Source organism: Platalea leucorodia (assembly GCF_965183815.1).
Source record: "Platalea leucorodia genome assembly, chromosome: 22".
Lineage (NCBI taxonomy): Eukaryota > Metazoa > Chordata > Aves > Pelecaniformes > Threskiornithidae > Platalea > Platalea leucorodia.
The window spans coordinates 1,653,903-1,719,860 of record NC_138844.1 but is presented as its reverse complement, the minus strand read 5'-3'; the positions used below and the strand labels follow the sequence as shown (position 1 = coordinate 1,719,860).

Below are 65,958 nucleotides of genomic sequence, written 5' to 3'. Positions count from 1 at the left end.
GGAGTATTCAAGAGAGCTCCTCACCACAGCCTGGTCTCTTTGGCTAGGAAGGTGAGGTCTTTGAGACTCCTTTGGCCCAGTCCTCCAGCACATCTAAGTCGCCCTTTACAGCAGCCCTGCCTTGCAGTGCATCAGCTGGCTTGTACGGGTTGACTTGACTCAGGCAGTCCTTGATTTGAAGCCCGCCCACTGCTGGGAGGCCTCCCCCTCCTTCCTTCAACTCTTTCAGAGGGCACAGCGGCCTGGGAGCCCTTGTAGGTGAATACTGAGAGCGAGAAGGCATTGACTCCCCCCAACCTGCTCTCTGTCCACTCTTCAGGAAATCAGCTACCCACGTCAGCAGCGGGCCCACAGGTTCCTCTGTCAATCTTTGGCTGCTGCCAACTGGCTACTGCTGGAAAAGACAACAAAAATTGTTTCTCCAAATGCATTAGCAGCAAAAGGAGAGCTAAGGAGAATCTCCATCCTTTATTGGATGCGGGGGGAAGCCTAGTGACAGAGGAGAAGGAAAAGACTGAGGTACTTAATGCCTTCTTTGCCTCAGTCTTTAATAGTCAGACCAGTTGTGCTCGGGGTACCCAGCCCCCTGAGCTAGAAGATAGGGACAGGGAGCAGAATGAAGCCCCCGTAATCCCCAGGGAAATGGTTAGTGACCTGCTACACCACTTAGACACGGACAAGTCTATGGGGCCGGATGGGATCCAGCCAGACGTACTGAGGGAGCTGGCGGAGGTGCTCACCAGGCCACTTTCCATCGTCTATCAGCAGTCCTGGCTAACCAGGGAGGTCCCAGTTTAGGTTGGATATTAGGAAAAGGTTCTTCACCCAGAGGGTGGGGGAGCACTGGAGCAGTGCTGGGGAAGGCTCTGGAGCAGATCATCCTGAGTGCCTTCACGCGGCACGTACAGGACAACTGGGGATCAGGCCCAGTCAGCATGGGTTTATGAAAGGCAGGTCCTGCTTGACTGACCTGACCTCCTTCAATGATGAGGTGACCCGCTTAGTGGATGAGGGAAAGGCTGTGGATGTCTATCTGGACTTTAGTAAGGTCTTTGACACTGTTTCCTGTGGCATTGTCCTGGAGAAACTGGGTATTCATGGCTTGGATACTCTTCGTATCCAGTGAAAAACTGTCTGGATGGCCAGGCCCAAAAACTTGTGGTGAATGGAGCCAAATCCAGTTGGCGGCCAGTCACAAGTGCTGCTCCCCAGGGCTCAGTATGGGGCCAGTTCTGTTTACTGTCTTTATCAAGGATCTGGAGGAGGCGATTGAGTGCACCCTCAGTCAGTTTGCAGATGACACCAAGTTGGGCGGGCGTGTTGATCTGCTGGAGGGTAGAAAGTCTCGACAGAGGGACCTGGCCAGGCTGGATCGATGGGCCGAGGCCAGCTGTATGAGGTTCAACAAGGCAAAGTGCTGGGTCCTGCACTTGGGTCACAACAAGCCCATGCAACGCTACAGGCTTGGGGAAGAATGTCTGGAGAGCTGCCTGGCGGAAAAGGAGCTGGGGGTGTTGGTCGACAGCCGGCTGAATATGAGCCGGCAGTGTGCCCAGGTGGCCCAGAAGGCCAAGGGCATCCTGGCTTGCGTCAGAAATAGTGTGGCCAGCAGGACTGGGGACGTGATCATCCCCTTGTACTTGGCACTGGTGAGGCTGCACCTCGAGTACTGTGTTCAGTGTTGGGCCCTCACTACAGGAAGGACATTGAGGTGCTGGAGCGTGGCCAGAGAAGGGCAACGAAGCTGGTGAAGGGTGTAGAGCACAAGTCTTAGGAGGAGCAGCTGAGGGAGCTGGGGTTGTTTAGCCTGGAGAAAAGGAGGCTGAGGGGAGATGTTATCGCTCTCTACAACTGCCTGAAAGGAGGTTGCAGCGAGGTGGGGGGTCGGTCTCTTCTCCCCAGTAACAAGCTATAGGACGAGAGGAAATGGCCTCAAGTTGCGCCAGGGCAGGTTTAGGTTGGACGTTAGGAAAAAGTTCTTCACTGAAAGGGTAGTCAGGCACTGGCACAGGCTGCCCAGGGCAGTGGTTGAGTCCTCATCCCTGGAGGTATTTCAAAGATGGGTAGATATAGTGCTAAGGGACATGGTTTAGTGGTGGACTTGGCAGTGCTAGGTTAACGGTTGGACTCGATGATCTTAAAGGTCTTTTTCAACCTAAACGATTCTAGGATTCTATGATTCTGTGTTGCTCTTGATGGTTGTTGCCTGTTGCTCTTCATGCCCCTTGCAAGACTCAATGCAGGCTGAGTTGGCTTTCCTAACAGCATCCCAACATGCCTAGGAATTATTTCCAAATTCCTCCTTTGCAGCTCGTTCCTCCTTCCACCTCCAGGATGCTGCCTTTTGACATTGCTTCCCCACCTTGAGTCCCACCTTAGGCAAAGGTGATCTGCTGAGACATTGAATTTGTTTTCCTGAGTATCGGGCTGGACCCTTCTTGCTCTTGGACCATGAGGTGCCTAAGGCGCTGCCAGCTTTTCTGAGCTCCTTTGCCCTTCACAGCTGCCTCCATGGCATTCTACCTACCAGCTGCCTGACTAGGCCCAATTTGGCATGCCTGAAAGCCAGGGACAGCACTCTGCTACTGGCTTTCCTTCCTGTGTTCACATCGTGAACTCCGCTGCTTCTCAGGTGTGACAGCCAAGGCTGCCCTTGATTCCAATGTTCCTAAGCAATTTATCCTTGTCAGTGGCAGCTGTGCATCACCTCTCTTTTGCCCATGACAGAATCACAGGATCCTTGAGGTTGGAAGGGACCTCTGGAGATCGTCTAGTCCAACCGCCCCTGCTCAAAGCACGGTCAGCCTTTGGAAGGTTCTTAGGGCCAAGTCCTGTCAAGCTCTGAATATCTACAAGGATGGAGAAGCCACAATTTATCCGGGCACCCCCAGCCGGTGCTTGACCATGCTCACACTAACAATGTGGTTTCTTCTGTTTTCCTGGAATTTCCCCTATTTCAATATGTGCCCGTTACCTCTTGTTCCTTCACTGGATAGGACTCGGAAGAGTCTGGCTCTACGTTCTTGACTCCCTCCCGTCAGCTCTTTTACCCATTGGTAAGAGTCTCACTGGCTTCCCTCCAGTCCTCAGATGCATTCCCTGACTGCTGTGACTTTCAAAGGGACTTGAGAGCGACCTTGTAGTGACACCAACCGACTCCCTCGGGTGCCTCCCAGCAGGTCGCTTGCAGTCATGGCAGTCCAATCGGTTTAAATGCTCCCAGACCCGATCCTCCACTGCTGCAGGTCTTTCCTGTTCCAGATATTCCTAGGAATGTCAGGAGAGCGATCTCTTGACGGCAAACCCTGCCAGAGCAAGACCAAGGCAAGGAAACCTTGGAGTTACCTCCACCTTTGCTGTAAGCCCTGTCCCCAGGGAAGCTGCCCCCTTCAGGGTTGGGGCTGCCTTTGACCAAGGCTTGCTTTTGCTGCTGACCTACGTGGAAGAAGACCTTCTTGTTGCCCTCCACATGCTTTGCCTGATTCAATGCCAGGTGGACCTGTCCAGCAGTTAGACATGACCCTGCCCGGGGTATCCTTGGGCCTCTCATCCCAGCACATGAAAGGAGCCTGCATGGCACACCAAGCATGTCAGCAATGAGGAAATGAAATGGCAGCACCGATGGAAACCAAACCACAACCTGTGGCATTAGGTAGGCTATTTTGCTTGGGAGGTGAGTCTGTTGGAAAATTACTGCCCGCGTGCAGTGACTGTGGGCCTGGGGCGGTGCAGGAGCAGTATAAAAGCGGGCCCTTCTCCTCACTCTCTCATCCACTCTTCTCACCTCCATCTCCTTGGGAAGAAGGTGAGTCTGAAGCCCTTTCTCTTCCTCCTCTGCATTTTCCTTTGGGTTTTCTCAGTGTGTACCTGCCGTTTGTCCTACACTGGGTCGTGGGGCTACCTATGATGGGAGAGGGAAGGGAAGAGAAGGTGTGGCATGGAGAGAGGCTGATGCTTGGCTGAAGTGGGCGATGGGCTAGACGGGGACCTCGATGAGCTTGAATGCTCTTGGCAGGGCTGTTTTGGGCTGAGGGGAAGGTGAAGCCCGTGAGCCTCCCTAAAATGCCTCTAGCTCTTGTCTCCAGCTCATGGTTTTTCTCCCTCGCGGTGGGGTGACAGGCTGCTCCTCACCCATCGCCCCTGCCCTGCTTCCCCCTGCCCTCTCTTCCAGGTGCACCTCCAGCCCCAAGACATGTCCTGCTACAACCCGTGCCTGCCCTGCCAGCCCTGCGGCCCCACCCCGCTGGCCAACAGCTGCAATGAGCCCTGTGTCAGGCAGTGCCAGGACTCCACCGTCGTCATCCAGCCCTCCCCCGTGGTGGTGACCCTGCCCGGACCCATCCTCAGCTCCTTCCCGCAGAGCACCGCCGTGGGATCCTCCACCTCCGCTGCCGTTGGCAGCATCCTCAGCTCTCAGGGAGTGCCCATCTCCTCCGGGGGCTTTGGCCTCTCGGGCTTCGGCAGCCGCTACTGTGGCAGCCGGTGCCTCCCCTGCTAAAGCTGCTGGCGATGGCCCTGGGGAAGGCCCCCAGGGACCCACAAGATGGTACCGGACTGGGGACAGAGCATCGACTTGTTTCCTGAGGAACTGAGCAACGCCAGCACCCCTTGCAAAAGGACGGGGCCAGCCTGGGCTATCCGAAAGCATGGCCCATGCCTGCCTTTCCCCCTTCCACTCTCTCCTTTCCCTCCTGTGTCCTTGTTCTGTTGCACTCCCGTGGGCTGTGAGCCCCACAAAGCCAGCCTAGGGCAGAACTGCTGGCCCTGCTCTGTCTCTGGGGCAGGCAGATGGAGACCTGGCGGGACCTCTGCCACAGCCATGGGGCGCCGATTCATATATGCCCCTGGTGCTCCCTGCACGGGGACCTGCACCCGTCTTGACCTCATTTCCCTCTTGCCTCATTAAAGTTCTGCTGCATGCCAGCCCATGCCTTTGCCTCGTCCTTTCCCCTGCAGACACTTTGCCAAGGTGCCCAGGAAGAGAGATGTTGCTCAGGGGTGGGTCTGGGAGGAGGTCATTAGAGGTGGTTCTGCCGTGATTGTTAACACAGGCTTGCTTCGAATATGCTTAGCCATGCTCAGTGTGACCATCTGCTTTCTGAACTTCTGTGCCTCTCTGGGGCTGGACAGAGTGACCCGAGGCAGTTGAATGACCATAGCTACTGCAGAGATGATTTTAGGTCTCCCACCAAAGCCTTCTCTTCTCCGTGCTCAGCGAGCCCTGTGCCCTCAGCCTCTCCTCCCCAACCAAGTGCTCCAGCCCCCTCACCATCCAGCCCACCCTCCGCTGAACTCCCTCCATTCAGTCAAGGTCTTTCTTGCATTAGAGCCCAAAACGCGAAACAGTGTTCTAGATGGCGTCAGGTGAGTGCTGAGCAGAGGGCGATCACCACTCCCATCGCTCTCCTGTCTGCACGCCTGCTCATATAGCCCAGGATGTTGATGACAGTCCTTGGTGTGCGGGAAGAGTGCTGGGAGTCGCACCTGTTTTGATGGGGTTGCCGCAAAAGCACCTTTCGTGGCCCTGCTTGTCAGGGGCCGAAGGATTCGTGGGGAGACAGGGCTGGTTACTACCAAGGCAGCTTCTGATCAGGGCTCTGGGTGGAGAAGTATCATCTCGCGCGGCTGTGTCCTGCAGCAGTTCAGCTGCTCCCCTTTGTCGGCGGCAAGTCTCTCCGCAGCCTTTGCTGCTGGTCTGCGCACTGCTTTGGAGAGCTCTTGGACAGCCCTTTGAGACACTCAGCCCACACCCGCTGCCTCTCTTCCTGGCGCGGGTCTCTCCCTGCTCCCCTCTCTGCAGAAACATTCCCAGGAAAGCCTGGGCACAGAGAGGGAAGGAGCAGGGCAAGGAGGGCATGCGCTGCCCGTGGGCCTGTGTGGTGTGCTGCCCCTGACTAGTACTAAGCACCCCGCAGCAGCTCTCTCAATCCGTTGTCCCATTTGGATGGGGGGAGAATTGGAAGAGCAAGAAAGCGAAATACCCTCGGGCTGAGATCAGGCCAGTCTAAGAGGGGAAGGGGAAAGAAGGGAGAAAACCAAGTGGTGCAAAGGCAATCACCCACCACCTAGCAGCAGCAGACTCATGCCCATGCATTCTCCCAAGAGCTGCTCCTTCGGAAAGACTGCGCAAGATTTTATTGCTGAGCGTGATGTTATGTGGCATGCAATAGCCTTGTGGTCAATTCAGGTCAGCTGTCCTGGTGGTGTCCCCTCCCCGGTGCTTGCCCACCCCTAGCCTCTGCTGTGGGGGGTGCAGAGTGAGAAAGAGAGACGGCCTTGATGGTGAGCAAGCACTGTGCAGAACTAGCTAAAGCTTTGGTGTGTTGTCTGCACTGTTTCTGCACACATTTGAAGCACAGCACTTTGGCTGCATCCCAAGAGTTACAGTCAACGTCTCCAGGTCCAAGTGGAAACCAGTGACGACTGGTGTCCTTCGGGGGTCCGTCCTGGGACCAAGACTGTTTCCTGCCTTCACCAACGACATGGATAGTGCGACTGAGTGCGCCCTCATCAAGTTTGTGCATGACACCAGGGTGAGGGGTGCAACTGGTACGCTTGAGGGAAGGGATGCTGTCCAGAGGGATCTTGACAGGCTTGAGGAATGGTCCGATGTGAAATTCAGGAACTTGGACAAGGCCAAGTGCAAGGTCCTGCACCTGCGTTGGGGCAATCCTCCATATCAATACAGACTGGAGGATAAACGGCTGAGAGCAGCCCTGCAAAGAAGGACTTGGAGACACTGGTGGTTGAAAAATTGTGCATGAGCATGCCAGTTGAGGTCCAGAGAAGGCCTACAAAAATGATCTGGGGGATGTAAGAGCTGTCCTATGAAGAAAGGCTGAGGGAGGTGGGGTTGTTGAGCCTGGAGAAGAGAAGGCTCTGGGGAGACCTTATTGCAGCCTTTCAATATATAAAGGGGACTTATAAGGAAGTTGGAGAGAGACATTTTATCAAGGCCTGTAGGGACAGGAGAAGGTTTTAAACTGAAATCGGGTAGATGCAGCTTGGACGTAAGGAAGAAATGGATTACGATGAGGGTGGTGAGACACTGGAAAAGGTTGCCCCGAGAATGATGGGCTGCCCCATCACTGGCAGTGTTGAAAGTGAGGTTCAACGGAACTTTGAGGGACGTGAGGTAGTGCCAGATATCCCTGCCCATGGCAGGGGGCTTGGACTAGATGATCTTTCAAGGTCTCTTCCAAGCACAACCATTCTCTGATTGTATTCTACTATGGTCGGCTGTCAAGGCAGCCCACTGCACTGTGTTCCTCTGTTCCTTTGAGAATGCTATGGTGAGGATGGGTTGTCCTGGCCTCTCCTGGGAAGCTAGTGCCTATGTCTTGTCAATACCACATTCCCTGCTGACTACTCGCATCACAGTGTTGAGCTTTCCAAGGAAAAAGAAGAGGTGTGCACAACACAGTGGATGGTAGTGACTGAACGATGTCGGGTAATTCCACCGCGATGCAGAAAGGCAGACAATTTTAGAAACTAGAGGATCACCCGGTGCGCAACTAAACATGCTGACTGCAAGCCTGGGTTGACAATCAGTGCAAAATCATCCCCAACACGCCCCTCCCAGAACCAGCCCTGAGGAACATGTCTCTGCGTGGGCATCATGGGAGAGCATCTTTAGGGGAAAGGATGAGAGAGAAGCGCAGGCTGGGATGCAGCAGCAGTTTAATGAGTGAAAAGGGGGAAACGAGGTCGATCCGAGTGGAGGCCTCAGTGCAGGCAGCAGCTTTAGCAGGGGAGGCACCGGCTGCCACAGTAGCGGCTGCCGAAGCCCGAGAGGCCAAAGCCCCCGGAGGAGATGGGCACTCCCTGAGAGCTGAGGATGCTGCCAACGGCAGCGGAGGTGGAGGATCCCACGGCGGTGCTCTGCGGGAAGGAGCTGAGGATGGGTCCGGGCAGGGTCACCACCACGGGGGAGGGCTGGATGACGACGGTGGAGTCCTGGCACTGCCTGACACAGGGCTCATTGCAGCTGTTGGCCAGCGGGGTGGGGCCGCAGGGCTGGCAGGGCAGGCACGGGTTGTAGCAGGACATGTCTTGGGGCTGGAGGTGCGCCTGGGAGAGAGAGGGCAGGGGGAATGAGAGGAGGAGAGGTGGCTGAAGAGCAGCCTATCCCCCCAGCCCAAGGCCGCCCCTTTCCGTCAGCGCAAAAGAGCTTCACCAAAAGTGACTAAGCCCAGGGAGGTCTTCACCTAGCGCATAGCTCAGGAGATACCTCAGCCAAGCATCAGCCTCTCTGCATGTCCCACCTTCTGCTCCCTTCCCTCTCCCATGGCAAGCAGCCTCAGGACCCAGCACAGGACAAAGAGGCAGGTATGTGTTGAGAAATCCCAGGGGAGGAGAAGGAGGAGCAGGCTGAGGAGGAGGAAGAAGAGAAAGGGCTCCAAACTCACCTTCTTCCCAGGGAGGTGGAGGCAAGAAGAGTGGATGAGAGAGTGAGGCGAAGGGCCCGCTTTTATACTGCTCCTGCACCGCCCCAGGCCCACAGTCACTGCACGCGGGCACTAATTTTCCAACAGACTCACCTCCCAAGCAAAATATGCTACCTAATGGCACAGGTTGTGTTTTGGTTTCCATCAACACCGTCATTTCATTTCCTCATTTCTGCCATGACCAGTAGGCCAGGGACGCTCTTTTGAAGTATTGGGATGAGAGGCCCAAGGATTTCCTGAGCAGCATCATGGGTGTACAGGCAGAAGATGTGCCCGCAAGTGCTGGAGGTGTCTGTGCAGATGGAAGACATGGGTCTGGAGAAATCTGGTGAGGTTGTTTTCCAACGCCTGTGCAGGAAGGTGGGCATGTCTTCCCACCAATGCAGTGCTCTCCTGGGTGCCCAGAGGCTTCTGCGAATGAGGACATGCTGCATCCTTCCCCCTCCCTGCCTGCCTCCTTGCTTGCTCCAGCAGTCCCTGAGCACTGCCTGGCAGCGTCCTGAAAGGCAGGTGGGCTGCGCTACTGGTTTCAAACGCCTGCGCCCAAGGAAAGCTTCTCCTTCTGGGAAGACTTTTGCTGGTTTCTTTGGCAAAGGCGTCCCCTCTCGTGGCAGTCTCTGGGGGTCCCCAAGCAGTGCAATCAGCAGGCTTGTGGAAGGAGACCATTGCCCTCCCCAAAACCCTGGTTCCTCAGCAAGCCCTGTGGAGTTGGGTTCCTCCCCTCTCACTACCAGAGGGGTGTGCTGGGGGTCGGGACAGCGCCTTGTTCCTCCCACTCTCCTCACCCCACCATGTGCTTTGTTCACACGCTTTGGACCCTGACCTGCATGATACATAATGGCCTGGCCTGGAGCTGTGTACTCGACTACAGCCCAGTGCTCAGAGCTCATTTTCCTGAGGCAGGGAGGGAACAGCCCTGGCCGGAGGGGAATTCAGCTGTGCGTGGGACACGGGCCTGCAGACAACACGCACTCCTGGCTTGGCCTCACGCCAAAAGGCTGACACATGGCCATTCCGAAATTAGAGTGTGACTCGCCATGGGGAGGGAGAGTCTGTCCCAGGAAGCTTGCCTACTGAAGGCATTGCCTTGCCCTCCTGGGCCGTGTCCCAGCTGCCTCCATGTCTGCAGGGCAGGGAAGTGCATTGCCTCCTTGATGTAGTCTGAGAGCTGGTTTTGTAGCCAGGGCCCTTGTGAGCACATCCCCTGCCTGAGCATCCTCAGGCACGTGGCACTGCAGGGTCCCGCCAGCCCTCGCTGCTCAGGGAGTTGGGGCAAGTTTCCTTGCCTCTCCAATGGTGCTGGGTTGTGCTCCTGGCTGAGGAGGCCTTTGGGGCATGGGAAAGAAGGCATGCTGAAGCACTACTGCCAGGAGAAGATGTATCGCCTGAGACCTGGGGATGATTCCCAGACAGTGGGGAGGTGTTTTTTGCAACTCTTTCTTTCCCTCCACGGAGTATTCAAGAGAGCTCCTCACCACAGCCTGGTCTCTTTGGCTAGGAAGGTGAGGTCTTTGAGACTCCTTTGGCCCAGTCCTCCAGCACATCTAAGTCGCCCTTTACAGCAGCCCTGCCTTGCAGTGCATCAGCTGGCTTGTACGGGTTGACTTGACTCAGGCAGTCCTTGATTTGAAGCCCGCCCACTGCTGGGAGGCCTCCCCCTCCTTCCTTCAACTCTTTCAGAGGGCACAGCGGCCTGGGAGCCCTTGTAGGTGAATACTGAGAGCGAGAAGGCATTGACTCCCCCCAACCTGCTCTCTGTCCACTCTTCAGGAAATCAGCTACCCACGTCAGCAGCGGGCCCACAGGTTCCTCTGTCAATCTTTGGCTGCTGCCAACTGGCTACTGCTGGAAAAGACAACAAAAATTGTTTCTCCAAATGCATTAGCAGCAAAAGGAGAGCTAAGGAGAATCTCCATCCTTTATTGGATGCGGGGGGAAGCCTAGTGACAGAGGAGAAGGAAAAGACTGAGGTACTTAATGCCTTCTTTGCCTCAGTCTTTAATAGTCAGACCAGTTGTGCTCGGGGTACCCAGCCCCCTGAGCTAGAAGATAGGGACAGGGAGCAGAATGAAGCCCCCGTAATCCCCAGGGAAATGGTTAGTGACCTGCTACACCACTTAGACACGGACAAGTCTATGGGGCCGGATGGGATCCAGCCAGACGTACTGAGGGAGCTGGCGGAGGTGCTCACCAGGCCACTTTCCATCGTCTATCAGCAGTCCTGGCTAACCAGGGAGGTCCCAGTTTAGGTTGGATATTAGGAAAAGGTTCTTCACCCAGAGGGTGGGGGAGCACTGGAGCAGTGCTGGGGAAGGCTCTGGAGCAGATCATCCTGAGTGCCTTCACGCAGCACGTACAGGACAACTGGGGATCAGGCCCAGTCAGCATGGGTTTATGAAAGGCAGGTCCTGCTTGACTGACCTGACCTCCTTCAATGATGAGGTGACCCGCTTAGTGGATGAGGGAAAGGCTGTGGATGTCTATCTGGACTTTAGTAAGGTCTTTGACACTGTTTCCTGTGGCATCGTCCTGGAGAAACTGGGTATTCATGGCTTGGATACTCTTCGTATCCAGTGAAAAACTGTCTGGATGGCCAGGCCCAAAAACTTGTGGTGAATGGAGCCAAATCCAGTTGGCGGCCAGTCACAAGTGCTGCTCCCCAGGGCTCAGTATGGGGCCAGTTCTGTTTACTGTCTTTATCAAGGATCTGGAGGAGGCGATTGAGTGCACCCTCAGTCAGTTTGCAGATGACACCAAGTTGGGCGGGCGTGTTGATCTGCTGGAGGGTAGAAAGTCTCGACAGAGGGACCTGGCCAGGCTGGATCGATGGGCCGAGGCCAGCTGTATGAGGTTCAACAAGGCAAAGTGCTGGGTCCTGCACTTGGGTCACAACAAGCCCATGCAACGCTACAGGCTTGGGGAAGAATGTCTGGAGAGCTGCCTGGCGGAAAAGGAGCTGGGGGTGTTGGTCGACAGCCGGCTGAATATGAGCCGGCAGTGTGCCCAGGTGGCCCAGAAGGCCAAGGGCATCCTGGCTTGCGTCAGAAATAGTGTGGCCAGCAGGACTGGGGACGTGATCATCCCCTTGTACTTGGCACTGGTGAGGCTGCACCTCGAGTACTGTGTTCAGTGTTGGGCCCTCACTACAGGAAGGACATTGAGGTGCTGGAGCGTGGCCAGAGAAGGGCAACGAAGCTGATGAAGGGTGTAGAGCACAAGTCTTAGGAGGAGCAGCTGAGGGAGCTGGGGTTGTTTAGCCTGGAGAAAAGGAGGCTGAGGGGAGATGTTATCGCTCTCTACAACTGCCTGAAAGGAGGTTGCAGCGAGGTGGGGGGTCGGTCTCTTCTCCCCAGTAACAAGCTATAGGACGAGAGGAAATGGCCTCAAGTTGCGCCAGGGCAGGTTTAGGTTGGATGTTAGGAAAAAGTTCTTCACTGAAAGGGTAGTCAGGCACTGGCACAGGCTGCCCAGGGCAGTGGTTGAGTCCTCATCCCTGGAGGTATTTCAAAGATGGGTAGATATAGTGCTAAGGGACATGGTTTAGTGGTGGACTTGGCAGTGCTAGGTTAACGGTTGGACTCGATGATCTTAAAGGTCTTTTTCAACCTAAACGATTCTAGGATTCTATGATTCTGTGTTGCTCTTGATGGTTGTTGCCTGTTGCTCTTCATGCCCCTTGCAAGACTCAATGCAGGCTGAGTTGGCTTTCCTAACAGCATCGCAACATGCCTAGGAATTATTTCCAAATTCCTCCTTTGCAGCTCGTTCCTCCTTCCACCTCCAGGATGCTGCCTTTTGACATTGCTTCCCCACCTTGAGTCCCACCTTAGGCAAAGGTGATCTGCTGAGACATTGAATTTGTTTTCCTGAGTATCGGGCTGGACCCTTCTTGCTCTTGGACCATGAGGTGCCTAAGGCGCTGCCAGCTTTTCTGAGCTCCTTTGCCCTTCACAGCTGCCTCCATGGCATTCTACCTACCAGCTGCCTGACTAGGCCCAATTTGGCATGCCTGAAAGCCAGGGACAGCACTCTGCTACTGGTTTTCCTTCCTGTGTTCACATCGTGAACTCCGCTGCTTCTCAGGTGTGACAGCCAAGGCTGCCCTTGATTCCAATGTTCCTAAGCAATTTATCCTTGTCAGTGGCAGCTGTGCATCACCTCTCTTTTGCCCATGACAGAATCACAGGATCCTTGAGGTTGGAAGGGACCTCTGGAGATCGTCTAGTCCAACCGCCCCTGCTCAAAGCACGGTCAGCCTTTGGAAGGTTCTTAGGGCCAAGTCCTGTCAAGCTCTGAATATCTACAAGGATGGAGAAGCCACAATTTATCCGGGCACCCCCAGCCGGTGCTTGACCATGCTCACACTAACAATGTGGTTTCTTCTGTTTTCCTGGAATTTCCCCTATTTCAATATGTGCCCGTTACCTCTTGTTCCTTCACTGGATAGGACTCGGAAGAGTCTGGCTCTACGTTCTTGACTCCCTCCCGTCAGCTCTTTTACCCATTGGTAAGAGTCTCACTGGCTTCCCTCCAGTCCTCAGATGCATTCCCTGACTGCTGTGACTTTCAAAGGGACTTGAGAGCGACCTTGTAGTGACACCAACCGACTCCCTCGGGTGCCTCCCAGCAGGTCGCTTGCAGTCATGGCAGTCCAATCGGTTTAAATGCTCCCAGACCCGATCCTCCACTGCTGCAGGTCTTTCCTGTTCCAGATATTCCTAGGAATGTCAGGAGAGCGATCTCTTGACGGCAAACCCTGCCAGAGCAAGACCAAGGCAAGGAAACCTTGGAGTTACCTCCACCTTTGCTGTAAGCCCTGTCCCCAGGGAAGCTGCCCCCTTCAGGGTTGGGGCTGCCTTTGACCAAGGCTTGATTTTGCTGCTGACCTATGTGGAAGAAGACCTTCTTGTTGCCCTCCACATGCTTTGCCTGATTCAATGCCAGGTGGACCTGTCCAGCAGTTAGACATGACCCTGCCCGGGGTATCCTTGGGCCTCTCATCCCAGCACATGAAAGGAGCCTGCATGGCACACCAAGCATGTCAGCAATGAGGAAATGAAATGGCAGCACCGATGGAAACCAAACCACAACCTGTGGCATTAGGTAGGCTATTTTGCTTGGGAGGTGAGTCTGTTGGAAAATTAGTGCCCGCGTGCAGTGACTGTGGGCCTGGGGTGGTGCAGGAGCAGTATAAAAGCGGGCCCTTCTCCTCACTCTCTCATCCACTCTTCTCACCTCCATCTCCTTGGGAAGAAGGTGAGTCTGAAGCCCTTTCTCTTCCTCCTCTGCATTTTCCTTTGGGTTTTCTCAGTGTGTACCTGCCGTTTGTCCTACACTGGGTCGTGGGGCTACCTATGATGGGAGAGGGAAGGGAAGAGAAGGTGTGGCATGGAGAGAGGCTGATGCTTGGCTGAAGTGGGCGATGGGCTAGACGGGGACCTCGATGAGCTTGAATGCTCTTGGCAGGGCTGTTTTGGGCTGAGGGGAAGGTGAAGCCCGTGAGCCTCCCTAAAATGCCTCTAGCTCTTGTCTCCAGCTCATGGTTTTTCTCCCTCGCGGTGGGGTGACAGGCTGCTCCTCACCCATCGCCCCTGCCCTGCTTCCCCCTGCCCTCTCTTCCAGGTGCACCTCCAGCCCCAAGACATGTCCTGCTACAACCCGTGCCTGCCCTGCCAGCCCTGCGGCCCCACCCCGCTGGCCAACAGCTGCAATGAGCCCTGTGTCAGGCAGTGCCAGGACTCCACCGTCGTCATCCAGCCCTCCCCCGTGGTGGTGACCCTGCCCGGACCCATCCTCAGCTCCTTCCCGCAGAGCACCGCCGTGGGATCCTCCACCTCCGCTGCCGTTGGCAGCATCCTCAGCTCTCAGGGAGTGCCCATCTCCTCCGGGGGCTTTGGCCTCTCGGGCTTCGGCAGCCGCTACTGTGGCAGCCGGTGCCTCCCCTGCTAAAGCTGCTGGCGATGGCCCTGGGGAAGGCCCCCAGGGACCCACAAGATGGTACCGGACTGGGGACAGAGCATCGACTTGTTTCCTGAGGAACTGAGCAACGCCAGCACCCCTTGCAAAAGGACGGGGCCAGCCTGGGCTATCCGAAAGCATGGCCCATGCCTGCCTTTCCCCCTTCCACTCTCTCCTTTCCCTCCTGTGTCCTTGTTCTGTTGCACTCCCGTGGGCTGTGAGCCCCACAAAGCCAGCCTAGGGCAGAACTGCTGGCCCTGCTCTGTCTCTGGGGCAGGCAGATGGAGACCTGGCGGGACCTCTGCCACAGCCATGGGGCGCCGATTCATATATGCCCCTGGTGCTCCCTGCACGGGGACCTGCACCCGTCTTGACCTCATTTCCCTCTTGCCTCATTAAAGTTCTGCTGCATGCCAGCCCATGCCTTTGCCTCGTCCTTTCCCCTGCAGACACTTTGCCAAGGTGCCCAGGAAGAGAGATGTTGCTCAGGGGTGGGTCTGGGAGGAGGTCATTAGAGGTGGTTCTGCCGTGATTGTTAACACAGGCTTGCTTCGAATATGCTTAGCCATGCTCAGTGTGACCATCTGCTTTCTGAACTTCTGTGCCTCTCTGGGGCTGGACAGAGTGACCCGAGGCAGTTGAATGACCATAGCTACTGCAGAGATGATTTTAGGTCTCCCACCAAAGCCTTCTCTTCTCCGTGCTCAGCGAGCCCTGTGCCCTCAGCCTCTCCTCCCCAACCAAGTGCTCCAGCCCCCTCACCATCCAGCCCACCCTCCGCTGAACTCCCTCCATTCAGTCAAGGTCTTTCTTGCATTAGAGCCCAAAACGCGAAACAGTGTTCTAGATGGCGTCAGGTGAGTGCTGAGCAGAGGGCGATCACCACTCCCATCGCTCTCCTGTCTGCACGCCTGCTCATATAGCCCAGGATGTTGATGACAGTCCTTGGTGTGCGGGAAGAGTGCTGGGAGTCGCACCTGTTTTGATGGGGTTGCCGCAAAAGCACCTTTCGTGGCCCTGCTTGTCAGGGGCCGAAGGATTCGTGGGGAGACAGGGCTGGTTACTACCAAGGCAGCTTCTGATCAGGGCTCTGGGTGGAGAAGTATCATCTCGCGCGGCTGTGTCCTGCAGCAGTTCAGCTGCTCCCCTTTGTCGGCGGCAAGTCTCTCCGCAGCCTTTGCTGCTGGTCTGCGCACTGCTTTGGAGAGCTCTTGGACAGCCCTTTGAGACACTCAGCCCACACCCGCTGCCTCTCTTCCTGGCGCGGGTCTCTCCCTGCTCCCCTCTCTGCAGAAACATTCCCAGGAAAGCCTGGGCACAGAGAGGGAAGGAGCAGGGCAAGGAGGGCATGCGCTGCCCGTGGGCCTGTGTGGTGTGCTGCCCCTGACTAGTACTAAGCACCCCGCAGCAGCTCTCTCAATCCGTTGTCCCATTTGGATGGGGGGAGAATTGGAAGAGCAAGAAAGCGAAATACCCTCGGGCTGAGATCAGGCCAGTCTAAGAGGGGAAGGGGAAAGAAGGGAGAAAACCAAGTGGTGCAAAGGCAATCACCCACCACCTAGCAGCAGCAGACTCATGCCCATGCATTCTCCCAAGAGCTGCTCCTTCGGAAAGACTGCGCAAGATTTTATTGCTGAGCGTGATGTTATGTGGCATGCAATAGCCTTGTGGTCAATTCAGGTCAGCTGTCCTGGTGGTGTCCCCTCCCCGGTGCTTGCCCACCCCTAGCCTCTGCTGTGGGGGGTGCAGAGTGAGAAAGAGAGACGGCCTTGATGGTGAGCAAGCACTGTGCAGAACTAGCTAAAGCTTTGGTGTGTTGTCTGCACTGTTTCTGCACACATTTGAAGCACAGCACTTTGGCTGCATCCCAAGAGTTACAGTCAACGTCTCCAGGTCCAAGTGGAAACCAGTGACGACTGGTGTCCTTCGGGGGTCCGTCCTGGGACCAAGACTGTTTCCTGCCTTCACCAATGACATGGATAGTGCGACTGAGTGCGCCCTCATCAAGTTTGTGCATGACACCAGGGTGAGGGGTGCAACTGGTACGCTTGAGGGAAGGGATGCTGTCCAGAGGGATCTTGACAGGCTTGAGGAATGGTCCGATGTGAAATTCAGGAACTTGGACAAGGCCAAGTGCAAGGTCCTGCACCTGCGTTGGGGCAATCCTCCATATCAATACAGACTGGAGGATAAACGGCTGAGAGCAGCCCTGCAAAGAAGGACTTGGAGACACTGGTGGTTGAAAAATTGTGCATGAGCATGCCAGTTGAGGTCCAGAGAAGGCCTACAAAAATGATCTGGGGGATGTAAGAGCTGTCCTATGAAGAAAGGCTGAGGGAGGTGGGGTTGTTGAGCCTGGAGAAGAGAAGGCTCTGGGGAGACCTTATTGCAGCCTTTCAATATATAAAGGGGACTTATAAGGAAGTTGGAGAGAGACATTTTATCAAGGCCTGTAGGGACAGGAGAAGGTTTTAAACTGAAATCGGGTAGATGCAGCTTGGACGTAAGGAAGAAATGGATTACGATGAGGGTGGTGAGACACTGGAAAAGGTTGCCCCGAGAATGATGGGCTGCCCCATCACTGGCAGTGTTGAAAGTGAGGTTCAACGGAACTTTGAGGGACGTGAGGTAGTGCCAGATATCCCTGCCCATGGCAGGGGGCTTGGACTAGATGATCTTTCAAGGTCTCTTCCAAGCACAACCATTCTCTGATTGTATTCTACTATGGTCGGCTGTCAAGGCAGCCCACTGCACTGTGTTCCTCTGTTCCTTTGAGAATGCTATGGTGAGGATGGGTTGTCCTGGCCTCTCCTGGGAAGCTAGTGCCTATGTCTTGTCAATACCACATTCCCTGCTGACTACTCGCATCACAGTGTTGAGCTTTCCAAGGAAAAAGAAGAGGTGTGCACAACACAGTGGATGGTAGTGACTGAACGATGTCGGGTAATTCCACCGCGATGCAGAAAGGCAGACAATTTTAGAAACTAGAGGATCACCCGGTGCGCAACTAAACATGCTGACTGCAAGCCTGGGTTGACAATCAGTGCAAAATCATCCCCAACACGCCCCTCCCAGAACCAGCCCTGAGGAACATGTCTCTGCGTGGGCATCATGGGAGAGCATCTTTAGGGGAAAGGATGAGAGAGAAGCGCAGGCTGGGATGCAGCAGCAGTTTAATGAGTGAAAAGGGGGAAACGAGGTCGATCCGAGTGGAGGCCTCAGTGCAGGCAGCAGCTTTAGCAGGGGAGGCACCGGCTGCCACAGTAGCGGCTGCCGAAGCCCGAGAGGCCAAAGCCCCCGGAGGAGATGGGCACTCCCTGAGAGCTGAGGATGCTGCCAACGGCAGCGGAGGTGGAGGATCCCACGGCGGTGCTCTGCGGGAAGGAGCTGAGGATGGGTCCGGGCAGGGTCACCACCACGGGGGAGGGCTGGATGACGACGGTGGAGTCCTGGCACTGCCTGACACAGGGCTCATTGCAGCTGTTGGCCAGCGGGGTGGGGCCGCAGGGCTGGCAGGGCAGGCACGGGTTGTAGCAGGACATGTCTTGGGGCTGGAGGTGCGCCTGGGAGAGAGAGGGCAGGGGGAATGAGAGGAGGAGGGGTGGCTGAAGAGCAGCCTATCCCCCCAGCCCAAGGCCGCCCCTTTCCGTCAGCGCAAAAGAGCTTCACCAAAAGTGACTAAGCCCAGGGAGGTCTTCACCTAGCGCATAGCTCAGGAGATACCTCAGCCAAGCATCAGCCTCTCTGCATGTCCCACCTTCTGCTCCCTTCCCTCTCCCATGGCAAGCAGCCTCAGGACCCAGCACAGGACAAAGAGGCAGGTATGTGTTGAGAAATCCCAGGGGAGGAGAAGGAGGAGCAGGCTGAGGAGGAGGAAGAAGAGAAAGGGCTCCAAACTCACCTTCTTCCCAGGGAGGTGGAGGCAAGAAGAGTGGATGAGAGAGTGAGGCGAAGGGCCCGCTTTTATACTGCTCCTGCACCGCCCCAGGCCCACAGTCACTGCACGCGGGCACTAATTTTCCAACAGACTCACCTCCCAAGCAAAATATGCTACCTAATGGCACAGGTTGTGTTTTGGTTTCCATCAACACCGTCATTTCATTTCCTCATTTCTGCCATGACCAGTAGGCCAGGGACGCTCTTTTGAAGTATTGGGATGAGAGGCCCAAGGATTTCCTGAGCAGCATCATGGGTGTACAGGCAGAAGATGTGCCCGCAAGTGCTGGAGGTGTCTGTGCAGATGGAAGACATGGGTCTGGAGAAATCTGGTGAGGTTGTTTTCCAACGCCTGTGCAGGAAGGTGGGCATGTCTTCCCACCAATGCAGTGCTCTCCTGGGTGCCCAGAGGCTTCTGCGAATGAGGACATGCTGCATCCTTCCCCCTCCCTGCCTGCCTCCTTGCTTGCTCCAGCAGTCCCTGAGCACTGCCTGGCAGCGTCCTGAAAGGCAGGTGGGCTGCGCTACTGGTTTCAAACGCCTGCGCCCAAGGAAAGCTTCTCCTTCTGGGAAGACTTTTGCTGGTTTCTTTGGCAAAGGCGTCCCCTCTCGTGGCAGTCTCTGGGGGTCCCCAAGCAGTGCAATCAGCAGGCTTGTGGAAGGAGACCATTGCCCTCCCCAAAACCCTGGTTCCTCAGCAAGCCCTGTGGAGTTGGGTTCCTCCCCTCTCACTACCAGAGGGGTGTGCTGGGGGTCGGGACAGCGCCTTGTTCCTCCCACTCTCCTCACCCCACCATGTGCTTTGTTCACACGCTTTGGACCCTGACCTGCATGATACATAATGGCCTGGCCTGGAGCTGTGTACTCGACTACAGCCCAGTGCTCAGAGCTCATTTTCCTGAGGCAGGGAGGGAACAGCCCTGGCCGGAGGGGAATTCAGCTGTGCGTGGGACACGGGCCTGCAGACAACACGCACTCCTGGCTTGGCCTCACGCCAAAAGGCTGACACATGGCCATTCCGAAATTAGAGTGTGACTCGCCATGGGGAGGGAGAGTCTGTCCCAGGAAGCTTGCCTACTGAAGGCATTGCCTTGCCCTCCTGGGCCGTGTCCCAGCTGCCTCCATGTCTGCAGGGCAGGGAAGTGCATTGCCTCCTTGATGTAGTCTGAGAGCTGGTTTTGTAGCCAGGGCCCTTGTGAGCACATCCCCTGCCTGAGCATCCTCAGGCACGTGGCACTGCAGGGTCCCGCCAGCCCTCGCTGCTCAGGGAGTTGGGGCAAGTTTCCTTGCCTCTCCAATGGTGCTGGGTTGTGCTCCTGGCTGAGGAGGCCTTTGGGGCATGGGAAAGAAGGCATGCTGAAGCACTACTGCCAGGAGAAGATGTATCGCCTGAGACCTGGGGATGATTCCCAGACAGTGGGGAGGTGTTTTTTGCAACTCTTTCTTTCCCTCCACGGAGTATTCAAGAGAGCTCCTCACCACAGCCTGGTCTCTTTGGCTAGGAAGGTGAGGTCTTTGAGACTCCTTTGGCCCAGTCCTCCAGCACATCTAAGTCGCCCTTTACAGCAGCCCTGCCTTGCAGTGCATCAGCTGGCTTGTACGGGTTGACTTGACTCAGGCAGTCCTTGATTTGAAGCCCGCCCACTGCTGGGAGGCCTCCCCCTCCTTCCTTCAACTCTTTCAGAGGGCACAGCGGCCTGGGAGCCCTTGTAGGTGAATACTGAGAGCGAGAAGGCATTGACTCCCCCCAACCTGCTCTCTGTCCACTCTTCAGGAAATCAGCTACCCACGTCAGCAGCGGGCCCACAGGTTCCTCTGTCAATCTTTGGCTGCTGCCAACTGGCTACTGCTGGAAAAGACAACAAAAATTGTTTCTCCAAATGCATTAGCAGCAAAAGGAGAGCTAAGGAGAATCTCCATCCTTTATTGGATGCGGGGGGAAGCCTAGTGACAGAGGAGAAGGAAAAGACTGAGGTACTTAATGCCTTCTTTGCCTCAGTCTTTAATAGTCAGACCAGTTGTGCTCGGGGTACCCAGCCCCCTGAGCTAGAAGATAGGGACAGGGAGCAGAATGAAGCCCCCGTAATCCCCAGGGAAATGGTTAGTGACCTGCTACACCACTTAGACACGGACAAGTCTATGGGGCCGGATGGGATCCAGCCAGACGTACTGAGGGAGCTGGCGGAGGTGCTCACCAGGCCACTTTCCATCGTCTATCAGCAGTCCTGGCTAACCAGGGAGGTCCCAGTTTAGGTTGGATATTAGGAAAAGGTTCTTCACCCAGAGGGTGGGGGAGCACTGGAGCAGTGCTGGGGAAGGCTCTGGAGCAGATCATCCTGAGTGCCTTCACGCGGCACGTACAGGACAACTGGGGATCAGGCCCAGTCAGCATGGGTTTATGAAAGGCAGGTCCTGCTTGACTGACCTGACCTCCTTCAATGATGAGGTGACCCGCTTAGTGGATGAGGGAAAGGCTGTGGATGTCTATCTGGACTTTAGTAAGGTCTTTGACACTGTTTCCTGTGGCATTGTCCTGGAGAAACTGGGTATTCATGGCTTGGATACTCTTCGTATCCAGTGAAAAACTGTCTGGATGGCCAGGCCCAAAAACTTGTGGTGAATGGAGCCAAATCCAGTTGGCGGCCAGTCACAAGTGCTGCTCCCCAGGGCTCAGTATGGGGCCAGTTCTGTTTACTGTCTTTATCAAGGATCTGGAGGAGGCGATTGAGTGCACCCTCAGTCAGTTTGCAGATGACACCAAGTTGGGCGGGCGTGTTGATCTGCTGGAGGGTAGAAAGTCTCGACAGAGGGACCTGGCCAGGCTGGATCGATGGGCCGAGGCCAGCTGTATGAGGTTCAACAAGGCAAAGTGCTGGGTCCTGCACTTGGGTCACAACAAGCCCATGCAACGCTACAGGCTTGGGGAAGAATGTCTGGAGAGCTGCCTGGCGGAAAAGGAGCTGGGGGTGTTGGTCGACAGCCGGCTGAATATGAGCCGGCAGTGTGCCCAGGTGGCCCAGAAGGCCAAGGGCATCCTGGCTTGCGTCAGAAATAGTGTGGCCAGCAGGACTGGGGACGTGATCATCCCCTTGTACTTGGCACTGGTGAGGCTGCACCTCGAGTACTGTGTTCAGTGTTGGGCCCTCACTACAGGAAGGACATTGAGGTGCTGGAGCGTGGCCAGAGAAGGGCAACGAAGCTGATGAAGGGTGTAGAGCACAAGTCTTAGGAGGAGCAGCTGAGGGAGCTGGGGTTGTTTAGCCTGGAGAAAAGGAGGCTGAGGGGAGATGTTATCGCTCTCTACAACTGCCTGAAAGGAGGTTGCAGCGAGGTGGGGGGTCGGTCTCTTCTCCCCAGTAACAAGCTATAGGACGAGAGGAAATGGCCTCAAGTTGCGCCAGGGCAGGTTTAGGTTGGATGTTAGGAAAAAGTTCTTCACTGAAAGGGTAGTCAGGCACTGGCACAGGCTGCCCAGGGCAGTGGTTGAGTCCTCATCCCTGGAGGTATTTCAAAGATGGGTAGATATAGTGCTAAGGGACATGGTTTAGTGGTGGACTTGGCAGTGCTAGGTTAACGGTTGGACTCGATGATCTTAAAGGTCTTTTTCAACCTAAACGATTCTAGGATTCTATGATTCTGTGTTGCTCTTGATGGTTGTTGCCTGTTGCTCTTCATGCCCCTTGCAAGACTCAATGCAGGCTGAGTTGGCTTTCCTAACAGCATCGCAACATGCCTAGGAATTATTTCCAAATTCCTCCTTTGCAGCTCGTTCCTCCTTCCACCTCCAGGATGCTGCCTTTTGACATTGCTTCCCCACCTTGAGTCCCACCTTAGGCAAAGGTGATCTGCTGAGACATTGAATTTGTTTTCCTGAGTATCGGGCTGGACCCTTCTTGCTCTTGGACCATGAGGTGCCTAAGGCGCTGCCAGCTTTTCTGAGCTCCTTTGCCCTTCACAGCTGCCTCCATGGCATTCTACCTACCAGCTGCCTGACTAGGCCCAATTTGGCATGCCTGAAAGCCAGGGACAGCACTCTGCTACTGGCTTTCCTTCCTGTGTTCACATCGTGAACTCCGCTGCTTCTCAGGTGTGACAGCCAAGGCTGCCCTTGATTCCAATGTTCCTAAGCAATTTATCCTTGTCAGTGGCAGCTGTGCATCACCTCTCTTTTGCCCATGACAGAATCACAGGATCCTTGAGGTTGGAAGGGACCTCTGGAGATCGTCTAGTCCAACCGCCCCTGCTCAAAGCACGGTCAGCCTTTGGAAGGTTCTTAGGGCCAAGTCCTGTCAAGCTCTGAATATCTACAAGGATGGAGAAGCCACAATTTATCCGGGCACCCCCAGCCGGTGCTTGACCATGCTCACACTAACAATGTGGTTTCTTCTGTTTTCCTGGAATTTCCCCTATTTCAATATGTGCCCGTTACCTCTTGTTCCTTCACTGGATAGGACTCGGAAGAGTCTGGCTCTACGTTCTTGACTCCCTCCCGTCAGCTCTTTTACCCATTGGTAAGAGTCTCACTGGCTTCCCTCCAGTCCTCAGATGCATTCCCTGACTGCTGTGACTTTCAAAGGGACTTGAGAGCGACCTTGTAGTGACACCAACCGACTCCCTCGGGTGCCTCCCAGCAGGTCGCTTGCAGTCATGGCAGTCCAATCGGTTTAAATGCTCCCAGACCCGATCCTCCACTGCTGCAGGTCTTTCCTGTTCCAGATATTCCTAGGAATGTCAGGAGAGCGATCTCTTGACGGCAAACCCTGCCAGAGCAAGACCAAGGCAAGGAAACCTTGGAGTTACCTCCACCTTTGCTGTAAGCCCTGTCCCCAGGGAAGCTGCCCCCTTCAGGGTTGGGGCTGCCTTTGACCAAGGCTTGATTTTGCTGCTGACCTATGTGGAAGAAGACCTTCTTGTTGCCCTCCACATGCTTTGCCTGATTCAATGCCAGGTGGACCTGTCCAGCAGTTAGACATGACCCTGCCCGGGGTATCCTTGGGCCTCTCATCCCAGCACATGAAAGGAGCCTGCATGGCACACCAAGCATGTCAGCAATGAGGAAATGAAATGGCAGCACCGATGGAAACCAAACCACAACCTGTGGCATTAGGTAGGCTATTTTGCTTGGGAGGTGAGTCTGTTGGAAAATTAGTGCCCGCGTGCAGTGACTGTGGGCCTGGGGTGGTGCAGGAGCAGTATAAAAGCGGGCCCTTCTCCTCACTCTCTCATCCACTCTTCTCACCTCCATCTCCTTGGGAAGAAGGTGAGTCTGAAGCCCTTTCTCTTCCTCCTCTGCATTTTCCTTTGGGTTTTCTCAGTGTGTACCTGCCGTTTGTCCTACACTGGGTCGTGGGGCTACCTATGATGGGAGAGGGAAGGGAAGAGAAGGTGTGGCATGGAGAGAGGCTGATGCTTGGCTGAAGTGGGCGATGGGCTAGACGGGGACCTCGATGAGCTTGAATGCTCTTGGCAGGGCTGTTTTGGGCTGAGGGGAAGGTGAAGCCCGTGAGGCTCCCTAAAATGCCTCTAGCTCTTGTCTCCAGCTCATGGTTTTTCTCCCTCGCGGTGGGGTGACAGGCTGCTCCTCACCCATCGCCCCTGCCATGCTTCCCCCTGCCCTCTCTTCCAGGTGCACCTCCAGCCCCAAGACATGTCCTGCTACAACCCGTGCCTGCCCTGCCAGCCCTGCGGCCCCACCCCGCTGGCCAACAGCTGCAATGAGCCCTGTGTCAGGCAGTGCCAGGACTCCACCGTCGTCATTGAGCCCTCCCCCGTGGTGGTGACCCTGCCCGGACCCATCCTCAGCTCCTTCCCGCAGAGCACCGCCGTGGGATCCTCCACCTCCGCTGCCGTTGGCAGCATCCTCAGCTCTCAGGGAGTGCCCATCTCCTCCGGGGGCTTTGGCCTCTCGGGCTTCGGCAGCCGCTACTGTGGCAGCCGGTGCCTCCCCTGCTAAAGCTGCTGGCGATGGCCCTGGGGAAGGCCCCCAGGGACCCACAAGATGGTACCGGACTGGGGACAGAGCATCGACTTGTTTCCTGAGGAACTGAGCAACGCCAGCACCCCTTGCAAAAGGACGGGGCCAGCCTGGGCTATCCGAAAGCATGGCCCATGCCTGCCTTTCCCCCTTCCACTCTCTCCTTTCCCTCCTGTGTCCTTGTTCTGTTGCACTCCCGTGGGCTGTGAGCCCCACAAAGCCAGCCTAGGGCAGAACTGCTGGCCCTGCTCTGTCTCTGGGGCAGGCAGATGGAGACCTGGCGGGACCTCTGCCACAGCCATGGGGCGCCGATTCATATATGCCCCTGGTGCTCCCTGCACGGGGACCTGCACCCGTCTTGACCTCATTTCCCTCTTGCCTCATTAAAGTTCTGCTGCATGCCAGCCCATGCCTTTGCCTCGTCCTTTCCCCTGCAGACACTTTGCCAAGGTGCCCAGGAAGAGAGATGTTGCTCAGGGGTGGGTCTGGGAGGAGGTCATTAGAGGTGGTTCTGCCGTGATTGTTAACACAGGCTTGCTTCGAATATGCTTAGCCATGCTCAGTGTGACCATCTGCTTTCTGAACTTCTGTGCCTCTCTGGGGCTGGACAGAGTGACCCGAGGCAGTTGAATGACCATAGCTACTGCAGAGATGATTTTAGGTCTCCCACCAAAGCCTTCTCTTCTCCGTGCTCAGCGAGCCCTGTGCCCTCAGCCTCTCCTCCCCAACCAAGTGCTCCAGCCCCCTCACCATCCAGCCCACCCTCCGCTGAACTCCCTCCATTCAGTCAAGGTCTTTCTTGCATTAGAGCCCAAAACGCGAAACAGTGTTCTAGATGGCGTCAGGTGAGTGCTGAGCAGAGGGCGATCACCACTCCCATCGCTCTCCTGTCTGCACGCCTGCTCATATAGCCCAGGATGTTGATGACAGTCCTTGGTGTGCGGGAAGAGTGCTGGGAGTCGCACCTGTTTTGATGGGGTTGCCGCAAAAGCACCTTTCGTGGCCCTGCTTGTCAGGGGCCGAAGGATTCGTGGGGAGACAGGGCTGGTTACTACCAAGGCAGCTTCTGATCAGGGCTCTGGGTGGAGAAGTATCATCTCGCGCGGCTGTGTCCTGCAGCAGTTCAGCTGCTCCCCTTTGTCGGCGGCAAGTCTCTCCGCAGCCTTTGCTGCTGGTCTGCGCACTGCTTTGGAGAGCTCTTGGACAGCCCTTTGAGACACTCAGCCCACACCCGCTGCCTCTCTTCCTGGCGCGGGTCTCTCCCTGCTCCCCTCTCTGCAGAAACATTCCCAGGAAAGCCTGGGCACAGAGAGGGAAGGAGCAGGGCAAGGAGGGCATGCGCTGCCCGTGGGCCTGTGTGGTGTGCTGCCCCTGACTAGTACTAAGCACCCCGCAGCAGCTCTCTCAATCCGTTGTCCCATTTGGATGGGGGGAGAGTTGGAAGAGCAAGAAAGCGAAATACCCTCGGGCTGAGATCAGGCCAGTCTAAGAGGGGAAGGGGAAAGAAGGGAGAAAACCAAGTGGTGCAAAGGCAATCACCCACCACCTAGCAGCAGCAGACTCATGCCCGTGCATTCTCCCAAGAGCTGCTCCTTTGGAAAGACTGCGCAAGATTTTATTGCTGAGTGTGATGTTATGTGGCATGCAATAGCCTTGTGGTCAATTCAGGTCAGCCGTCCTGGTGGTGTCCCCTCCCCGGTGCTTGCCCACCCCTAGCCTCTGCTGTGGGGGGTGCAGAGTGAGAAAGAGAGACGGCCTTGATGGTGAGCAAGCACTGTGCAGAACTAGCTAAAGCTTTGGTGTGTTGTCTGCACTGTTTCTGCACACATTTGAAGCACAGCACTTTGGCTGCATCCCAAGAGTTACAGTCAACGTCTCCAGGTCCAAGTGGAAACCAGTGACGACTGGTGTCCTTCGGGGGTCCGTCCTGGGACCAAGACTGTTTCCTGCCTTCACCAATGACATGGATAGTGCGACTGAGTGCACCCTCATCAAGTTTGTGCATGACACCAGGGTGAGGGGTGCAACTGGTACGCTTGAGGGAAGGGATGCTGTCCAGAGGGATCTTGACAGGCTTGAGGAATGGTCCAATGTGAAATTCAGGAACTTGGACAAGGCCAAGTGCAAGGTCCTGCACCTGCGTTGGGGCAATCCTCCATATCAATACAGACTGGAGGATAAACGGCTGAGAGCAGCCCTGCAAAGAAGGACTTGGAGACACTGGTGGTTGAAAAATTGTGCATGAGCATGCCAGTTGAGGTCCAGAGAAGGCCTACAAAAATGATCTGGGGGATGTAAGAGCTGTCCTATGAAGAAAGGCTGAGGGAGGTGGGGTTGTTGAGCCTGGAGAAGAGAAGGCTCTGGGGAGACCTTATTGCAGCCTTTCAATATATAAAGGGGACTTATAAGGAAGTTGGAGAGAGACATTTTATCAAGGCCTGTAGGGACAGGAGAAGGTTTTAAACTGAAATCGGGTAGATGCAGCTTGGACGTAAGGAAGAAATGGATTACGATGAGGGTGGTGAGACACTGGAAAAGGTTGCCCCGAGAATGATGGGCTGCCCCATCACTGGCAGTGTTGAAAGTGAGGTTCAACGGAACTTTGAGGGACGTGAGGTAGTGCCAGATATCCCTGCCCATGGCAGGGGGCTTGGACTAGATGATCTTTCAAGGTCTCTTCCAAGCACAACCATTCTCTGATTGTATTCTACTATGGTCGGCTGTCAAGGCAGCCCACTGCACTGTGTTCCTCTGTTCCTTTGAGAATGCTATGGTGAGGATGGGTTGTCCTGGCCTCTCCTGGGAAGCTAGTGCCTATGTCTTGTCAATACCACATTCCCTGCTGACTACTCGCATCACAGTGTTGAGCTTTCCAAGGAAAAAGAAGAGGTGTGCACAACAAAGTGGATGGTAGTGACTGAACGATGTCGGGTAATTCCACCGCGATGCAGAAAGGCAGACAATTTTAGAAACTAGAGGATCACCCGGTGCGCAACTAAACATGCTGACTGCAAGCCTGGGTTGACAATCAGTGCAAAATCATCCCCAACACGCCCCTCCCAGAACCAGCCCTGAGGAACATGTCTCTGCGTGGGCATCATGGGAGAGCATCTTTAGGGGAAAGGATGAGAGAGAAGCGCAGGCTGGGATGCAGCAGCAGTTTAATGAGTGAAAAGGGGGAAACGAGGTCGATCCGAGTGGAGGCCTCAGTGCAGGCAGCAGCTTTAGCAGGGGAGGCACCGGCTGCCACAGTAGCGGCTGCCGAAGCCCGAGAGGCCAAAGCCCCCGGAGGAGATGGGCACTCCCTGAGAGCTGAGGATGCTGCCAACGGCAGCGGAGGTGGAGGATCCCACGGCGGTGCTCTGCGGGAAGGAGCTGAGGATGGGTCCGGGCAGGGTCACCACCACGGGGGAGGGCTGGATGACGACGGTGGAGTCCTGGCACTGCCTGACACAGGGCTCATTGCAGCTGTTGGCCAGCGGGGTGGGGCCGCAGGGCTGGCAGGGCAGGCACGGGTTGTAGCAGGACATGTCTTGGGGCTGGAGGTGCGCCTGGGAGAGAGAGGGCAGGGGGAATGAGAGGAGGAGGGGTGGTTGAAGAGCAGCCTATCCCCCCAGCCCAAGGCCGCCCCTTTCCGTCAGCGCAAAAGAGCTTCACCAAAAGTGACTAAGCCCAGGGAGGTCTTCACCTAGCGCATAGCTCAGGAGATACCTCAGCCAAGCATCAGCCTCTCTGCATGTCCCACCTTCTGCTCCCTTCCCTCTCCCATGGCAAGCAGCCTCAGGACCCAGCACAGGACAAAGAGGCAGGTATGTGTTGAGAAATCCCAGGGGAGGAGAAGGAGGAGCAGGCTGAGGAGGAGGAAGAAGAGAAAGGGCTCCAAACTCACCTTCTTCCCAGGGAGGTGGAGGCAAGAAGAGTGGATGAGAGAGTGAGGCGAAGGGCCCGCTTTTATACTGCTCCTGCACCGCCCCAGGCCCACAGTCACTGCACGCGGGCACTAATTTTCCAACAGACTCACCTCCCAAGCAAAATATGCTACCTAATGGCACAGGTTGTGTTTTGGTTTCCATCAACACCGTCATTTCATTTCCTCATTTCTGCCATGACCAGTAGGCCAGGGACGCTCTTTTGAAGTATTGGGATGAGAGGCCCAAGGATTTCCTGAGCAGCATCATGGGTGTACAGGCAGAAGATGTGCCCGCAAGTGCTGGAGGTGTCTGTGCAGATGGAAGACATGGGTCTGGAGAAATCTGGTGAGGTTGTTTTCCGACGCCTGTGCAGGAAGGTGGGCATGTCTTCCCACCAATGCAGTGCTCTCCTGGGTGCCCAGAGGCTTCTGCGAATGAGGACATGCTGCATCCTTCCCCCTCCCTGCCTGCCTCCTTGCTTGCTCCAGCAGTCCCTGAGCACTGCCTGGCAGCGTCCTGAAAGGCAGGTGGGCTGCGCTACTGGTTTCAAACGCCTGCGCCCAAGGAAAGCTTCTCCTTCTGGGAAGACTTTTGCTGGTTTCTTTGGCAAAGGCGTCCCCTCTCGTGGCAGTCTCTGGGGGTCCCCAAGCAGTGCAATCAGCAGGCTTGTGGAAGGAGACCATTGCCCTCCCCAAAACCCTGGTTCCTCAGCAAGCCCTGTGGGGTTGGGTTCCTCCCCTCTCACTACCAGAGGGGTGTGCTGGGGGTCGGGACAGCGCCTTGTTCCTCCCACTCTCCTCACCCCACCATGTGCTTTGTTCACACGCTTTGGACCCTGACCTGCATGATACATAATGGCCTGGCCTGGAGCTGTGTACTCGACTACAGCCCAGTGCTCAGAGCTCATTTTCCTGAGGCAGGGAGGGAACAGCCCTGGCCGGAGGGGAATTCAGCTGTGCGTGGGACACGGGCCTGCAGACAACACGCACTCCTGGCTTGGCCTCACGCCAAAAGGCTGACACATGGCCATTCCGAAATTAGAGTGTGACTCGCCATGGGGAGGGAGAGTCTGTCCCAGGAAGCTTGCCTACTGAAGGCATTGCCTTGCCCTCCTGGGCCGTGTCCCAGCTGCCTCCATGTCTGCAGGGCAGGGAAGTGCATTGCCTCCTTGATGTAGTCTGAGAGCTGGTTTTGTAGCCAGGGCCCTTGTGAGCACATCCCCTGCCTGAGCATCCTCAGGCACGTGGCACTGCAGGGTCCCGCCAGCCCTCGCTGCTCAGGGAGTTGGGGCAAGTTTCCTTGCCTCTCCAATGGTGCTGGGTTGTGCTCCTGGCTGAGGAGGCCTTTGGGGCATGGGAAAGAAGGCATGCTGAAGCACTACTGCCAGGAGAAGATGTATCGCCTGAGACCTGGGGATGATTCCCAGACAGTGGGGAGGTGTTTTTTGCAACTCTTTCTTTCCCTCCACGGAGTATTCAAGAGAGCTCCTCACCACAGCCTGGTCTCTTTGGCTAGGAAGGTGAGGTCTTTGAGACTCCTTTGGCCCAGTCCTCCAGCACATCTAAGTCGCCCTTTACAGCAGCCCTGCCTTGCAGTGCATCAGCTGGCTTGTACGGGTTGACTTGACTCAGGCAGTCCTTGATTTGAAGCCCGCCCACTGCTGGGAGGCCTCCCCCTCCTTCCTTCAACTCTTTCAGAGGGCACAGCGGCCTGGGAGCCCTTGTAGGTGAATACTGAGAGCGAGAAGGCATTGACTCCCCCCAACCTGCTCTCTGTCCACTCTTCAGGAAATCAGCTACCCACGTCAGCAGCGGGCCCACAGGTTCCTCTGTCAATCTTTGGCTGCTGCCAACTGGCTACTGCTGGAAAAGACAACAAAAATTGTTTCTCCAAATGCATTAGCAGCAAAAGGAGAGCTAAGGAGAATCTCCATCCTTTATTGGATGCGGGGGGAAACCTAGTGACAGAGGAGAAGGAAAAGACTGAGGTACTTAATGCCTTCTTTGCCTCAGTCTTTAATAGTCAGACCAGTTGTGCTCGGGGTACCCAGCCCCCTGAGCTAGAAGATAGGGACAGGGAGCAGAATGAAGCCCCCGTAATCCCCAGGGAAATGGTTAGTGACCTGCTAACACCACTTAGACACGGACAAGTCTATGGGGCCGGATGGGATCCAGCCAGACGTACTGAGGGAGCTGGCGGAGGTGCTCACCAGGCCACTTTCCATCGTCTATCAGCAGTCCTGGCTAACCAGGGAGGTCCCAGTTTAGGTTGGATATTAGGAAAAGGTTCTTCACCCAGAGGGTGGGGGAGCACTGGAGCAGTGCTGGGGAAGGCTCTGGAGCAGATCATCCTGAGTGCCTTCACGCGGCACGTACAGGACAACTGGGGATCAGGCCCAGTCAGCATGGGTTTATGAAAGGCAGGTCCTGCTTGACTGACCTGACCTCCTTCAATGATGAGGTGACCCGCTTAGTGGATGAGGGAAAGGCTGTGGATGTCTATCTGGACTTTAGTAAGGTCTTTGACACTGTTTCCTGTGGCATTGTCCTGGAGAAACTGGGTATTCATGGCTTGGATACTCTTCGTATCCAGTGAAAAACTGTCTGGATGGCCAGGCCCAAAAACTTGTGGTGAATGGAGCCAAATCCAGTTGGCGGCCAGTCACAAGTGCTGCTCCCCAGGGCTCAGTATGGGGCCAGTTCTGTTTACTGTCTTTATCAAGGATCTGGAGGAGGCGATTGAGTGCACCCTCAGTCAGTTTGCAGATGACACCAAGTTGGGCGGGCGTGTTGATCTGCTGGAGGGTAGAAAGTCTCGACAGAGGGACCTGGCCAGGCTGGATCGATGGGCCGAGGCCAGCTGTATGAGGTTCAACAAGGCAAAGTGCTGGGTCCTGCACTTGGGTCACAACAAGCCCATGCAACGCTACAGGCTTGGGGAAGAATGTCTGGAGAGCTGCCTGGCGGAAAAGGAGCTGGGGGTGTTGGTCGACAGCCGGCTGAATATGAGCCGGCAGTGTGCCCAGGTGGCCCAGAAGGCCAAGGGCATCCTGGCTTGCGTCAGAAATAGTGTGGCCAGCAGGACTGGGGACGTGATCATCCCCTTGTACTTGGCACTGGTGAGGCTGCACCTCGAGTACTGTGTTCAGTGTTGGGCCCTCACTACAGGAAGGACATTGAGGTGCTGGAGCGTGGCCAGAGAAGGGCAACGAAGCTGATGAAGGGTGTAGAGCACAAGTCTTAGGAGGAGCAGCTGAGGGAGCTGGGGTTGTTTAGCCTGGAGAAAAGGAGGCTGAGGGGAGATGTTATCGCTCTCTACAACTGCCTGAAAGGAGGTTGCAGCGAGGTGGGGGGTCGGTCTCTTCTCCCCAGTAACAAGCTATAGGACGAGAGGAAATGGCCTCAAGTTGCGCCAGGGCAGGTTTAGGTTGGACGTTAGGAAAAAGTTCTTCACTGAAAGGGTAGTCAGGCACTGGCACAGGCTGCCCAGGGCAGTGGTTGAGTCCTCATCCCTGGAGGTATTTCAAAGATGGGTAGATATAGTGCTAAGGGACATGGTTTAGTGGTGGACTTGGCAGTGCTAGGTTAACGGTTGGACTCGATGATCTTAAAGGTCTTTTTCAACCTAAACGATTCTAGGATTCTATGATTCTGTGTTGCTCTTGATGGTTGTTGCCTGTTGCTCTTCATGCCCCTTGCAAGACTCAATGCAGGCTGAGTTGGCTTTCCTAACAGCATCCCAACATGCCTAGGAATTATTTCCAAATTCCTCCTTTGCAGCTCGTTCCTCCTTCCACCTCCAGGATGCTGCCTTTTGACATTGCTTCCCCACCTTGAGTCCCACCTTAGGCAAAGGTGATCTGCTGAGACATTGAATTTGTTTTCCTGAGTATCGGGCTGGACCCTTCTTGCTCTTGGACCATGAGGTGCCTAAGGCGCTGCCAGCTTTTCTGAGCTCCTTTGCCCTTCACAGCTGCCTCCATGGCATTCTACCTACCAGCTGCCTGACTAGGCCCAATTTGGCATGCCTGAAAGCCAGGGACAGCACTCTGCTACTGGCTTTCCTTCCTGTGTTCACATCGTGAACTCCGCTGCTTCTCAGGTGTGACAGCCAAGGCTGCCCTTGATTCCAATGTTCCTAAGCAATTTATCCTTGTCAGTGGCAGCTGTGCATCACCTCTCTTTTGCCCATGACAGAATCACAGGATCCTTGAGGTTGGAAGGGACCTCTGGAGATCGTCTAGTCCAACCGCCCCTGCTCAAAGCACGGTCAGCCTTTGGAAGGTTCTTAGGGCCAAGTCCTGTCAAGCTCTGAATATCTACAAGGATGGAGAAGCCACAATTTATCCGGGCACCCCCAGCCGGTGCTTGACCATGCTCACACTAACAATGTGGTTTCTTCTGTTTTCCTGGAATTTCCCCTATTTCAATATGTGCCCGTTACCTCTTGTTCCTTCACTGGATAGGACTCGGAAGAGTCTGGCTCTACGTTCTTGACTCCCTCCCGTCAGCTCTTTTACCCATTGGTAAGAGTCTCACTGGCTTCCCTCCAGTCCTCAGATGCATTCCCTGACTGCTGTGACTTTCAAAGGGACTTGAGAGCGACCTTGTAGTGACACCAACCGACTCCCTCGGGTGCCTCCCAGCAGGTCGCTTGCAGTCATGGCAGTCCAATCGGTTTAAATGCTCCCAGACCCGATCCTCCACTGCTGCAGGTCTTTCCTGGTCCAGATATTCCTAGGAATGTCAGGAGAGCGATCTCTTGACGGCAAACCCTGCCAGAGCAAGACCAAGGCAAGGAAACCTTGGAGTTACCTCCACCTTTGCTGTAAGCCCTGTCCCCAGGGAAGCTGCCCCCTTCAGGGTTGGGGCTGCCTTTGACCAAGGCTTGCTTTTGCTGCTGACCTACGTGGAAGAAGACCTTCTTGTTGCCCTCCACATGCTTTGCCTGATTCAATGCCAGGTGGACCTGTCCAGCAGTTAGACATGACCCTGCCCGGGGTATCCTTGGGCCTCTCATCCCAGCACATGAAAGGAGCCTGCATGGCACACCAAGCATGTCAGCAATGAGGAAATGAAATGGCAGCACCGATGGAAACCAAACCACAACCTGTGGCATTAGGTAGGCTATTTTGCTTGGGAGGTGAGTCTGTTGGAAAATTAGTGCCCGCGTGCAGTGACTGTGGGCCTGGGGTGGTGCAGGAGCAGTATAAAAGCGGGCCCTTCTCCTCACTCTCTCATCCACTCTTCTCACCTCCATCTCCTTGGGAAGAAGGTGAGTCTGAAGCCCTTTCTCTTCCTCCTCTGCGTTTTCCTTTGGGTTTTCTCAGTGTGTACCTGCCGTTTGTCCTACACTGGGTCGTGGGGCTACCTATGATGGGAGAGGGAAGGGAAGAGAAGGTGTGGCATGGAGAGAGGCTGATGCTTGGCTGAAGTGGGCGATGGGCTAGACGGGGACCTCGATGAGCTTGAATGCTCTTGGCAGGGCTGTTTTGGGCTGAGGGGAAGGTGAAGCCCGTGAGCCTCCCTAAAATGCCTCTAGCTCTTGTCTCCAGCTCATGGTTTTTCTCCCTCGCGGTGGGGTGACAGGCTGCTCCTCACCCATCGCCCCTGCCCTGCTTCCCCCTGCCCTCTCTTCCAGGTGCACCTCCAGCCCCAAGACATGTCCTGCTACAACCCGTGCCTGCCCTGCCAGCCCTGCGGCCCCACCCCGCTGGCCAACAGCTGCAATGAGCCCTGTGTCAGGCAGTGCCAGGACTCCACCGTCGTCATCCAGCCCTCCCCCGTGGTGGTGACCCTGCCCGGACCCATCCTCAGCTCCTTCCCGCAGAGCACCGCCGTGGGATCCTCCACCTCCGCTGCCGTTGGCAGCATCCTCAGCTCTCAGGGAGTGCCCATCTCCTCCGGGGGCTTTGGCCTCTCGGGCTTTGGCAGCCGCTACTGTGGCAGGAGTTGCCTCCCCTGCTAAAGCTGCTGGCGATGGCCCTGGGGAAGGCCCCCAGGGACCCACAAGATGGTACCGGACTGGGGACAGAGCATCGACTTGTTTCCTGAGGAACTGAGCAACGCCAGCACCCCTTGCAAAAGGACGGGGCCAGCCTGGGCTATCCGAAAGCATGGCCCATGCCTGCCTTTCCCCCTTCCACTCTCTCCTTTCCCTCCTGTGTCCTTGTTCTGTTGCACTCCCGTGGGCTGTGAGCCCCACAAAGCCAGCCTAGGGCAGAACTGCTGGCCCTGCTCTGTCTCTGGGGCAGGCAGATGGAGACCTGGCGGGACCTCTGCCACAGCCATGGGGCGCCGATTCATATATGCCCCTGGTGCTCCCTGCACGGGGACCTGCACCCGTCTTGACCTCATTTCCCTCTTGCCTCATTAAAGTTCTGCTGCATGCCAGCCCATGCCTTTGCCTCGTCCTTTCCCCTGCAGACACTTTGCCAAGGTGCCCAGGAAGAGAGATGTTGCTCAGGGGTGGGTCTGGGAGGAGGTCATTAGAGGTGGTTCTGCCGTGATTGTTAACACAGGCTTGCTTCGAATATGCTTAGCCATGCTCAGTGTGACCATCTGCTTTCTGAACTTCTGTGCCTCTCTGGGGCTGGACAGAGTGACCCGAGGCAGTTGAATGACCATAGCTACTGCAGAGATGATTTTAGGTCTCCCACCAAAGCCTTCTCTTCTCCGTGCTCAGCGAGCCCTGTGCCCTCAGCCTCTCCTCCCCAACCAAGTGCTCCAGCCCCCTCACCATCCAGCCCACCCTCCGCTGAACTCCCTCCATTCAGTCAAGGTCTTTCTTGCATTAGAGCCCAAAACGCGAAACAGTGTTCTAGATGGCGTCAGGTGAGTGCTGAGCAGAGGGCGATCACCACTCCCATCGCTCTGCTGTCTGCACGCCTGCTCATATAGCCCAGGATGTTGATGACAGTCCTTGGTGTGCGGGAAGAGTGCTGGGAGTCGCACCTGTTTTGATGGGGTTGCCGCAAAAGCACCTTTCGTGGCCCTGCTTGTCAGGGGCCGAAGGATTCGTGGGGAGACAGGGCTGGTTACTACCAAGGCAGCTTCTGATCAGGGCTCTGGGTGGAGAAGTATCATCTCGCGCGGCTGTGTCCTGCAGCAGTTCAGCTGCTCCCCTTTGTCGGCGGCAAGTCTCTCCGCAGCCTTTGCTGCTGGTCTGCGCACTGCTTTGGAGAGCTCTTGGACAGCCCTTTGAGACACTCAGCCCACACCCGCTGCCTCTCTTCCTGGCGCGGGTCTCTCCCTGCTCCCCTCTCTGCAGAAACATTCCCAGGAAAGCCTGGGCACAGAGAGGGAAGGAGCAGGGCAAGGAGGGCATGCGCTGCCCGTGGGCCTGTGTGGTGTGCTGCCCCTGACTAGTACTAAGCACCCCGCAGCAGCTCTCTCAATCCGTTGTCCCATTCGGACGGGGGGAGAGTTGGAAGAGCAAGAAAGCGAAATACCCTCGGGCTGAGATCAGGCCAGTCTAAGAGGGGAAGGGGAAAGAAGGGAGAAAACCAAGTGGTGCAAAGGCAATCACCCACCACCTAGCAGCAGCAGACTCATGCCCGTGCATTCTCCCAAGAGCTGCTCCTTCGGAAAGACTGCGCAAGATTTTATTGCTGAGCGTGATGTTATGTGGCATGCAATAGCCTTGTGGTCAATTCAGGTCAGCCGTCCTGGTGGTGTCCCCTCCCCGGTGCTTGCCCACCCCTAGCCTCTGCTGTGGGGGGTGCAGAGTGAGAAAGAGAGACGGCCTTGATGGTGAGCAAGCACTGTGCAGAACTAGCTAAAGCTTTGGTGTGTTGTCTGCACTGTTTCTGCACACATTTGAAGCACAGCACTTTGGCTGCATCCCAAGAGTTACAGTCAACGTCTCCAGGTCCAAGTGGAAACCAGTGACGACTGGTGTCCTTCGGGGGTCCGTCCTGGGACCAAGACTGTTTCCTGCCTTCACCAACGACATGGATAGTGCGACTGAGTGCACCCTCATCAAGTTTGTGCATGACACCAGGGTGAGGGGTGCAACTGGTACGCTTGAGGGAAGGGATGCTGTCCAGAGGGATCTTGACAGGCTTGAGGAATGGTCCGATGTGAAATTCAGGAACTTGGACAAGGCCAAGTGCAAGGTCCTGCACCTGCGTTGGGGCAATCCTCCATATCAATACAGACTGGAGGATAAACGGCTGAGAGCAGCCCTGCAAAGAAGGACTTGGAGACACTGGTGGTTGAAAAATTGTGCATGAGCATGCCAGTTGAGGTCCAGAGAAGGCCTACAAAAATGATCTGGGGGATGTAAGAGCTGTCCTATGAAGAAAGGCTGAGGGAGGTGGGGTTGTTGAGCCTGGAGAAGAGAAGGCTCTGGGGAGACCTTATTGCAGCCTTTCAATATATAAAGGGGACTTATAAGGAAGTTGGAGAGAGACATTTTATCAAGGCCTGTAGGGACAGGAGAAGGTTTTAAACTGAAATCGGGTAGATGCAGCTTGGACGTAAGGAAGAAATGGATTACGATGAGGGTGGTGAGACACTGGAAAAGGTTGCCCCGAGAATGATGGGCTGCCCCATCACTGGCAGTGTTGAAAGTGAGGTTCAACGGAACTTTGAGGGACGTGAGGTAGTGCCAGATATCCCTGCCCATGGCAGGGGGCTTGGACTAGATGATCTTTCAAGGTCTCTTCCAAGCACAACCATTCTCTGATTGTATTCTACTATGGTCGGCTGTCAAGGCAGCCCACTGCACTGTGTTCCTCTGTTCCTTTGAGAATGCTATGGTGAGGATGGGTTGTCCTGGCCTCTCCTGGGAAGCTAGTGCCTATGTCTTGTCAATACCACATTCCCTGCTGACTACTCGCATCACAGTGTTGAGCTTTCCAAGGAAAAAGAAGAGGTGTGCACAACACAGTGGATGGTAGTGACTGAACGATGTCGGGTAATTCCACCGCGATGCAGAAAGGCAGACAATTTTAGAAACTAGAGGATCACCCGGTGCGCAACTAAACATGCTGACTGCAAGCCTGGGTTGACAATCAGTGCAAAATCATCCCCAACACGCCCCTCCCAGAACCAGCCCTGAGGAACATGTCTCTGCGTGGGCATCATGGGAGAGCATCTTTAGGGGAAAGGATGAGAGAGAAGCGCAGGCTGGGATGCAGCAGCAGTTTAATGAGTGAAAAGGGGGAAACGAGGTCGATCCGAGTGGAGGCCTCAGTGCAGGCAGCAGCTTTAGCAGGGGAGGCACCGGCTGCCACAGTAGCGGCTGCCGAAGCCCGAGAGGCCAAAGCCCCCGGAGGAGATGGGCACTCCCTGAGAGCTGAGGATGCTGCCAACGGCAGCGGAGGTGGAGGATCCCACGGCGGTGCTCTGCGGGAAGGAGCTGAGGATGGGTCCGGGCAGGGTCACCACCACGGGGGAGGGCTGGATGACGACGGTGGAGTCCTGGCACTGCCTGACACAGGGCTCATTGCAGCTGTTGGCCAGCGGGGTGGGGCCGCAGGGCTGGCAGGGCAGGCACGGGTTGTAGCAGGACATGTCTTGGGGCTGGAGGTGCGCCTGGGAGAGAGAGGGCAGGGGGAATGAGAGGAGGAGGGGTGGTTGAAGAGCAGCCTATCCCCCCAGCCCAAGGCCGCCCCTTTCCGTCAGCGCAAAAGAGCTTCACCAAAAGTGACTAAGCCCAGGGAGGTCTTCACCTAGCGCATAGCTCAGGAGATACCTCAGCCAAGCATCAGCCTCTCTGCATGTCCCACCTTCTGCTCCCTTCCCTCTCCCATGGCAAGCAGCCTCAGGACCCAGCAGAAGGAGGAGCAGGCTGAGGAGGAGGAAGAAGAGAAAGGGCTCCAAACTCACCTTCTTCCCAGGGAGGTGGAGGCAAGAAGAGTGGATGAGAGAGTGAGGCGAAGGGCCCGCTTTTATACTGCTCCTGCACCGCCCCAGGCCCACAGTCACTGCACGCGGGCACTAATTTTCCAACAGACTCACCTCCCAAGCAAAATATGCTACCTAATGGCACAGGTTGTGTTTTGGTTTCCATCAACACCGTCATTTCATTTCCTCATTTCTGCCATGACCAGTAGGCCAGGGACGCTCTTTTGAAGTATTGGGATGAGAGGCCCAAGGATTTCCTGAGCAGCATCATGGGTGTACAGGCAGAAGATGTGCCCGCAAGTGCTGGAGGTGTCTGTGCAGATGGAAGACATGGGTCTGGAGAAATCTGGTGAGGTTGTTTTCCAACGCCTGTGCAGGAAGGTGGGCATGTCTTCCCACCAATGCAGTGCTCTCCTGGGTGCCCAGAGGCTTCTGCGAATGAGGACATGCTGCATCCTTCCCCCTCCCTGCCTGCCTCCTTGCTTGCTCCAGCAGTCCCTGAGCACTGCCTGGCAGCGTCCTGAAAGGCAGGTGGGCTGCGCTACTGGTTTCAAACGCCTGCGCCCAAGGAAAGCTTCTCCTTCTGGGAAGACTTTTGCTGGTTTCTTTGGCAAAGGCGTCCCCTCTCGTGGCAGTCTCTGGGGGTCCCCAAGCAGTGCAATCAGCAGGCTTGTGGAAGGAGACCATTGCCCTCCCCAAAACCCTGGTTCCTCAGCAAGCCCTGTGGGGTTGGGTTCCTCCCCTCTCACTACCAGAGGGGTGTGCTGGGGGTCGGGACAGCGCCTTGTTCCTCCCACTCTCCTCACCCCACCATGTGCTTTGTTCACACGCTTTGGACCCTGACCTGCATGATACATAATGGCCTGGCCTGGAGCTGTGTACTCGACTACAGCCCAGTGCTCAGAGCTCATTTTCCTGAGGCAGGGAGGGAACAGCCCTGGCCGGAGGGGAATTCAGCTGTGCGTGGGACACGGGCCTGCAGACAACACGCACTCCTGGCTTGGCCTCACGCCAAAAGGCTGACACATGGCCATTCCGAAATTAGAGTGTGACTCGCCATGGGGAGGGAGAGTCTGTCCCAGGAAGCTTGCCTACTGAAGGCATTGCCTTGCCCTCCTGGGCCGTGTCCCAGCTGCCTCCATGTCTGCAGGGCAGGGAAGTGCATTGCCTCCTTGATGTAGTCTGAGAGCTGGTTTTGTAGCCAGGGCCCTTGTGAGCACATCCCCTGCCTGAGCATCCTCAGGCACGTGGCACTGCAGGGTCCCGCCAGCCCTCGCTGCTCAGGGAGTTGGGGCAAGTTTCCTTGCCTCTCCAATGGTGCTGGGTTGTGCTCCTGGCTGAGGAGGCCTTTGGGGCATGGGAAAGAAGGCATGCTGAAGCACTACTGCCAGGAGAAGATGTATCGCCTGAGACCTGGGGATGATTCCCAGACAGTGGGGAGGTGTTTTTTGCAACTCTTTCTTTCCCTCCACGGAGTATTCAAGAGAGCTCCTCACCACAGCCTGGTCTCTTTGGCTAGGAAGGTGAGGTCTTTGAGACTCCTTTGGCCCAGTCCTCCAGCACATCTAAGTCGCCCTTTACAGCAGCCCTGCCTTGCAGTGCATCAGCTGGCTTGTACGGGTTGACTTGACTCAGGCAGTCCTTGATTTGAAGCCCGCCCACTGCTGGGAGGCCTCCCCCTCCTTCCTTCAACTCTTTCAGAGGGCACAGCGGCCTGGGAGCCCTTGTAGGTGAATACTGAGAGCGAGAAGGCATTGACTCCCCCCAACCTGCTCTCTGTCCACTCTTCAGGAAATCAGCTACCCACGTCAGCAGCGGGCCCACAGGTTCCTCTGTCAATCTTTGGCTGCTGCCAACTGGCTACTGCTGGAAAAGACAAGAAAAATTGTTTCTCCAAATGCATTAGCAGCAAAAGGAGAGCTAAGGAGAATCTCCATCCTTTATTGGATGCGGGGGGAAGCCTAGTGACAGAGGAGAAGGAAAAGACTGAGGTACTTAATGCCTTCTTTGCCTCAGTCTTTAATAGTCAGACCAGTTGTGCTCGGGGTACCCAGCCCCCTGAGCTAGAAGATAGGGACAGGGAGCAGAATGAAGCCCCCGTAATCCCCAGGGAAATGGTTAGTGACCTGCTAACACCACTTAGACACGGACAAGTCTATGGGGCCGGATGGGATCCAGCCAGACGTACTGAGGGAGCTGGCGGAGGTGCTCACCAGGCCACTTTCCATCGTCTATCAGCAGTCCTGGCTAACCAGGGAGGTCCCAGTTTAGGTTGGATATTAGGAAAAGGTTCTTCACCCAGAGGGTGGGGGAGCACTGGAGCAGTGCTGGGGAAGGCTCTGGAGCAGATCATCCTGAGTGCCTTCACGCGGCACGTACAGGACAACTGGGGATCAGGCCCAGTCAGCATGGGTTTATGAAAGGCAGGTCCTGCTTGACTGACCTGACCTCCTTCAATGATGAGGTGACCCGCTTAGTGGATGAGGGAAAGGCTGTGGATGTCTATCTGGACTTTAGTAAGGTCTTTGACACTGTTTCCTGTGGCATTGTCCTGGAGAAACTGGGTATTCATGGCTTGGATACTCTTCGTATCCAGTGAAAAACTGTCTGGATGGCCAGGCCCAAAAACTTGTGGTGAATGGAGCCAAATCCAGTTGGCGGCCAGTCACAAGTGCTGCTCCCCAGGGCTCAGTATGGGGCCAGTTCTGTTTACTGTCTTTATCAAGGATCTGGAGGAGGCGATTGAGTGCACCCTCAGTCAGTTTGCAGATGACACCAAGTTGGGCGGGCGTGTTGATCTGCTGGAGGGTAGAAAGTCTCGACAGAGGGACCTGGCCAGGCTGGATCGATGGGCCGAGGCCAGCTGTATGAGGTTCAACAAGGCAAAGTGCTGGGTCCTGCACTTGGGTCACAACAAGCCCATGCAACGCTACAGGCTTGGGGAAGAATGTCTGGAGAGCTGCCTGGCGGAAAAGGAGCTGGGGGTGTTGGTCGACAGCCGGCTGAATATGAGCCGGCAGTGTGCCCAGGTGGCCCAGAAGGCCAAGGGCATCCTGGCTTGCGTCAGAAATAGTGTGGCCAGCAGGACTGGGGACGTGATCATCCCCTTGTACTTGGCACTGGTGAGGCTGCACCTCGAGTACTGTGTTCAGTGTTGGGCCCTCACTACAGGAAGGACATTGAGGTGCTGGAGCGTGGCCAGAGAAGGGCAACGAAGCTGGTGAAGGGTGTAGAGCACAAGTCTTAGGAGGAGCAGCTGAGGGAGCTGGGGTTGTTTAGCCTGGAGAAAAGGAGGCTGAGGGGAGATGTTATCGCTCTCTACAACTGCCTGAAAGGAGGTTGCAGCGAGGTGGGGGGTCGGTCTCTTCTCCCCAGTAACAAGCTATAGGACGAGAGGAAATGGCCTCAAGTTGCGCCAGGGCAGGTTTAGGTTGGATGTTAGGAAAAAGTTCTTCACTGAAAGGGTAGTCAGGCACTGGCACAGGCTGCCCAGGGCAGTGGTTGAGTCCTCATCCCTGGAGGTATTTCAAAGATGGGTAGATATAGTGCTAAGGGACATGGTTTAGTGGTGGACTTGGCAGTGCTAGGTTAACGGTTGGACTCGATGATCTTAAAGGTCTTTTTCAACCTAAACGATTCTAGGATTCTATGATTCTGTGTTGCTCTTGATGGTTGTTGCCTGTTGCTCTTCATGCCCCTTGCAAGACTCAATGCAGGCTGAGTTGGCTTTCCTAACAGCATCCCAACATGCCTAGGAATTATTTCCAAATTCCTCCTTTGCAGCTCGTTCCTCCTTCCACCTCCAGGATGCTGCCTTTTGACATTGCTTCCCCACCTTGAGTCCCACCTTAGGCAAAGGTGATCTGCTGAGACATTGAATTTGTTTTCCTGAGTATCGGGCTGGACCCTTCTTGCTCTTGGACCATGAGGTGCCTAAGGCGCTGCCAGCTTTTCTGAGCTCCTTTGCCCTTCACAGCTGCCTCCATGGCATTCTACCTACCAGCTGCCTGACTAGGCCCAATTTGGCATGCCTGAAAGCCAGGGACAGCACTCTGCTACTGGCTTTCCTTCCTGTGTTCACATCGTGAACTCCGCTGCTTCTCAGGTGTGACAGCCAAGGCTGCCCTTGATTCCAATGTTCCTAAGCAATTTATCCTTGTCAGTGGCAGCTGTGCATCACCTCTCTTTTGCCCATGACAGAATCACAGGATCCTTGAGGTTGGAAGGGACCTCTGGAGATCGTCTAGTCCAACCGCCCCTGCTCAAAGCACGGTCAGCCTTTGGAAGGTTCTTAGGGCCAAGTCCTGTCAAGCTCTGAATATCTACAAGGATGGAGAAGCCACAATTTATCCGGGCACCCCCAGCCGGTGCTTGACCATGCTCACACTAACAATGTGGTTTCTTCTGTTTTCCTGGAATTTCCCCTATTTCAATATGTGCCCGTTACCTCTTGTTCCTTCACTGGATAGGACTCGGAAGAGTCTGGCTCTACGTTCTTGACTCCCTCCCGTCAGCTCTTTTACCCATTGGTAAGAGTCTCACTGGCTTCCCTCCAGTCCTCAGATGCATTCCCTGACTGCTGTGACTTTCAAAGGGACTTGAGAGCGACCTTGTAGTGACACCAACCGACTCCCTCGGGTGCCTCCCAGCAGGTCGCTTGCAGTCATGGCAGTCCAATCGGTTTAAATGCTCCCAGACCCGATCCTCCACTGCTGCAGGTCTTTCCTGGTCCAGATATTCCTAGGAATGTCAGGAGAGCGATCTCTTGACGGCAAACCCTGCCAGAGCAAGACCAAGGCAAGGAAACCTTGGAGTTACCTCCACCTTTGCTGTAAGCCCTGTCCCCAGGGAAGCTGCCCCCTTCAGGGTTGGGGCTGCCTTTGACCAAGGCTTGCTTTTGCTGCTGACCTACGTGGAAGAAGACCTTCTTGTTGCCCTCCACATGCTTTGCCTGATTCAATGCCAGGTGGACCTGTCCAGCAGTTAGACATGACCCTGCCCGGGGTATCCTTGGGCCTCTCATCCCAGCACATGAAAGGAGCCTGCATGGCACACCAAGCATGTCAGCAATGAGGAAATGAAATGGCAGCACCGATGGAAACCAAACCACAACCTGTGGCATTAGGTAGGCTATTTTGCTTGGGAGGTGAGTCTGTTGGAAAATTAGTGCCCGCGTGCAGTGACTGTGGGCCTGGGGTGGTGCAGGAGCAGTATAAAAGCGGGCCCTTCTCCTCACTCTCTCATCCACTCTTCTCACCTCCATCTCCTTGGGAAGAAGGTGAGTCTGAAGCCCTTTCTCTTCCTCCTCTGCATTTTCCTTTGGGTTTTCTCAGTGTGTACCTGCCGTTTGTCCTACACTGGGTCGTGGGGCTACCTATGATGGGAGAGGGAAGGGAAGAGAAGGTGTGGCATGGAGAGAGGCTGATGCTTGGCTGAAGTGGGCGATGGGCTAGACGGGGACCTCGATGAGCTTGAATGCTCTTGGCAGGGCTGTTTTGGGCTGAGGGGAAGGTGAAGCCCGTGAGGCTCCCTAAAATGCCTCTAGCTCTTGTCTCCAGCTCATGGTTTTTCTCCCTCGCGGTGGGGTGACAGGCTGCTCCTCACCCATCGCCCCTGCCCTGCTTCCCCCTGCCCTCTCTTCCAGGTGCACCTCCAGCCCCAAGACATGTCCTGCTACAACCCGTGCCTGCCCTGCCAGCCCTGCGGCCCCACCCCGCTGGCCAACAGCTGCAATGAGCCCTGTGTCAGGCAGTGCCAGGACTCCACCGTCGTCATCCAGCCCTCCCCCGTGGTGGTGACCCTGCCCGGACCCATCCTCAGCTCCTTCCCGCAGAGCACCGCCGTGGGATCCTCCACCTCCGCTGCCGTTGGCAGCATCCTCAGCTCTCAGGGAGTGCCCATCTCCTCTGGCGGCTTTGGCCTCTCGGGCTTCGGCAGCCGCTACTGTGGCAGGAGTTGCCTCCCCTGCTAAAGCTGCTGGCGATGGCCCTGGGGAAGGCCCCCAGGGACCCACAAGATGGTACCGGACTGGGGACAGAGCATCGACTTGTTTCCTGAGGAACTGAGCAACGCCAGCACCCCTTGCAAAAGGACGGGGCCAGCCTGGGCTCTCCGAAAGCATGGCCCATGCCTGCCTTTCCCCCTTCCACTCTCTCCTTTCCCTCCTGTGTCCTTGTTCTGTTGCACTCCCGTGGGCTGTGAGCCCCACAAAGCCAGCCTAGGGCAGAACTGCTGGCCCTGCTCTGTCTCTGGGGCAGGCAGATGGAGACCTGGCGGGACCTCTGCCACAGCCATGGGGCGCCGATTCATATATGCCCCTGGTGCTCCCTGCACGGGGACCTGCACCCGTCTTGACCTCATTTCCCTCTTGCCTCATTAAAGTTCTGCTGCATGCCAGCCCATGCCTTTGCCTCGTCCTTTCCCCTGCAGACACTTTGCCAAGATGCCCAGGAAGAGAGATGTTGCTCAGGGGTGGGTCTGGGAGGAGGTCATTAGAGGTGGTTCTGCCGTGATTGTTAACACAGGCTTGCTTCGAATATGCTTAGCCATGCTCAGTGTGACCATCTGCTTTCTGAACTTCTGTGCCTCTCTGGGGCTGGACAGAGTGACCCGAGGCAGTTGAATGACCATAGCTACTGCAGAGATGATTTTAGGTCTCCCACCAAAGCCTTCTCTTCTCCGTGCTCAGCGAGCCCTGTGCCCTCAGCCTCTCCTCCCCAACCAAGTGCTCCAGCCCCCTCACCATCCAGCCCACCCTCCGCTGAACTCCCTCCATTCAGTCAAGGTCTTTCTTGCATTAGAGCCCAAAACGCGAAACAGTGTTCTAGATGGCGTCAGGTGAGTGCTGAGCAGAGGGCGATCACCACTCCCATCGCTCTGCTGTCTGCACGCCTGCTCATATAGCCCAGGATGTTGATGACAGTCCTTGGTGTGCGGGAAGAGTGCTGGGAGTCGCACCTGTTTTGATGGGGTTGCCGCAAAAGCACCTTTCGTGGCCCTGCTTGTCAGGGGCCGAAGGATTCGTGGGGAGACAGGGCTGGTTACTACCAAGGCAGCTTCTGATCAGGGCTCTGGGTGGAGAAGTATCATCTCGCGCGGCTGTGTCCTGCAGCAGTTCAGCTGCTCCCCTTTGTCGGCGGCAAGTCTCTCCGCAGCCTTTGCTGCTGGTCTGCGCACTGCTTTGGAGAGCTCTTGGACAGCCCTTTGAGACACTCAGCCCACACCCGCTGCCTCTCTTCCTGGCGCGGGTCTCTCCCTGCTCCCCTCTCTGCAGAAACATTCCCAGGAAAGCCTGGGCACAGAGAGGGAAGGAGCAGGGCAAGGAGGGCATGCGCTGCCCGTGGGCCTGTGTGGTGTGCTGCCCCTGACTAGTACTAAGCACCCCGCAGCAGCTCTCTCAATCCGTTGTCCCATTCGGACGGGGGGAGAGTTGGAAGAGCAAGAAAGCGAAATACCCTCGGGCTGAGATCAGGCCAGTCTAAGAGGGGAAGGGGAAAGAAGGGAGAAAACCAAGTGGTGCAAAGGCAATCACCCACCACCTAGCAGCAGCAGACTCATGCCCGTGCATTCTCCCAAGAGCTGCTCCTTCGGAAAGACTGCGCAAGATTTTATTGCTGAGCGTGATGTTATGTGGCATGCAATAGCCTTGTGGTCAATTCAGGTCAGCCGTCCTGGTGGTGTCCCCTCCCCGGTGCTTGCCCACGCCTAGCCTCTGCTGTGGGGGGTGCAGAGTGAGAAAGAGAGACGGCCTTGATGGTGAGCAAGCACTGTGCAGAACTAGCTAAAGCTTTGGTGTGTTGTCTGCACTGTTTCTGCACACATTTGAAGCACAGCACTTTGGCTGCATCCCAAGAGTTACAGTCAACGTCTCCAGGTCCAAGTGGAAACCAGTGACGACTGGTGTCCTTCGGGGGTCCGTCCTGGGACCAAGACTGTTTCCTGCCTTCACCAATGACATGGATAGTGCGACTGAGTGCGCCCTCATCAAGTTTGTGCATGACACCAGGGTGAGGGGTGCAACTGGTACGCTTGAGGGAAGGGATGCTGTCCAGAGGGATCTTGACAGGCTTGAGGAATGGTCCGATGTGAAATTCAGGAACTTGGACAAGGCCAAGTGCAAGGTCCTGCACCTGCGTTGGGGCAATCCTCCATATCAATACAGACTGGAGGATAAACGGCTGAGAGCAGCCCTGCAAAGAAGGACTTGGAGACACTGGTGGTTGAAAAATTGTGCATGAGCATGCCAGTTGAGGTCCAGAGAAGGCCTACAAAAATGATCTGGGGGATGTAAGAGCTGTCCTATGAAGAAAGGCTGAGGGAGGTGGGGTTGTTGAGCCTGGAGAAGAGAAGGCTCTGGGGAGACCTTATTGCAGCCTTTCAATATATAAAGGGGACTTATAAGGAAGTTGGAGAGAGACATTTTATCAAGGCCTGTAGGGACAGGAGAAGGTTTTAAACTGAAATCGGGTAGATGCAGCTTGGACGTAAGGAAGAAATGGATTACGATGAGGGTGGTGAGACACTGGAAAAGGTTGCCCCGAGAATGATGGGCTGCCCCATCACTGGCAGTGTTGAAAGTGAGGTTCAACGGAACTTTGAGGGACGTGAGGTAGTGCCAGATATCCCTGCCCATGGCAGGGGGCTTGGACTAGATGATCTTTCAAGGTCTCTTCCAAGCACAACCATTCTCTGATTGTATTCTACTATGGTCGGCTGTCAAGGCAGCCCACTGCACTGTGTTCCTCTGTTCCTTTGAGAATGCTATGGTGAGGATGGGTTGTCCTGGCCTCTCCTGGGAAGCTAGTGCCTATGTCTTGTCAATACCACATTCCCTGCTGACTACTCGCATCACAGTGTTGAGCTTTCCAAGGAAAAAGAAGAGGTGTGCACAACAAAGTGGATGGTAGTGACTGAACGATGTCGGGTAATTCCACCGCGATGCAGAAAGGCAGACAATTTTAGAAACCAGAGGATCACCCGGTGCGCAACTAAACATGCTGACTGCAAGCCTGGGTTGACAATCAGTGCAAAATCATCCCCAACACGCCCCTCCCAGAACCAGCCCTGAGGAACATGTCTCTGCGTGGGCATCATGGGAGAGCATCTTTAGGGGAAAGGATGAGAGAGAAGCGCAGGCTGGGATGCAGCAGCAGTTTAATGAGTGAAAAGGGGGAAACGAGGTCGATCCGAGTGGAGGCCTCAGTGCAGGCAGCAGCTTTAGCAGGGGAGGCACCGGTTGCCACAGTAGCGGCTGCCGAAGCCCGAGAGGCCAAAGCCGCCAGAGGAGATGGGCACTCCCTGAGAGCTGAGGATGCTGCCAACGGCAGCGGAGGTGGAGGATCCCACGGCGGTGCTCTGCGGGAAGGAGCTGAGGATGGGTCCGGGCAGGGTCACCACCACGGGGGAGGGCTGGATGACGACGGTGGAGTCCTGGCACTGCCTGACACAGGGCTCATTGCAGCTGTTGGCCAGCGGGGTGGGGCCGCAGGGCTGGCAGGGCAGGCACGGGTTGTAGCAGGACATGTCTTGGGGCTGGAGGTGCGCCTGGGAGAGAGAGGGCAGGGGGAATGAGAGGAGGAGGGGTGGTTGAAGAGCAGCCTATCCCCCCAGCCCAAGGCCGCCCCTTTCCGTCAGCGCAAAAGAGCTTCACCAAAAGTGACTAAGCCCAGGGAGGTCTTCACCTAGCGCATAGCTCAGGAGATACCTCAGCCAAGCATCAGCCTCTCTGCATGTCCCACCTTCTGCTCCCTTCCCTCTCCCATGGCAAGCAGCCTCAGGACCCAGCACAGGACAAAGAGGCAGGTATGTGTTGAGAAATCCCAGGGGAGGAGAAGGAGGAGCAGGCTGAGGAGGAGGAAGAAGAGAAAGGGCTCCAAACTCACCTTCTTCCCAGGGAGGTGGAGGCAAGAAGAGTGGATGAGAGAGTGAGGCGAAGGGCCCGCTTTTATACTGCTCCTGCACCGCCCCAGGCCCACAGTCACTGCACGCGGGCACTAATTTTCCAACAGACTCACCTCCCAAGCAAAATATGCTACCTAATGGCACAGGTTGTGTTTTGGTTTCCATCAACACCGTCATTTCATTTCCTCATTTCTGCCATGACCAGTAGGCCAGGGACGCTCTTTTGAAGTATTGGGATGAGAGGCCCAAGGATTTCCTGAGCAGCATCATGGGTGTACAGGCAGAAGATGTGCCCGCAAGTGCTGGAGGTGTCTGTGCAGATGGAAGACATGGGTCTGGAGAAATCTGGTGAGGTTGTTTTCCAACGCCTGTGCAGGAAGGTGGGCATGTCTTCCCACCAATGCAGTGCTCTCCTGGGTGCCCAGAGGCTTCTGCGAATGAGGACATGCTGCATCCTTCCCCCTCCCTGCCTGCCTCCTTGCTTGCTCCAGCAGTCCCTGAGCACTGCCTGGCAGTGTCCTGAAAGGCAGGTGGGCTGCGCTACTGGTTTCAAACGCCTGCGCCCAAGGAAAGCTTCTCCTCCTGGGAAGACTTTTGCTGGTTTCTTTGGCAAAGGCGTCCCCTCTCGTGGCAGTCTCTGGGGGTCCCCAAGCAGTGCAATCAGCAGGCTTGTGGAAGGAGACCATTGCCCTCCCCAAAACCCTGGTTCCTCAGCAAGCCCTGTGGAGTTGGGTTCCTCCCCTCTCACTACCAGAGGGGTGTGCTGGGGGTCGGGACAGCGCCTTGTTCCTCCCACTCTCCTCACCCCACCATGTGCTTTGTTCACACGCTTTGGACCCTGACCTGCATGATACATAATGGCCTGGCCTGGAGCTGTGTACTCGACTACAGCCCAGTGCTCAGAGCTCATTTTCCTGAGGCAGGGAGGGAACAGCCCTGGCCGGAGGGGAATTCAGCTGTGCGTGGGACACGGGCCTGCAGACAACACGCACTCCTGGCTTGGCCTCACGCCAAAAGGCTGACACATGGCCATTCCGAAATTAGAGTGTGACTCGCCATGGGGAGGGAGAGTCTGTCCCAGGAAGCTTGCCTACTGAAGGCATTGCCTTGCCCTCCTGGGCCGTGTCCCAGCTGCCTCCATGTCTGCAGGGCAGGGAAGTGCATTGCCTCCTTGATGTAGTCTGAGAGCTGGTTTTGTAGCCAGGGCCCTTGTGAGCACATCCCCTGCCTGAGCATCCTCAGGCACGTGGCACTGCAGGGTCCCGCCAGCCCTCGCTGCTCAGGGAGTTGGGGCAAGTTTCCTTGCCTCTCCAATGGTGCTGGGTTGTGCTCCTGGCTGAGGAGGCCTTTGGGGCATGGGAAAGAAGGCATGCTGAAGCACTACTGCCAGGAGAAGATGTATCGCCTGAGACCTGGGGATGATTCCCAGACAGTGGGGAGGTGTTTTTTGCAACTCTTTCTTTCCCTCCACGGAGTATTCAAGAGAGCTCCTCACCACAGCCTGGTCTCTTTGGCTAGGAAGGTGAGGTCTTTGAGACTCCTTTGGCCCAGTCCTCCAGCACATCTAAGTCGCCCTTTACAGCAGCCCTGCCTTGCAGTGCATCAGCTGGCTTGTACGGGTTGACTTGACTCAGGCAGTCCTTGATTTGAAGCCCGCCCACTGCTGGGAGGCCTCCCCCTCCTTCCTTCAACTCTTTCAGAGGGCACAGCGGCCTGGGAGCCCTTGTAGGTGAATACTGAGAGCGAGAAGGCATTGACTCCCCCCAACCTGCTCTCTGTCCACTCTTCAGGAAATCAGCTACCCACGTCAGCAGCGGGCCCACAGGTTCCTCTGTCAATCTTTGGCTGCTGCCAACTGGCTACTGCTGGAAAAGACAACAAAAATTGTTTCTCCAAATGCATTAGCAGCAAAAGGAGAGCTAAGGAGAATCTCCATCCTTTATTGGATGCGGGGGGAAGCCTAGTGACAGAGGAGAAGGAAAAGACTGAGGTACTTAATGCCTTCTTTGCCTCAGTCTTTAATAGTCGGACCAGTTGTGCTCGGGGTACCCAGCCCCCTGAGCTAGAAGATAGGGACAGGGAGCAGAATGAAGCCCCCGTAATCCCCAGGGAAATGGTTAGTGACCTGCTAACACCACTTAGACACGGACAAGTCTATGGGGCCGGATGGGATCCAGCCAGACGTACTGAGGGAGCTGGCGGAGGTGCTCACCAGGCCACTTTCCATCGTCTATCAGCAGTCCTGGCTAACCAGGGAGGTCCCAGTTTAGGTTGGATATTAGGAAAAGGTTCTTCACCCAGAGGGTGGGGGAGCACTGGAGCAGTGCTGGGGAAGGCTCTGGAGCAGATCATCCTGAGTGCCTTCACGCGGCACGTACAGGACAACTGGGGATCAGGCCCAGTCAGCATGGGTTTATGAAAGGCAGGTCCTGCTTGACTGACCTGACCTCCTTCAATGATGAGGTGACCCGCTTAGTGGATGAGGGAAAGGCTGTGGATGTCTATCTGGACTTTAGTAAGGTCTTTGACACTGTTTCCTGTGGCATTGTCCTGGAGAAACTGGGTATTCATGGCTTGGATACTCTTCGTATCCAGTGAAAAACTGTCTGGATGGCCAGGCCCAAAAACTTGTGGTGAATGGAGCCAAATCCAGTTGGCGGCCAGTCACAAGTGCTGCTCCCCAGGGCTCAGTATGGGGCCAGTTCTGTTTACTGTCTTTATCAAGGATCTGGAGGAGGCGATTGAGTGCACCCTCAGTCAGTTTGCAGATGACACCAAGTTGGGCGGGCGTGTTGATCTGCTGGAGGGTAGAAAGTCTCGACAGAGGGACCTGGCCAGGCTGGATCGATGGGCCGAGGCCAGCTGTATGAGGTTCAACAAGGCAAAGTGCTGGGTCCTGCACTTGGGTCACAACAAGCCCATGCAACGCTACAGGCTTGGGGAAGAATGTCTGGAGAGCTGCCTGGCGGAAAAGGAGCTGGGGGTGTTGGTCGACAGCCGGCTGAATATGAGCCGGCAGTGTGCCCAGGTGGCCCAGAAGGCCAAGGGCATCCTGGCTTGCGTCAGAAATAGTGTGGCCAGCAGGACTGGGGACGTGATCATCCCCTTGTACTTGGCACTGGTGAGGCTGCACCTCGAGTACTGGGTTCAGTGTTGGGCCCTCACTACAGGAAGGACATTGAGGTGCTGGAGCGTGGCCAGAGAAGGGCAACGAAGCTGGTGAAGGGTGTAGAGCACAAGTCTTAGGAGGAGCAGCTGAGGGAGCTGGGGTTGTGTAGCCTGGAGAAAAGGAGGCTGAGGGGAGATGTTATCGCTCTCTACAACTGCCTGAAAGGAGGTTGCAGTGAGGCGGGGGTCGGTCTCTTCTCCCCAGTAACAAGCTATAGGACGAGAGGAAATGGCCTCAAGTTGCGCCAGGGCAGGTTTAGGTTGGATGTTAGGAAAAAGTTCTTCACTGAAAGGGTAGTCAGGCACTGGCACAGGCTGCCCAGGGCAGTGGTTGAGTCCTCATCCCTGGAGGTATTTCAAAGATGGGTAGATATAGTGCTAAGGGACATGGTTTAGTGGTGGACTTGGCAGTGCTAGGTTAACGGTTGGACTCGATGATCTTAAAGGTCTTTTTCAACCTAAACGATTCTAGGATTCTATGATTCTGTGTTGCTCTTGATGGTTGTTGCCTGTTGCTCTTCATGCCCCTTGCAAGACTCAATGCAGGCTGAGTTGGCTTTCCTAACAGCATCCCAACATGCCTAGGAATTATTTCCAAATTCCTCCTTTGCAGCTCGTTCCTCCTTCCACCTCCAGGATGCTGCCTTTTGACATTGCTTCCCCACCTTGAGTCCCACCTTAGGCAAAGGTGATCTGCTGAGACATTGAATTTGTTTTCCTGAGTATCGGGCTGGACCCTTCTTGCTCTTGGACCATGAGGTGCCTAAGGCGCTGCCAGCTTTTCTGAGCTCCTTTGCCCTTCACAGCTGCCTCCATGGCATTCTACCTACCAGCTGCCTGACTAGGCCCAATTTGGCATGCCTGAAAGCCAGGGACAGCACTCTGCTACTGGCTTTCCTTCCTGTGTTCACATCGTGAACTCCGCTGCTTCTCAGGTGTGACAGCCAAGGCTGCCCTTGATTCCAATGTTCCTAAGCAATTTATCCTTGTCAGTGGCAGCTGTGCATCACCTCTCTTTTGCCCATGACAGAATCACAGGATCCTTGAGGTTGGAAGGGACCTCTGGAGATCATCTAGTCCAACCGCCCCTGCTCAAAGCACGGTCAGCCTTTGGAAGGTTCTTAGGGCCAAGTCCTGTCAAGCTCTGAATATCTACAAGGATGGAGAAGCCACAATTTATCCGGGCACCCCCAGCCGGTGCTTGACCATGCTCACACTAACAATGTGGTTTCTTCTGTTTTCCTGGAATTTCCCCTATTTCAATATGTGCCCGTTACCTCTTGTTCCTTCACTGGATAGGACTCGGAAGAGTCTGGCTCTACGTTCTTGACTCCCTCCCGTCAGCTCTTTTACCCATTGGTAAGAGTCTCACTGGCTTCCCTCCAGTCCTCAGATGCATTCCCTGACTGCTGTGACTTTCAAAGGGACTTGAGAGCGACCTTGTAGTGACACCAACCGACTCCCTCGGGTGCCTCCCAGCAGGTCGCTTGCAGTCATGGCAGTCCAATCGGTTTAAATGCTCCCAGACCCGATCCTCCACTGCTGCAGGTCTTTCCTGGTCCAGATATTCCTAGGAATGTCAGGAGAGCGATCTCTTGACGGCAAACCCTGCCAGAGCAAGACCAAGGCAAGGAAACCTTGGAGTTACCTCCACCTTTGCTGTAAGCCCTGTCCCCAGGGAAGCTGCCCCCTTCAGGGTTGGGGCTGCCTTTGACCAAGGCTTGCTTTTGCTGCTGACCTACGTGGAAGAAGACCTTCTTGTTGCCCTCCACATGCTTTGCCTGATTCAATGCCAGGTGGACCTGTCCAGCAGTTAGACATGACCCTGCCCGGGGTATCCTTGGGCCTCTCATCCCAGCACATGAAAGGAGCCTGCATGGCACACCAAGCATGTCAGCAATGAGGAAATGAAATGGCAGCACCGATGGAAACCAAACCACAACCTGTGGCACTAGGTAGGCTATTTTGCTTGGGAGGTGAGTCTGTTGGAAAATTACTGCCCGCGTGCAGTGACTGTGGGCCTGGGGCGGTGCAGGAGCAGTATAAAAGCGGGCCCTTCTCCTCACTCTCTCATCCACTCTTCTCACCTCCATCTCCTTGGGAAGAAGGTGAGTCTGAAGCCCTTTCTCTTCCTCCTCTGCGTTTTCCTTTGGGTTTTCTCAGTGTGTACCTGCCGTTTGTCCTACACTGGGTCGTGGGGCTACCTATGATGGGAGAGGGAAGGGAAGAGAAGGTGTGGCATGGAGAGAGGCTGATGCTTGGCTGAAGTGGGCGATGGGCTAGACGGGGACCTCGATGAGCTTGAATGCTCTTGGCAGGGCTGTTTTGGGCTGAGGGGAAGGTGAAGCCCGTGAGCCTCCCTAAAATGCCTCTAGCTCTTGTCTCCAGCTCATGGTTTTTCTCCCTCGCGGTGGGGTGACAGGCTGCTCCTCACCCATCGCCCCTGCCCTGCTTCCCCCTGCCCTCTCTTCCAGGTGCACCTCCAGCCCCAAGACATGTCCTGCTACAACCCGTGCCTGCCCTGCCAGCCCTGCGGCCCCACCCCGCTGGCCAACAGCTGCAATGAGCCCTGTGTCAGGCAGTGCCAGGACTCCACCGTCGTCATTGAGCCCTCCCCCGTGGTGGTGACCCTGCCCGGACCCATCCTCAGCTCCTTCCCGCAGAGCACCGCCGTGGGATCCTCCACCTCCGCTGCCGTTGGCAGCATCCTCAGCTCTCAGGGAGTGCCCATCTCCTCCGGGGGCTTTGGCCTCTCGGGCTTCGGCAGCCGCTACTGTGGCAGCCGGTGCCTCCCCTGCTAAAGCTGCTGGCGATGGCCCTGGGGAAGGCCCCCAGGGACCCACAAGATGGTACCGGACTGGGGACAGAGCATCGACTTGTTTCCTGAGGAACTGAGCAACGCCAGCACCCCTTGCAAAAGGACGGGGCCAGCCTGGGCTATCCGAAAGCATGGCCCATGCCTGCCTTTCCCCCTTCCACTCTCTCCTTTCCCTCCTGTGTCCTTGTTCTGTTGCACTCCCGTGGGCTGTGAGCCCCACAAAGCCAGCCTAGGGCAGAACTGCTGGCCCTGCTCTGTCTCTGGGGCAGGCAGATGGAGACCTGGCGGGACCTCTGCCACAGCCATGGGGCGCCGATTCATATATGCCCCTGGTGCTCCCTGCACGGGGACCTGCACCCGTCTTGACCTCATTTCCCTCTTGCCTCATTAAAGTTCTGCTGCATGCCCGCCCATGCCTTTGCCTCGTCCTTTCCCCTGCAGACACTTTGCCAAGGTGCCCAGGAAGAGAGATGTTGCTCAGGGGTGGGTCTGGGAGGAGGTCATTAGAGGTGGTTCTGCCGTGATTGTTAACACAGGCTTGCTTCGAATATGCTTAGCCATGCTCAGTGTGACCATCTGCTTTCTGAACTTCTGTGCCTCTCTGGGGCTGGACAGAGTGACCCGAGGCAGTTGAATGACCATAGCTACTGCAGAGATGATTTTAGGTCTCCCACCAAAGCCTTCTCTTCTCCGTGCTCAGCGAGCCCTGTGCCCTCAGCCTCTCCTCCCCAACCAAGTGCTCCAGCCCCCTCACCATCCAGCCCACCCTCCGCTGAACTCCCTCCATTCAGTCAAGGTCTTTCTTGCATTAGAGCCCAAAACGCGAAACAGTGTTCTAGATGGCGTCAGGTGAGTGCTGAGCAGAGGGCGATCACCACTCCCATCGCTCTGCTGTCTGCACGCCTGCTCATATAGCCCAGGATGTTGATGACAGTCCTTGGTGTGCGGGAAGAGTGCTGGGAGTCGCACCTGTTTTGATGGGGTTGCCGCAAAAGCACCTTTCATGGCCCTGCTTGTCAGGGGCCGAAGGATTCGTGGGGAGACAGGGCTGGTTACTACCAAGGCAGCTTCTGATCAGGGCTCTGGGTGGAGAAGTATCATCTCGCGCGGCTGTGTCCTGCAGCAGTTCAGCTGCTCCCCTTTGTCGGCGGCAAGTCTCTCCGCAGCCTTTGCTGCTGGTCTGCGCACTGCTTTGGAGAGCTCTTGGACAGCCCTTTGAGACACTCAGCCCACACCCGCTGCCTCTCTTCCTGGCGCGGGTCTCTCCCTGCTCCCCTCTCTGCAGAAACATTCCCAGGAAAGCCTGGGCACAGAGAGGGAAGGAGCAGGGCAAGGAGGGCATGCGCTGCCCGTGGGCCTGTGTGGTGTGCTGCCCCTGACTAGTACTAAGCACCCCGCAGCAGCTCTCTCAATCCGTTGTCCCATTTGGATGGGGGGAGAATTGGAAGAGCAAGAAAGCGAAATACCCTCGGGCTGAGATCAGGCCAGTCTAAGAGGGGAAGGGGAAAGAAGGGAGAAAACCAAGCGGTGCAAAGGCAATCACCCACCACCTAGCAGCAGCAGACTCATGCCCATGCATTCTCCCAAGAGCTGCTCCTTTGGAAAGACTGCGCAAGATTTTATTGCTGAGCGTCATGTTATGTGGCATGGAATAGCCTTGAGGTCAATTCAGGTCAGCCGTCCTGGTGGTGTCCCCTCCCCGGTGCTTGCCCACCCCTAGCCTCTGCTGTGGGGGGTGCAGAGTGAGAAAGAGAGACGGCCTTGATGGTGAGCAAGCACTGTGCAGAACTAGCTAAAGCTTTGGTGTGTTGTCTGCACTGTTTCTGCACACATTTGAAGCACAGCACTTTGGCTGCATCCCAAGAGTTACAGTCAACGTCTCCAGGTCCAAGTGGAAACCAGTGACGACTGGTGTCCTTCGGGGGTCCGTCCTGGGACCAAGACTGTTTCTTGCCTTCACCAACGACATGGATAGTGCGACTGAGTGCGCCCTCATCAAGTTTGTGCATGACACCAGGGTGAGGGGTGCAACTGGTACGCTTGAGGGAAGGGATGCTGTCCAGAGGGATCTTGACAGGCTTGAGGAATGGTCCGATGTGAAATTCAGGAACTTGGACAAGGCCAAGTGCAAGGTCCTGCACCTGCGCTGGGGCAATCCTCCATATCAATACAGACTGGAGGATAAACGGCTGAGAGCAGCCCTGCAAAGAAGGACTTGGAGACACTGGTGGTTGAAAAATTGTGCATGAGCATGCCAGTTGAGGTCCAGAGAAGGCCTACAAAAATGATCTGGGGGATGTAAGAGCTGTCCTATGAAGAAAGGCTGAGGGAGGTGGGGTTGTTGAGCCTGGAGAAGAGAAGGCTCTGGGGAGACCTTATTGCAGCCTTTCAATATATAAAGGGGACTTATAAGGAAGTTGGAGAGAGACATTTTATCAAGGCCTGTAGGGACAGGAGAAGGTTTTAAACTGAAATCGGGTAGATGCAGCTTGGACATGTACAAGGAAGAAACGGATTACGATGAGGGTGGTGAGACACTGGAAAAGGTTGCCCCGAGAATGATGGGCTGCCCCATCACTGGCAGTGTTGAAAGTGAGGTTCAACGGAACTTTGAGGGACGTGAGGTAGTGCCAGATATCCCTGCCCATGGCAGGGGGCTTGGACTAGATGATCTTTCAAGGTCTCTTCCAAGCACAACCATTCTCTGATTGTATTCTACTATGGTCGGCTGTCAAGGCAGCCCACTGCACTGTGTTCCTCTGTTCCTTTGAGAATGCTATGGTGAGGATGGGTTGTCCTGGCCTCTCCTGGGAAGCTAGTGCCTATGTCTTGTCAATACCACATTCCCTGCTGACTACTCGCATCACAGTGTTGAGCTTTCCAAGGAAAAAGAAGAGGTGTGCACAACAAAGTGGATGGTAGTGACTGAACGATGTCGGGTAATTCCACCGCGATGCAGAAAGGCAGACAATTTTAGAAACTAGAGGATCACCCGGTGCGCAACTAAACATGCTGACTGCAAGCCTGGGTTGACAATCAGTGCAAAATCATCCCCAACACGCCCCTCCCAGAACCAGCCCTGAGGAACATGTCTCTGCGTGGGCATCATGGGAGAGCATCTTTAGGGGAAAGGATGAGAGAGAAGCGCAGGCTGGGATGCAGCAGCAGTTTAATGAGTGAAAAGGGGGAAACGAGGTCGATCCGAGTGGAGGCCTCAGTGCAGGCAGCAGCTTTAGCAGGGGAGGCACCGGCTGCCACAGTAGCGGCTGCCGAAGCCCGAGAGGCCAAAGCCCCCGGAGGAGATGGGCACTCCCTGAGAGCTGAGGATGCTGCCAACGGCAGCGGAGGTGGAGGATCCCACGGCGGTGCTCTGCGGGAAGGAGCTGAGGATGGGTCCGGGCAGGGTCACCACCACGGGGGAGGGCTGGATGACGACGGTGGAGTCCTGGCACTGCCTGACACAGGGCTCATTGCAGCTGTTGGCCAGCGGGGTGGGGCCGCAGGGCTGGCAGGGCAGGCACGGGTTGTAGCAGGACATGTCTTGGGGCTGGAGGTGCGCCTGGGAGAGAGAGGGCAGGGGGAATGAGAGGAGGAGGGGTGGTTGAAGAGCAGCCTATCCCCCCAGCCCAAGGCCGCCCCTTTCCGTCAGCGCAAAAGAGCTTCACCAAAAGTGAGTAAGCCCAGGGAGGTCTTCACCTAGCGCATAGCTCAGGAGATACCTCAGCCAAGCATCAGCCTCTCTGCATGTCCCACCTTCTGCTCCCTTCCCTCTCCCATGGCAAGCAGCCTCAGGACCCAGCACAGGACAAAGAGGCAGGTATGTGTTGAGAAATCCCAGGGGAGGAGAAGGAGGAGCAGGCTGAGGAGGAGGAAGAAGAGAAAGGGCTCCAAACTCACCTTCTTCCCAGGGAGGTGGAGGCAAGAAGAGTGGATGAGAGAGTGAGGCGAAGGGCCCGCTTTTATACTGCTCCTGCACCGCCCCAGGCCCACAGTCACTGCACGCGGGCACTAATTTTCCAACAGACTCACCTCCCAAGCAAAATATGCTACCTAATGGCACAGGTTGTGTTTTGGTTTCCATCAACACCGTCATTTCATTTCCTCATTTCTGCCATGACCAGTAGGCCAGGGACGCTCTTTTGAAGTATTGGGATGAGAGGCCCAAGGATTTCCTGAGCAGCATCATGGGTGTACAGGCAGAAGATGTGCCCGCAAGTGCTGGAGGTGTCTGTGCAGATGGAAGACATGGGTCTGGAGAAATCTGGTGAGGTTGTTTTCCAACGCCTGTGCAGGAAGGTGGGCATGTCTTCCCACCAATGCAGTGCTCTCCTGGGTGCCCAGAGGCTTCTGCGAATGAGGACATGCTGCATCCTTCCCCCTCCCTGCCTGCCTCCTTGCTTGCTCCAGCAGTCCCTGAGCACTGCCTGGCAGCGTCCTGAAAGGCAGGTGGGCTGCGCTACTGGTTTCAAACGCCTGCGCCCAAGGAAAGCTTCTCCTTCTGGGAAGACTTTTGCTGGTTTCTTTGGCAAAGGCGTCCCCTCTCGTGGCAGTCTCTGGGGGTCCCCAAGCAGTGCAATCAGCAGGCTTGTGGAAGGAGACCATTGCCCTCCCCAAAACCCTGGTTCCTCAGCAAGCCCTGTGGAGTTGGGTTCCTCCCCTCTCACTACCAGAGGGGTGTGCTGGGGGTCGGGACAGCGCCTTGTTCCTCCCACTCTCCTCACCCCACCATGCGCTTTGTTCACACGCTTTGGACCCTGACCTGCATGATACATAATGGCCTGGCCTGGAGCTGTGTACTCGACTACAGCCCAGTGCTCAGAGCTCATTTTCCTGAGGCAGGGAGGGAACAGCCCTGGCCGGAGGGGAATTCAGCTGTGCGTGGGACACGGGCCTGCAGACAACACGCACTCCTGGCTTGGCCTCACGCCAAAAGGCTGACACATGGCCATTCCGAAATTAGAGTGTGACTCGCCATGGGGAGGGAGAGTCTGTCCCAGGAAGCTTGCCTACTGAAGGCATTGCCTTGCCCTCCTGGGCCGTGTCCCAGCTGCCTCCATGTCTGCAGGGCAGGGAAGTGCATTGCCTCCTTGATGTAGTCTGAGAGCTGGTTTTGTAGCCAGGGCCCTTGTGAGCACATCCCCTGCCTGAGCATCCTCAGGCACGTGGCACTGCAGGGTCCCGCCAGCCCTCGCTACTCAGGGAGTTGGGGCAAGTTTCCTTGCCTCTCCAATGGTGCTGGGTTGTGCTCCTGGCTGAGGAGGCCTTTGGGGCATGGGAAAGAAGGCATGCTGAAGCACTACTGCCAGGAGAAGATGTATCGCCTGAGACCTGGGGATGATTCCCAGACAGTGGGGAGGTGTTTTTTGCAACTCTTTCTTTCCCTCCACGGAGTATTCAAGAGAGCTCCTCACCACAGCCTGGTCTCTTTGGCTAGGAAGGTGAGGTCTTTGAGACTCCTTTGGCCCAGTCCTCCAGCACATCTAAGTCGCCCTTTACAGCAGCCCTGCCTTGCAGTGCATCAGCTGGCTTGTACGGGTTGACTTGACTCAGGCAGTCCTTGATTTGAAGCCCGCCCACTGCTGGGAGGCCTCCCCCTCCTTCCTTCAACTCTTTCAGAGGGCACAGCGGCCTGGGAGCCCTTGTAGGTGAATACTGAGAGCGAGAAGGCATTGACTCCCCCCAACCTGCTCTCTGTCCACTCTTCAGGAAATCAGCTACCCACGTCAGCAGCGGGCCCACAGGTTCCTCTGTCAATCTTTGGCTGCTGCCAACTGGCTACTGCTGGAAAAGACAACAAAAATTGTTTCTCCAAATGCATTAGCAGCAAAAGGAGAGCTAAGGAGAATCTCCATCCTTTATTGGATGCGGGGGGAAGCCTAGTGACAGAGGAGAAGGAAAAGACTGAGGTACTTAATGCCTTCTTTGCCTCAGTCTTTAATAGTCAGACCAGTTGTGCTCGGGGTACCCAGCCCCCTGAGCTAGAAGATAGGGACAGGGAGCAGAATGAAGCCCCCGTAATCCCCAGGGAAATGGTTAGTGACCTGCTACACCACTTAGACACGGACAAGTCTATGGGGCCGGATGGGATCCAGCCAGACGTACTGAGGGAGCTGGCGGAGGTGCTCACCAGGCCACTTTCCATCGTCTATCAGCAGTCCTGGCTAACCAGGGAGGTCCCAGTTTAGGTTGGATATTAGGAAAAGGTTCTTCACCCAGAGGGTGGGGGAGCACTGGAGCAGTGCTGGGGAAGGCTCTGGAGCAGATCATCCTGAGTGCCTTCACGCGGCACGTACAGGACAACTGGGGATCAGGCCCAGTCAGCATGGGTTTATGAAAGGCAGGTCCTGCTTGACTGACCTGACCTCCTTCAATGATGAGGTGACCCGCTTAGTGGATGAGGGAAAGGCTGTGGATGTCTATCTGGACTTTAGTAAGGTCTTTGACACTGTTTCCTGTGGCATTGTCCTGGAGAAACTGGGTATTCATGGCTTGGATACTCTTCGTATCCAGTGAAAAACTGTCTGGATGGCCAGGCCCAAAAACTTGTGGTGAATGGAGCCAAATCCAGTTGGCGGCCAGTCACAAGTGCTGCTCCCCAGGGCTCAGTATGGGGCCAGTTCTGTTTACTGTCTTTATCAAGGATCTGGAGGAGGCGATTGAGTGCACCCTCAGTCAGTTTGCAGATGACACCAAGTTGGGCGGGCGTGTTGATCTGCTGGAGGGTAGAAAGTCTCGACAGAGGGACCTGGCCAGGCTGGATCGATGGGCCGAGGCCAGCTGTATGAGGTTCAACAAGGCAAAGTGCTGGGTCCTGCACTTGGGTCACAACAAGCCCATGCAACGCTACAGGCTTGGGGAAGAATGTCTGGAGAGCTGCCTGGCGGAAAAGGAGCTGGGGGTGTTGGTCGACAGCCGGCTGAATATGAGCCGGCAGTGTGCCCAGGTGGCCCAGAAGGCCAAGGGCATCCTGGCTTGCGTCAGAAATAGTGTGGCCAGCAGGACTGGGGACGTGATCATCCCCTTGTACTTGGCACTGGTGAGGCTGCACCTCGAGTACTGGGTTCAGTGTTGGGCTCTCACTACAAGAAGGACATTGAGGTGCTGGAGTGTGGCCAGAGAAGGACAACGAAGCTGGTGAAGGGTGTAGAGCACAAGTCTTAGGAGGAGCAGCTGAGGGAGCTGGGGTTGTGTAGCCTGGAGAAAAGGAGGCTGAGGGGAGATGTTATCGCTCTCTACAACTGCCTGAAAGGAGGTTGCAGTGAGGCGGGGGTCGGTCTCTTCTCCCCAGTAACAAGCTATAGGACGAGAGGAAATGGCCTCAAGTTGCGCCAGGGCAGGTTTAGGTTGGACGTTAGGAAAAAGTTCTTCACTGAAAGGGTAGTCAGGCACTGGCACAGGCTGCCCAGGGCAGTGGTTGAGTCCTCATCCCTGGAGGTATTTCAAAGATGGGTAGATATAGTGCTAAGGGACATGGTTTAGTGGTGGACTTGGCAGTGCTAGGTTAACGGTTGGACTCGATGATCTTAAAGGTCTTTTTCAACCTAAACGATTCTAGGATTCTATGATTCTGTGTTGCTCTTGATGGTTGTTGCCTGTTGCTCTTCATGCCCCTTGCAAGACTCAATGCAGGCTGAGTTGGCTTTCCTAACAGCATCCCAACATGCCTAGGAATTATTTCCAAATTCCTCCTTTGCAGCTCGTTCCTCCTTCCACCTCCAGGATGCTGCCTTTTGACATTGCTTCCCCACCTTGAGTCCCACCTTAGGCAAAGGTGATCTGCTGAGACATTGAATTTGTTTTCCTGAGTATCGGGCTGGACCCTTCTTGCTCTTGGACCATGAGGTGCCTAAGGCGCTGCCAGCTTTTCTGAGCTCCTTTGCCCTTCACAGCTGCCTCCATGGCATTCTACCTACCAGCTGCCTGACTAGGCCCAATTTGGCATGCCTGAAAGCCAGGGACAGCACTCTGCTACTGGCTTTCCTTCCTGTGTTCACATCGTGAACTCCGCTGCTTCTCAGGTGTGACAGCCAAGGCTGCCCTTGATTCCAGTGTTCCTAAGCAATTTATCCTTGTCAGTGGCAGCTGTGCATCACCTCTCTTTTGCCCATGACAGAATCACAGGATCCTTGAGGTTGGAAGGGACCTCTGGAGATCGTCTAGTCCAACCGCCCCTGCTCAAAGCACGGTCAGCCTTTGGAAGGTTCTTAGGGCCAAGTCCTGTCAAGCTCTGAATATCTACAAGGATGGAGAAGCCACAATTTATCCGGGCACCCCCAGCCGGTGCTTGACCATGCTCACACTAACAATGTGGTTTCTTCTGTTTTCCTGGAATTTCCCCTATTTCAATATGTGCCCGTTACCTCTTGTTCCTTCACTGGATAGGACTCGGAAGAGTCTGGCTCTACGTTCTTGACTCCCTCCTGTCAGCTCTTTTACCCATTGGTAAGAGTCTCACTGGCTTCCCTCCAGTCCTCAGATGCATTCCCTGACTGCTGTGACTTTCAAAGGGACTTGAGAGCGACCTTGTAGTGACACCAACCGACTCCCTCGGGTGCCTCCCAGCAGGTCGCTTGCAGTCATGGCAGTCCAATCGGTTTAAATGCTCCCAGACCCGATCCTCCACTGCTGCAGGTCTTTCCTGGTCCAGATATTCCTAGGAATGTCAGGAGAGCGATCTCTTGACGGCAAACCCTGCCAGAGCAAGACCAAGGCAAGGAAACCTTGGAGTTACCTCCACCTTTGCTGTAAGCCCTGTCCCCAGGGAAGCTGCCCCCTTCAGGGTTGGGGCTGCCTTTGACCAAGGCTTGCTTTTGCTGCTGACCTACGTGGAAGAAGACCTTCTTGTTGCCCTCCACATGCTTTGCCTGATTCAATGCCAGGTGGACCTGTCCAGCAGTTAGACATGACCCTGCCCGGGGTATCCTTGGGCCTCTCATCCCAGCACATGAAAGGAGCCTGCATGGCACACCAAGCATGTCAGCAATGAGGAAATGAAATGGCAGCACCGATGGAAACCAAACCACAACCTGTGGCACTAGGTAGGCTATTTTGCTTGGGAGGCGAGTCTGTTGGAAAATTACTGCCCGCGTGCAGTGACTGTGGGCCTGGGGCGGTGCAGGAGCAGTATAAAAGCGGGCCCTTCGCCTCACTCTCTCATCCACTCTTCTCACCTCCATCTCCTTGGGAAGAAGGTGAGTCTGAAGCCCTTTCTCTTCCTCCTCTGCGTTTTCCTTTGGGTTTTCTCAGTGTGTACCTGCCGTTTGTCCTACACTGGGTCGTGGGGCTACCTATGATGGGAGAGGGAAGGGAAGAGAAGGTGTGGCATGGAGAGAGGCTGATGCTTGGCTGAAGTGGGCGATGGGCTAGACGGGGACCTCGATGAGCTTGAATGCTCTTGGCAGGGCTGTTTTGGGCTGAGGGGAAGGTGAAGCCCGTGAGCCTCCCTAAAATGCCTCTAGCTCTTGTCTCCAGCTCATGGTTTTTCTCCCTCGCGGTGGGGTGACAGGCTGCTCCTCACCCATCGCCCCTGCCCTGCTTCCCCCTGCCCTCTCTTCCAGGCACACCTCCAGCCCCAAGACATGTCCTGCTACAACCCGTGCCTGCCCTGCCAGCCCTGCGGCCCCACCCCGCTGGCCAACAGCTGCAATGAGCCCTGTGTCAGGCAGTGCCAGGACTCCACCGTCGTCATCCAGCCCTCCCCCGTGGTGGTGACCCTGCCCGGACCCATCCTCAGCTCCTTCCCGCAGAGCACCGCCGTGGGATCCTCCACCTCCGCTGCCGTTGGCAGCATCCTCAGCTCTCAGGGAGTGCCCATCTCCTCCGGGGGCTTTGGCCTCTCGGGCTTCGGCAGCCGCTACTGTGGCAGGAGTTGCCTCCCCTGCTAAAGCTGCTGGCGATGGCCCTGGGGAAGGCCCCCAGGGACCCACAAGATGGTACCGGACTGGGGACAGAGCATCGACTTGTTTTCTGAGGAACTGAGCAACGCCAGCACCCCTTGCAAAAGGACGGGGCCAGCCTGGGCTCTCCGAAAGCACGGCCCATGCCTGCCTTTCCCCTCTTCCGCTCTCTCCTTTCCCTCCTGTGTCCTTGTTCTGTTGCGCTCCCGTGGGCTGTGAGCCCCACAAAGCCAGCCTAGGGCAGAACTGCTGGCCCTGCTCTGTCTCTGGGGCAGGCAGATGGAGACCTGGCGGGACCTCTGCCACAGCCATGGGGCGCCGATTCATATATGCCCCTGGTGCTCCCTGCACGGGGACCTGCACCCGTCTTGACCTCATTTCCCTCTTGCCTCATTAAAGTTCTGCTGCATGCCAGCCCATGCCTTTGCCTCGTCCTTTCCCCTGCAGACACTTTGCCAAGGTGCCCAGGAAGAGAGATGTTGCTCAGGGGTGGGTCTGGGAGGAGGTCATTAGAGGTGGTTCTGCCGTGATTGTTAACACAGGCTTGCTTCGAATATGCTTAGCCATGCTCAGTGTGACCATCTGCTTTCTGAACTTCTGTGCCTCTCTGGGGCTGGACAGAGTGACCCGAGGCAGTTGAATGACCATAGCTACTGCAGAGATGATTTTAGGTCTCCCACCAAAGCCTTCTCTTCTCCGTGCTCAGCGAGCCCTGTGCCCTCAGCCTCTCCTCCCCAACCAAGTGCTCCAGCCCCCTCACCATCCAGCCCACCCTCCGCTGAACTCCCTCCATTCAGTCAAGGTCTTTCTTGCATTAGAGCCCAAAACGCGAAACAGTGTTCTAGATGGCGTCAGGTGAGTGCTGAGCAGAGGGCGATCACCACTCCCATCGCTCTGCTGTCTGCACGCCTGCTCATATAGCCCAGGATGTTGATGACAGTCCTTGGTGTGCGGGAAGAGTGCTGGGAGTCGCACCTGTTTTGATGGGGTTGCCGCAAAAGCACCTTTCGTGGCCCTGCTTGTCAGGGGCCGAAGGATTCGTGGGGAGACAGGGCTGGTTACTACCAAGGCAGCTTCTGATCAGGGCTCTGGGTGGAGAAGTATCATCTCGCGCGGCTGTGTCCTGCAGCAGTTCAGCTGCTCCCCTTTGTCGGCGGCAAGTCTCTCCGCAGCCTTTGCTGCTGGTCTGCGCACTGCTTTGGAGAGCTCTTGGACAGCCCTTTGAGACACTCAGCCCACACCCGCTGCCTCTCTTCCTGGCGCGGGTCTCTCCCTGCTCCCCTCTCTGCAGAAACATTCCCAGGAAAGCCTGGGCACAGAGAGGGAAGGAGCAGGGCAAGGAGGGCATGCGCTGCCCGTGGGCCTGTGTGGTGTGCTGCCCCTGACTAGTACTAAGCACCCCGCAGCAGCTCTCTCAATCCGTTGTCCCATTTGGATGGGGGGAGAATTGGAAGAGCAAGAAAGCGAAATACCCTCGGGCTGAGATCAGGCCAGTCTAAGAGGGGAAGGGGAAAGAAGGGAGAAAACCAAGCGGTGCAAAGGCAATCACCCACCACCTAGCAGCAGCAGACTCATGCCCATGCATTCTCCCAAGAGCTGCTCCTTTGGAAAGACTGCGCAAGATTTTATTGCTGAGCGTCATGTTATGTGGCATGGAATAGCCTTGAGGTCAATTCAGGTCAGCCGTCCTGGTGGTGTCCCCTCCCCGGTGCTTGCCCACCCCTAGCCTCTGCTGTGGGGGGTGCAGAGTGAGAAAGAGAGACGGCCTTGATGGTGAGCAAGCACTGTGCAGAACTAGCTAAAGCTTTGGTGTGTTGTCTGCGCTGTTTCTGCACACATTTGAAGCACAGCACTTTGGCTGCATCCCAAGAGTTACAGTCAACGTCTCCAGGTCCAAGTGGAAACCAGTGACGACTGGTGTCCTTCGGGGGTCCGTCCTGGGACCAAGACTGTTTCCTGCCTTCACCAATGACATGGATAGTGCAACTGAGTGCACCCTCATCAAGTTTGTGCATGACACCAGGGTGAGGGGTGCAACTGGTACGCTTGAGGGAAGGGATGCTGTCCAGAGGGATCTTGACAGGCTTGAGGAATGGTCC

General features: G+C 55.9%; 7 protein-coding genes across 7 annotated transcripts; 5 read left to right on the top strand and 2 right to left on the bottom strand.

The window, feature by feature from the left end:
- Positions 1-4,192: 4,192 nt before the first annotated feature.
- LOC309599834 (feather keratin Cos1-2-like) lies at positions 4,193-4,498 on the top strand (the record flags this gene model as incomplete). The annotated part of the gene is made up of 1 exon (XM_082331673.1): positions 4,193-4,498. One exon carries the CDS (start codon positions 4,193-4,195, stop codon positions 4,496-4,498), a length of 306 nt encoding a protein of 101 aa, XP_082187799.1.
- A 3,245-nt stretch (positions 4,499-7,743) lies between these two features.
- LOC309599823 (feather keratin Cos1-2-like) lies at positions 7,744-8,049 on the bottom strand (the record flags this gene model as incomplete). The annotated part of the gene is made up of 1 exon (XM_082331661.1): positions 7,744-8,049. The coding sequence occupies one exon, from the start codon at positions 8,047-8,049 to the stop codon at positions 7,744-7,746; it is 306 nt and encodes a 101-aa protein (XP_082187787.1).
- A 6,041-nt stretch (positions 8,050-14,090) lies between these two features.
- On the top strand, positions 14,091-14,396 carry LOC309599891 (feather keratin Cos1-2-like; the record flags this gene model as incomplete). Its single annotated transcript, XM_082331768.1, has 1 exon — positions 14,091-14,396. One exon carries the CDS (start codon positions 14,091-14,093, stop codon positions 14,394-14,396), a length of 306 nt encoding a protein of 101 aa, XP_082187894.1.
- A 9,592-nt stretch (positions 14,397-23,988) lies between these two features.
- On the top strand, positions 23,989-24,294 carry LOC309599928 (feather keratin Cos1-1/Cos1-3/Cos2-1-like; the record flags this gene model as incomplete). The annotated part of the gene is made up of 1 exon (XM_082331831.1): positions 23,989-24,294. The coding sequence occupies one exon, from the start codon at positions 23,989-23,991 to the stop codon at positions 24,292-24,294; it is 306 nt and encodes a 101-aa protein (XP_082187957.1).
- Positions 24,295-33,887: 9,593 nt separating this feature from the next.
- On the top strand, positions 33,888-34,193 carry LOC309599833 (feather keratin 1-like; the record flags this gene model as incomplete). The annotated part of the gene is made up of 1 exon (XM_082331672.1): positions 33,888-34,193. One exon carries the CDS (start codon positions 33,888-33,890, stop codon positions 34,191-34,193), a length of 306 nt encoding a protein of 101 aa, XP_082187798.1.
- Positions 34,194-47,293: 13,100 nt separating this feature from the next.
- Positions 47,294-47,599, bottom strand: LOC309599934 (feather keratin Cos1-1/Cos1-3/Cos2-1-like; the record flags this gene model as incomplete). Its single annotated transcript, XM_082331837.1, has 1 exon — positions 47,294-47,599. The coding sequence occupies one exon, from the start codon at positions 47,597-47,599 to the stop codon at positions 47,294-47,296; it is 306 nt and encodes a 101-aa protein (XP_082187963.1).
- Positions 47,600-63,541: 15,942 nt separating this feature from the next.
- On the top strand, positions 63,542-63,847 carry LOC309599933 (feather keratin 1-like; the record flags this gene model as incomplete). Its single annotated transcript, XM_082331836.1, has 1 exon — positions 63,542-63,847. The coding sequence occupies one exon, from the start codon at positions 63,542-63,544 to the stop codon at positions 63,845-63,847; it is 306 nt and encodes a 101-aa protein (XP_082187962.1).
- Positions 63,848-65,958: the final 2,111 nt, after the last annotated feature.